The sequence below is a fragment of the Vulpes lagopus genome, chromosome 1, assembly GCF_018345385.1.
Source record: "Vulpes lagopus strain Blue_001 chromosome 1, ASM1834538v1, whole genome shotgun sequence".
NCBI lineage: Eukaryota > Metazoa > Chordata > Mammalia > Carnivora > Canidae > Vulpes > Vulpes lagopus.
This window is the reverse complement of record NC_054824.1, coordinates 183,611,425-183,678,523: the sequence shown is the minus strand read 5'-3', so window position 1 is coordinate 183,678,523 and position 67,099 is coordinate 183,611,425. Positions and strand designations below refer to the sequence as shown.

The following is a 67,099-nucleotide window of genomic DNA, read 5'->3' as shown; positions in this document are numbered from 1 at the left end:
GGGGGGCACGGCTGGGGGGCGGGGCACGGCTGGGGGGGCACGGCTGGGGGGCACGGCTGGGGGGGCGGAGCAGGGCACGGTTGGGGGGCACAGCTGGGGCACGGCTGGGGGGGCACGGCTGGGGGGCACGGCTGGGGGGGCACAGCTGGGGGGCACGGCTGGGGGGGCACGGCTGGGAGGCACAGCTGGGGGGGCACGGCTCGGGGGCGGGGCACAGCTGGGGGGCGAAGCACGGCTGGGGGGACACGGCTGGGGGGGCACGGCTGGGGGGGCACGGCTGGGGGGACACGGCTGGGGGGGCGGGGCACGGCTGGGGGGGCACGGCTGGGGGGCACGGCTGGGGGGGCGGCTTCCCACGCCCCGGGCTCCGATCCTTCCGCGCAGGGCTCCGGGCTCCAGAGTCCGTCAGTTTGGGGAAATGGGCAGAAACCAGGCTAAGGACATGGTCTGGCAGCCAGAGGCGCAGGCCTGAAGGGCGAACTCAGGACCTAGTAAGTGCAGCCTCAGGGGGTGGACGGGCTGACAGCGCGGGAGGCCTGGGCGGGATGAAGGCCGGGAGGGCGGCTGCAAACCCGCTTCCTCCTGCAGCACACGAAGCCGCGGTCCTGCAGGAAGGAGTCTCGTCTCCTTTAGATCCTGCGTGCAATCCTGAGCTCCAGCTATTCCCAAACTGAACGTTGTGTTTAAAAAAAGGGGGGGGGGGCAGGAATGGGGGGAGCAAGGGAAACAGTGGCAAGGGTTGATCTGGAGCTCAGGAATGTGCCATAATATTTGTAAAAGGAATGTTTCACCCCTTTCTGAGCTAAGTGCAGGAAGAGTCTTTAAACTGGCTCAGGGCTTAGGGGGCGCCTGGCTGGCTCAGTGGGTGGAGCTCGAGACTCTTGATCTCAGGTCAGGTCATGAGTTTTTGAGCCCCACGTTGGGCGTGGAGTTTACTCAATAAAAAAAATAAATAAATAAAATAAAAAAATAAACTTTGGCTGTGTCTGGAGTTTTGGATCAGCGTCCCCACAATTCTTTTCATGCTTTGTCCTCACTCTTTTGCTGACTGGGTACTTTGCTGTGCATTTCTGAGATAAGGATTCTAAATTTATTGCAAGGAGAGAGCAGGGGTTTTGATCTGAGAAAAAGGAAATGGGGGGAATCCCTGGGTGGCTCAGCAGTTTAGCGCCTGCCTTTGGCCCAGGGTGTGATCCTGGAGTCCCAGCATCAAGTCCTGCCTCGGGCTCCCAGCATGGAGCCTGCTTCTCCCTCTGCCTGCTTCTCCCTCTGCCTGTGTCTCTGCCTCTCTTTTTCTCTATCATAAATAAATAAAATCTTAAAAAAAAAAAAAAGGGAAGTGGAGTAATTTTGAGGTTAGCATTACTTGAGCACAGTCAGGAACACATGAGCACAGAGTGGGCTACAACTTCGTGAAACCAAAAAGAGCCTCAAACCACAGACCTCTCATCAGCACAGGCCAATGAAGTCCCCAGTAGACAAAGAGACCGTGAAACATGTGGCCAGAGAGATGAGGAGCCATAGCATAATGTCCCCTTTCACCCGGTTAGAGTGCAATTGTCTTATGATTGAATAAATAAAATACAAACCCACATCCTAAAGCCCCCCTCTCTCATTCCCATATGCAATGAGAGAAAAAGAGAGAGATCCCTTAGACTTGCCTGCCCTGTCCAGTCTTGTGACTGTTGGGCACTTAAATGTGGCTGGTCCTCTAACTATACAGGGAAGCACACACTGGTCGTGTGAAAAAAGCACATAATCTCAATAATAATAATAATAATAATTTTTTATGTGGATAGTGTATCGAAATGAGATATCTGATATGCTGGGTTAAATAAAATAAAACATCTTAACATGAATTACCCTTTTTATTTTGTTAAGATGGCTACTAGAGAATTTAAAATCCATGCGTAGCTTACATTATATTGGACAGCCTGCTTTAGATTTTCAAATAGCGGAACAGATTTCTAGGGTAGCAGTTTGCATTCCCCTTGCTAGATTTTCTGAAGAGGGTGAGCAAACTGATAAACTAGGAGTTCTGCTTGCATTTGCTTTTCTCAGGAATATAATCTCAAAGTGCTCAGGGCGAATTGTTGTCAATTCGAGGGGATGTTTGGGGCCGATGAGGCCGATGAAAGCCTCGTGGTACAGAAATTTAATTGATATTTAAGAAATGCAGCTGGGGAGTAACAAAGGACACAGTGAACAAGACTAATTATTTGGACATAATTTCATGTGAATTAAACTCATAAAGTCCATCAAACCCTTCACCAGGGTTTGTGAAACACTGTTCCTCATAGAAGACAGCAAAATGCCATCATTTACTCATCTTTGTATGCTCGAGGAAACTGAGAAAATGTTAATCCAAGTAGAACACTAACCTCTCTGTTGTGTCCCAGATCGTTCTGTCTGAAAGAAACCATGTAGAACTCTTTCTGTTCGTGGATTTCTTTTTTTTTTTTTTTTTTCCCTGACTGAGTCAGAGAACAGTCTGTGGCCTAAACTAAAAAAAAAAAAAAAAAAAAAAGCCTTATGCAAACGAGTAGAGGCCTGTGGATGGGTGTGGAATTATTCATGAAGCTACAAAGCTGGAGAGACACTCCCTGTTCTCCCCTCTGGAAGACTGAGGATGTATATAGATCTTATAATGCAGGTGGCTGCTTACTTGGCAGCTACTCTTTTAAAACTGCAACTAGGAGAAGCAACCACTTGACACAATCTTTTCTATGCTGTTTTTAAATGAGAAAACTGATCTATAGGAACACACCAACAGAAGAGCGATTATAAAAACAACTGAATGTGTATCATTCTAGACCATTCTAGGCATTCTAGACAATACTACCATTGAAATTTGACCAATAAAAGAAACGGGATTATAAACTATTTGGGGGTTAAAACGGAGAGCTGAGTGATTCATACAAATTCAATATCCTTACTGAGACCATCTAATCTCTTTTTATACTTATTGAAAGATAAGTTATTCTTATTTTTCACTCTGTTTGGGAAAGCAGCTACGATTTGGGGGGTGGGGTGGGTGATGCGGGGGTAGCAAGAATGTCCTGTCCTCTTTGGGGAACAAGATTTCTTGTCCCTTTCAAGGTCTTATTAGCTGGACTAAGAACCACATTGATAGGAAACAGATTAACAGGAGAAAATAAAATTTAATAGCATACATACGGAGAATCTACATAGACACGGAAATTCCGAGGACAATCGAGCTAGATGAAGTGTATAAATGTCATCTCGAGCCAAGGAAAAGGAGCTAAGGATCTGTGGTTTCAAAAGAAAGGGATGCAATTCCCAGGGCAATAAGAAGAGCAGATGTTTGGTAATTAGATGTTTGCCTGCCATATGAGAGGTTACTCAGATAAAATTTATCTCTGGTAATAACCCATATTCTGGTAAGACTTTCGTCTGCCCACTGCCAATTTAGATTTTTCTGTGTATGAGGGTAGGGGGGCAAAAGTTTCTGTTGAACCAACAAGGTCTTGATTGCCTCCAACTCAAAATAATCCACATGCTGGGGCGCCGGCTCCCGACTCAGTTTCCACTAAGGTCATCAAGGTGGTGGGATTGAGCCCCCCCATCCCCCGCCCAGCGGGGAGTCTGCTTGAGATTCTTTCTCCTCTTCTCTCCCGGCCCAAATAAATAAATCTTAAAAAAAAAATCCACATGCCAAAGTGGGCCACTCTTGGGGGGGCTTGTCCTGAGCCCCTTCAAATGCTACTGGGAAGAGTCAGCCACGTTTTCAACAGAATGTAAACAATGACCTTGGGCCTTGTTGGCAAAGCACCATGGGAAGAAGACACCCAGCTAAAGGTCAAAATTGGCCTTTTCTAAAAAAAATTGTCTTGCCACAGTGAACCTTAGAGCTTCCTGTATATAAAAATTGGTTACCCCGTAGGTTTTGGGGCTGACGATGATTTTTAAATCTTACTAATCTTCTCTGGAATGAAACCAGCGTGATTCAAAGAGAAAAGAGAGGCTGGAACATGTGCTAATCCCTGAGTTCTTTTCTTTTTATATTAAAAAAGGATTACTAGCTTAATGTAATTGTTTCTTTTTAAATCACTGGTTGTGCTGCTAAATGTATTTAGAATGTGTCACTGCGTGGTCCCCACTAAATTCATACAGTTTTCATCAACAGACCATATAAAAAAGTACAAGCATATTATATAGAATCTACTTCCGAGGCTCTTGGTCTAATGTGTATTGGAATCTAGAAAGAAAACACAAAAGGTGACAGATTTCAAATTATCTTTATGTTTGACTTCTTAGGCTTATCCTAAAGTAATAGACATTTGAGAACCAGAAAGAATCTTTGTAAAACCGGCAGCACAGAGCAGGGGTGGGCCGAGCACAGGCAGTGGGGCCCAAGTCCCCGAGCCCTGAACCTGGCTCTGTGACTTAGTAAGTGTATAATGTCAGATAAGTTATTTAACCTCCTGGAAACTCAGTTTCCCCTTACCTGTAAAGTAGCCGTAATCAGTCGTAGTACCTACCTTACGGGTGATGGAGATTAAATGAGACAATGTACGTATCTTGCCCAAAGAAAGGACTCCATAATTGCTAGCGATGATCATTTCGTGCAGTAATTATGTGTCACAGGTGAGAAAACTGCAGCAAAGAGACTTGTCTGGTCCTGTCATTAAATTGTGACAGAGCCACAGCTTGAATTCAGGGGCGGAGCTCTTAGCACTTTTCCTCAACATCCACTTTGCCCCGTGGGCTTTAAAAATATTAACTTTTATAGTCTCTGCCCTTTTTTGTTGTGGGCCCCAACTACAACTAAATACAAACACCTGCAAAGCAGGGAAATACAGCCCGCATTTTAATAATTAGTAAGTTATGAAATTGAATTGTAATAGATTTGTATCCTAAGAGACTGTTCATTAGTACAAGTTCATCATTTTTCTTGAAATCTTAATCTAGAAGGCTTCAAATATGCTTGCTCTGCTTTCTGAATTCTTTCTACACGTTTTCTTTCAGTTTGTCTCCCTCTGGTGGATCTTAAAAAAGACTTGCTTTTATTTTCAGAGTAAATTCTGGATTAGCTGGGGTAGGTTTTGCACAAGTTGAGCGTCGTCTGTCGTCAGGCTGGTTCATGTCGTGGAGCTCCTGGAACACTAGGCTGCCCTGGTGGGAGTCCGCAGAGACTCCAATTCAAGGAGGGTAGAAATAAGCCAAGGGCGTTTGCTCCTGGCCACCTACGCAACCGCTAAGGAGCTCCCGCAAAGATGCGGGGGGGAAAAGTGTGTTCAGAGAACTGCACGTGGTTTGAAACAGCTGAGAATAAAGTGCAAGTGATTCGGGGTGAAGGACTGTGGTAAGGGACGGAGTGAAAGGGTAAGCAGGGACCAAACCACAGGACCTTTCAAGTTATGTTTGAATTTTATTTTCTTAGGTTGTATTAATTAGATTCAGGCTGCAAAAACCCTGAAAATCCAAACAAGTGACTTTTAGAAAACTAAAGTTCCATTCTGTTTATATAAAAGAAATCAGGATGTAGGTAGCTTAATATGGAGCTCTCTATCATCAGGGATCTAGGGTCTTTCCAATTCTATCTTCTCCACCCAGAGCATTGAGCTTTTGTCCTCATGGTCCCAAATTGGCTCCAGAGATCCAGCCATTGTATGCATTTATCTAGTGGGACATCTGTATTTGCACTTCAGACTCAATTTTCCCAGAAAATAAATTAACTCATTTCTACCCCCAAAGTAGTTCTTCCCTTTGGTTCTCTGGCTCTTTATTTATTTATTTATTTTTATTTTTTTTTATTATTATTTTTTTTTCTCTGGCTCTTTATTTCACAGAAGAAAGAGCAATAAAATGCGCCTGAGAAGGAGGTGTAGGAGACTGGAGCTGAGGGGAAAGAGTTCAGAAAACAACAGAGGAGTGATTTAAAAAGGAGTGGAGGGGATCCCGGGGTGGCTCAGCAGTTTAGCACCTGCCTTTGGCCCAGGGCATGATCCTGGAGACCCAGGATTGAGTCCCACATCGGGCTCCCTGCATGGAGCCTGCATCTCCTTCTGCCTGTGTCTCTGTCTCTCTCTCTGTGTGTGTGTCTCTCATGAATAAATAAATAAAAATCTTAAAAATAAATAAATAAAAAGGAGTGGGGAGGCGTGCCTGGCTGGCTTGGCTGCTGGAGCACACATGCGACTTTTGATCTCCGGGTCATGAGTGTGAGTCCCATGTTGGGTGAAGAGATTACTTAAAAACAAAATAAAATAAAATAATAAAAAAATGGAGTGGTCCCCAACCATTCTAAATGCTGTAGAGGGTTGAGGCATTCGAGATCTGGAGGTCGGCTTTTATCAGAGCTGATAGAGGTGACCGGTGAGCCCGGGGACAATGTGTCCGCGCCTCTCGTAGAGCAGGGCCCTGCTTGGAGTCGAGATTCAGGGCTGGAGTCGCGCCTCTCCTGCCTCTCACGGTTATCAAGGTGGGGTAGGGGGTGCAGGTTAGTTAACCAGGAGGTGAAGGAGGAGCAAAGGTGCAGAGTGGGGGTATGGCCTGAGTGCCCGGCTGGCCCCGTCGGGGCTGACCAGCCGCAGGCCGCGGACAGGCCCCAGCCGGCTTGTTGGCTAAGTATCTGACTCTCCGTGTTGGCCCAGGTCATCGTCCCAGGGGCCCGGGGTTGAGCCTCGGGTCAGGCTCCCCGCTGCACGTGGAACCGCCTTGGATTCTCGCTCTGCCCCCCCTTCCTGCTGCCTCGTGCTCTCCCCCTCCAGAAAGAAGGAAGGAAAGAAAGGGCTGTGGACATCTCAGCTGTGTCCGTGGAAAAGTCTCCCACACCTTACTCTACTTGCACCTTGGTTCTTCTTCTTCTTCTTTTTTTTAAAATTTATTTACTCATGAGAGACAGAGAGAGAGAGAGAGACAGAGACAGAGGCAGAGGCAGAGACATAGGCAGAGGGAGAAGCAGGCTCCACGCAGGGAGGCCGACGTGGGACTTGATCCCAGGACCCCAGGGGTCACGACCTGAGCCCAAGGCAGACGCTCCAGCGCTGAGCCCCCGGGACCCCGATGTAACTGGTTCTGATTCAGGTCACAGGTGAGGAGACCTGCCTCCGAGAACCGCGGTTGTGACTTTCCTATACATTCCCGCTTTCGTTCCCATCAGTGCCTGACAGTGACCGCAGAGTGCAAGCTTCCAGCTCAAATTATATACAGCAACGTGTCCCATTTCTCAGATCGTTTCGCGTGTATCATCTAATTTGATTTTTCTAGCAATCATTGGTACATTATCTTCTCATTTTACAGGTAAAGAAGCCAAGGTTCAGAGAGAGGTGAAGTAATTTGAGTGACAAGCAGGTTTTATGACTTGAATGTTCTAAAGAGAGCTATTATTTTAGTGAGTCAAGTTCGAAAACAGGTTTAAAAATATAAGGCATTTGAAGGGGCTGCTGTTTTGGCAGAAACAAAGCCTTCCGCCTGAACTGGAGAGCAGGGCTCTGACGTGCACAGGTGCTTTTGGGTGTTGGAGGGCGCCTTATGCCCTAAGCCAGGCGGGCGCTCAGAAAGCTGAGCCTTGACATGGAATAAGGTTCATTCAGGCTGCTCACCCTGTGAACCTTATGCGGGACGAATCTGCATTTTTTAGCTTTTTTTTTTCTTTTTTTAAAATTTTATTTTATTTAAGATTTTATTTATTGGGGATCCCTGGGTGGCGCAGTGGTTTGGCGCCTGCCTTTGGCCCAGGGCTCGATCCTGGAGACCCGGGATCGAATCCCACATCGGGCTCCCGGTACATGGAGCCTGCTTCTCCCTCTGCCTGTGTCTTTGCCTCTCTCTCTCTGTGTGACTATCATAAATAAATAAAAATTAAAAAAAAGATTTTATTTATTTATTCAAAGAGACAGAGAGAGAGAAGCAGAGACACAGGCAGAGGGAGAAGCAGGCTCCGTGCAGAGAGCCTGACGTGGGACTCGATCCAGAGTCTCTAGGATCACGCCCTGGGCTGCAGGCGGTGCTAGACCGCTGCACCACCAGGGCTGCCCTAAAACTTTATTTTTAAGTAATCTCTACATCTAATGCGGGGCTCGAACGCACAACCCTGAGACCCAGAGTCACACGCTCCACTAACTGAGACAGCCCGGCGCCTCTAAACTCCCTTTTCTTATCTTCTTTCAAAAAGCCTACAAAATCTGAAGTTCCAAAAAAATTAATCAAATTGGAACAAAACTGAGATGACCACTACTCCCTCTTGGAGATAGGTTTTCATTGCTCTTTTGATTTCTAAGAGTACAGCGAGTCCATTACAAAACGACTCACTATTTCATCTGGTGGGTATTTCTAGGGATTAAATCATAATCCTCATCCTTCATAAAATAAGGCATGTCGTTATTATAACAGAGAGCTTCCAAAATGCGTGATCCCAGTTTCTCATCACTAGCTCCGAATAAGGCTTTTCAGTGTTTTGGAGAGTTATATCAAACTATGCAATTTAGTAGCTTACATTTATTGAGCGTTAATCCTCTGCCAGGCTTTATGCTAAGCACTTTGCATACATTATCTAATTTAATCCTCATTACAATGCTTTAGGGTAGGTAGCGTGATCCTCTGCAATTTCCACATGAGGGACCTGAGGCAGCCAGAGGTTAAGTGACTTTCTCTTCTGGTCAGTTGTGGACAGGATTGAAGAGAGAAATATATCTCAGTGTAATAAAAGATCAAAATTCCTCTTGTGTAACTTGGAGATGGCTCACAGGTGGCCCTTGATTCTATGGAGGATTATGCCTGTGGTTGGAATTAAATTGGGAGCTTCTAAAGCAATAAGAAGAGGGAAATGTGTTATTGTCATATGTTATATGAAGGTCCTTTCATAGTTTTGGGCCATGCACTTGGGCAGACAAAAGTGAGATAGATAAGGTCCTGCTCCATTTGGGGCTCACAGTCTCAGGAGGCAAATTATCATTTGGTTTATAGGCCATACATTTTCTGGTCCTTTTAAATTCATAACTATAACCTTAATGGACACTTAATAGTTTTTTTAAAATATTTTATTTATTTATTCATGAAAGATACAGGCAGAGAGAGAAGCAGGCTCCCTGCGAGGAGCCTGATGCGGGACTTGATCCCAGGACCCCAGGATCATGACTAGAGCCAAAGGCAGATGCTCAACCGCTAAGCCAACCGGGTGGGTGCCCCTATTTATTTATTTATTTTAGAGAGAGCACATGAGTGGGAGGAGCAGCAGAGGGAGCAGCAGAGAGAGGGAGAGAAGAAGACTCCCCACTGAGCATGGAGCCTCCTACAGGGTTCCATCCCACTACCCTGAGATCATGACCTGAGCTGAAATCAAAAGTTGGATGCTTACCTGACTGAACCACCCAGGCACCCTGACACTTAATAGTTTTAATAGGATTTATTTATTTTTCATTGCTATTTATTTATTTTTAATTTATTTATTCATGAGAGACACGCAGAGAGAGAGGCAGAGACACAGGCAGAAGGACAAGCAGGCTCTCTGTGGGGAGCCCGATGTGGGACTCAATCCCAGGACTCCAGGATCATGCCCTGGGTGTGAAGGCAGGCAGTCAACCACTGAGTCACCCAGGCACCTCTTATTTTTCATTTTTAATCATTTAAAGCATTCTCTCAGGGTTAGGCATTCAGAATTTTTCCAGATTGTGGCCAAAATAGAAAATTTTCCTGCATAATTTTTGGTTTCTACTGAAATATTAGAATAAATATCTGTAGTACAGTTCCTAGGTCAAAGAGTATGAATGTCTTTATGGTTCTTTCAAAACATTATCACGTTGCTCTCTAGAAGGATCTGTGATTTACACAACAAATATATATATTTTTTTACACAACAAATATTTATTGTCTATATCAAGCTTTATATTAAGCACTAGGGATACACTACGAACAGATATGGTCCCTGCCTTCAAGAAACATACCAATTTCTGTTACTAGAAATGAATAGTTGTTTTTTTTTTTTAAGATTTTATTTTTGGAGCACCTGGCTGGCTCATTGGTTCAGTGTCTAACTCATGATTCTGACTCAGGTTATGATGTCAGGGTTGAGATAGAGCCCAAACTGGACTCTGTGCTGGGCATGGAGCCTGCTAAAGATTCTCTCTCCCTCTGCCCTTCCCCCTCTACAAGGTTTTAAAAATATATTTTATTTTATTTTTTAAGTACTCTGTACCCAACTATCCAACGTGGGACTGAAACTCATGATCCCAAGATCAGGAGTTGCACACTCTACCAACTGAGCCAGCCAGGTCCCTATACTTTTACTTTTGATGCCAAACAATTAGCACTGAGATTTAAAAAACATTTTTTTTTTTTTACTTGTACCTAAGTATTTTTTACACTTGCATTTAATGATTGGGTGTTTACATTCTATTTTTTTAGAAGGATCTTTTTAAAAAACATTTTATTTATTTATTCATGAGAGACACAGAGAGCAAGAGAGAAAGGCAGAGGCGCAGGCAGAGGGAGAAGCAGGCTCCATGCAGGGAGCCCAATGCAGGACTCCATCCCGAGTCTCCAGGATCAGGCCCTGGGCTGAAGGCAGCACTAAACCGCTGAGCCAACCGGGCTGCCCTCTACATTCTATTTTTATATGAGCTATTTTTCTGTGTAGATTGATTCTTTTTTGTGTAAAATACCATTGCCCATTTTAATATTCTTTTCATTTTCTTATTCTACTTTTAAATTTATTTTCCTTATAAAATTGAATTGTTTACATCTTTTATATTCAATATTTTTTCATTAGCTTACATTTTATAATTTCATTGTTATTATTTTTAAGATTTTATTTATTTATTCATGAGAGATACAGAGATGTAGGCAAAGGGAGAAGCAGGCTCCCTGCAGGAAGCCTGATGCAGGACTCGATCCCAGGACCCTAGGATCACAACCTGAACCAAAGGCAGACGCTCAACCACTGAGCCACCCAGGTGCCCTCATTGTTATTATTTTGAATGACACATGAGTTTGAAATTTTTGTGTATTTGAGATTGTCGGTCTTTCCTTTTGCCATATCTTTTGCTTATATAAATAGAATGACTATTTTCCCATAGGTCTAATAAATATCATATTCTTTTTTTCTGATGGCTTCTCTATAGCTTAATCTTACTCAAATTTTAGAATGATTTTTAGAGTGAGTTTTATTCGCTTACCTATTTTTAAGATTTTATTTATTTAGTTGAAGGAGAGAGAGATTGAATAGTGGGGAGGGGCAGAGAGAGAGAGGGAGAAAGAGAGAGAGAAAAGCAGACTCCCTGATGAGCAGGAAACCCGATGCAGGGCTCAGTGCCAAGACCTGGAGATCATGACCTGAACCTGAGGCAGATGCTTCACCACCTGAGCCACCCAGGTGCCCCTGGAGTGAATTTTAGAATGAGTATTTTGATCATCCATTCCGTTTTTCTATATGGTTGGAGCCTCTTCTGGGTTCCCTTTGTGTCCTATTGAATACCTTTCCATTACTTGCACTTTTTGCCCTTTAAAAAAATACTGTTGCTCAAAACATTAAAAAAAATAAAAAAAAATTAAACAAAAATAAAAAAATGAAAATAAAGATACTGTTGCCTTACAACATCTATTTGACTGGAGTTTCTCATTGATCCCGTTATTTCTCAGAATGTATTTCAGAATGTAAATGTACTTTTTTTGTGTGTGTTTCAAAATCTTACCGGACTATCTATTGAAACCAATAAATCTTATGACAGTGGCCTCAGAATTCTGGTTACCCCACTTACTGGTTCTTATTCACCAGTTTTATTTTAAACTTCATCTGGAAGCGGGATACTATTAATATCCATGTCACAACATTTTTAGGATCAAATGAAGAAATTCCATGCAAGAGATTTAGTGCACTTTCCATCTCCACGCTTTGCATGGGATATGCTAGAATGGTGTAGCTGTGCTCAGCTGTGTACGTTTACAACGTCCTCGTAAGGTGTGTAGACCATGATTTTTTTTTTTTTTTTTGATGTTGAGGATTGACAAAAGCATCACTACCACTCTTCTTATTTAAAATCCACCTTAGGGCCACCTGGGTGGCTCTGGGTGAAGCATCTGCCTTCAGATGCTCGTCTGAAGGAGACGATCATGCATCGTCATGCATCGTCATGCATCGTCATGCATCGTCATGATCACGCATCGTCATGATCCCGGGGTCCCCGATGGAGCCCCCGCATCCTGCTCCTGGCTCAGCGGGAGAGCCTGCTTCTCCTTCTGCCCCTCACCCTACTCGTGCTCTCTCTCTCTCTGTCTCAAATAAATAAATACCATCTTTTAAAAAAATCAATTAAAATAAATGAAATCCATCCTAGCGGGCTGCCAGGTGCGGCTCAGAATCCAGCCCCGCGCAAGCACGGAATTGACGGAAAGGAGCCCAACCCCCACGCCTTCGCGGCGTCCGAGGGGGCGGAGCCTGTTGCCAAGGATACGGGGGGCGGGTCCGGCGACCGGCACTTCCTGGGGGCGGGAGGAAGCCGGGGCGCGGCCCGCGACGCGACGTCCAGCAGCCAATCAGGAGGCAGGGCGCCCATTCAAATTGCGGCCCGGGAGGGAGCCGGCGGCAGGCGTGCTGGAGGCGGCCACCGGGGTGAGGGCGCCCTGCGGGGGGCGAAGTAGCGGGGCGGTGGGGGCGTGCGGGCGGGCGCCTCAGCGCGGGTCCCCCGCCTGGCCCGGAATCCCCGGCGGCGGCGGCGGCGGCGGCGGCGGCGGCGGCGAAGGGGTCGCCGGAGGTCGCGCTCGGGCGGCGCCTCCGCGGGGCCCCCCTGGGCCCACAGCGTCACCCGCCGCAGGCTCGCCCCGTCGGGGGCCACCTGAGAGGTACAGTCGCCGCCCCAGGTCTCGGGGTGGCTGCCTGGGAGCCCGTCCACGGGGATCTTGTGCTTCTGGGTGTGACTGACCTGCCCCCCCGCCCCCCTTCCTCTTCTTTCCGCGCCCCTTTAAACGCGGGGGGCGAAACTGCCCAAACAAACCCAAAGAGCCCGTATTTGTGTAGGAAGCGAGTTACTTTTTAGCTGCCGTAGGGTTTCCAGAATCTTGTCTTTGCCTTTGAATTGATTTCCGTAATGGGAACGTTCTGTGCGTTTCGTTGAAAGGTTTGAAGGGAGGTGCATCCTGAACGATTTTCTTTTCTTTTCTTTTTTTTTTTTTTTTTTGAGAGGGTGGGGTTGGGGTGGGTAATGGTCGTCCCTTCTTTCGAACTTTTAAAAGACTTTTGCTTAAAAAGTCTACCTTGTGATGTCATTCCTGGGTAGCAGTGCCCGAGGGGCGGTCTGAGCATGCGCCGTCGTCGTACAGGCCAGAAGCCCGCGTGCACAATTCAGGACTCGTCGTCGACGTCGCGGTTTCCGGTTTGGTGCCGAGCGGCCTGCAAACGAGGCCTTTTCGCTTGTCACCTATGTTCGTTCGTTCATTCATTCATTCATTCATTTATTTATTTATTTATTTATTTATTTATTTTATTTATTTATGATAGTCACAGAGAGAGAGAGACAGAGGCAGAGACACAGGCAGAGGGAGAAGCAGGCTCCATGCACCGGGAGCCCGACGTGGGATTCGATCCCGGGTCTCCAGGATCGCGCCCTGGGGCAAAGGCAGGCGCTAAACCGCTGCGCCACCCAGGGATCCGCCCACCCTTTAAAAAAAAAAAAAACAAAAACATTGATGCTGGACGGGGACCGTTGACGTGTTTACTTTGGGGCGCACGTGTCCGCGCTGTTGTCTCGAGGCTCGAGGGCAGGCTGTCTTCTTGTCTAATCTTGCATATTTTTTCTCGACAGAATCGAGTAATGATCACACTTAACCGTCCGTGGGATTTCTGTGGGAATACTCTTGCTTTGTGACGCGTCTGAAACCCATGTCCCTGAGGCGTTCCTGTATCTAACCTGCATCCAACAGGTGTCCTCAAAATGCTTCATCCCGGCCGTTGATTTAGGTGCTAGGGTTTCTCTTAGTCCCTCTCCTGATCCGCAAACGGGGAGTACTTAAATGAAAATCTTGGGGACATGCACATTCCTGGTGCGCCCCGCTCCTTCCTCCTCCTCCTCCTCTTTTTCTTATTGTGTTAAAATAAGCCTGACATGTGTCACCTTCTCCGCTTTTATGTATATGTCTTAGAGCCTGTTTCCTTAAGGACATTCACACTGTTGTGTAGCCATTGCTACCATCCATCCCCATAATCCTCTGTCATCTTGTAAATCTGAAACTCTATGCCGCTGTCCCCAGCCCCTGGCAACCACCGTCATACTTTCTTTCTTTATGATCTTAACTACGTTACATACCTCATGTGAGTAGAATCATGCAGTATTTGTCTTTTTTGTGATTGGCTTATTTCACTTAGCGTTGTATCTTCAAGCTTTATCCAGATTGTAGCAAACTGTAGAATTTCTATTTGAGGCTGAGTGATATTTCACTGCGTGCATATACCACATTTTGGCAAGCCGTTCATCAGTGTGTGGTCGCTTGGGTTGCTTCCATGTCTTAGCTGTCGCGAGTAATGCTGCTATGAACATGGGTGTACAGATGTCTCTTCAAGATCCCGCTTTCAATTCTTTTGGGTTAGATATCCAGAAGTAGAATTTCTGGTGGTATAGTAATTCTATTTTTAGTTTTTAAGGAACTTCCGTACTATTTTCCACAGTAGCTGTGCCATTTTTCATTTCCACCAGTAGTGCACAGGGTACCAATTTCTCTACGTCCTTTCCAACACTTGTTTTTCTGTTAGTAGCCATCCTAATGGGTGGAATGTGGTATCTCATTGTAGTTTTGATTTGCATTCCCTAATGATGAGTGATGTTGAGCATCTTCTTATGTGCTTATTCGCCATTCATATATCTTCTTTGACATGCACTTTTTATGTCGTTTAAGTCACTTGTCCTCTTTGGCCTAGTATTTATCTGTGTACTCCTTCTACACTAAGGAAATGGGAACAGGGTCTTTGAAATCCGTAGTATGTATCAGAAGGCCAGGAGATAATGGTGACTCTGTAAATATTAGTTGCATTATGATTATAAGCTTTTTGGAGGGAGAGATCTGTCTGACAATGCTTGGGAAGAGTATCTGAGGAGGAGTTTGTGGTTTATTCTAACATATTCCTCTGGGAAGTTACTTTCACAATGGAAGGTTCTCATATTTTTTCATGACTATTTTAGTCTTGCAATCTGTTTTTTTTTTTTTTCTTACAGTTTAGCAGATAATTGGAAATTGATTCACAAGATATGCCTGGAAGTCAAATGAACATCTAAAGAAGAGCTTAGGTTTTTCACCAACATTCTTTTTTAAAACAACTTGCTGCCACGATGTCCATATACACCACGTATAATAAAAATAACAGCGATATCCTTGGTATACCTTCTTCCCAAAGGAGTTCACCATTGAATGTCCTCACCCATAGTAGCAGACGTAAGCTGCATTTGAATTCAGATATGTCAAAATGTGAAAATGATGATCCATTATTGAAATCTGCAAGTAAAATCAGAGACATAAATAGTACTTATGTTATTTCTGCCTGTAAGGAAACAGGAGATGTACCTCTTACCCCTAACCCCACAGGTAGATTGGCACTTCAGAGAAGAGTTACAAGGAACAAAGAATCATCTTTGTGTGGCAGTGAGTTGGGAGACTCAACTGAAAAAACTGCAGAAACACGTCTTACATTACAACGTCGTGCTAAAACAGAGTCTGTGGCAAAGTGGAAAACAGCTCAAACAGAATCTGTGGCAAAATGGAAAACAGCTCAAACAGAATCTGTGGCAAAATGGAAAACAGCTCAAACAGATTGTGTGGCAAAATGGAAAACAACACAGAATGTGGGAAGTGCAACAGAAAAGGATTGTGCTTCCCTGGAAGCTAGTGTGAACGTAACAATTGTAAATAAAGATAAAAACTCTTTTGTTGCATCTTCTGTACCTTTAGCCAAAGACCCAAAAGACATTGAAGTGATGGCTGATGAAAAACACAAAGAAACCTTTTCTAAAGCTCTCCCTGGGGCAAGTGAAAATGTTGCACTTAAATACTTAAGTAATAGTGCACCCACTGACTCCCAGAGTCAGACTAAAGTTGTCCCATCCGGTCACTTGGCAACGAAACCTCTTCAGAGCAAGTTGAACACCAAAGTGCCAGGAACAGGAGCTTTACATCATGGAAGTATTGGGAAGGATATGGCGAAACATTCAAATAAGTTTGAAAGTTTAGAAAAAACACCTACAAAATACATTGTAGGGCACAAACTGACACCAAGGTGTGGCACGCCACAGCTTACGAGCCCAGCTGCATCAATACTGAAAAATAGGATGCCTAGCCTCCAAGTTAAAAAGCCAAGAAGCTCTGTTCTAGCAAATGAAAGGGAAAGGTCCCAAGAAAATATACTCCCTCTTGAAGAAATTACGGGCCAGTACACCTCTATAGAGACAGACCCCTTAAAAGTAGAGAATAGTCAAGTGACAGTGGCAGTACGTGTGAGGCCTTTCAGCAAGAGGTATGTTACACCTTTTAAAATCTAAGGCCAAACTAGTGACATGTAATGTGTCCAATTCCTCACTGGCTCTGGAAAGTGTGAGTGTATTGTATTCATGCATCTTCAAGCCTGGCGGTGGCATTTGTATGTAGAGAGAACTTTTAGGTTTAGTTGTAGAACCCTGATTATTATTATTTTTTTTTATTTTAAATTTTTTTTTAAATTTTTATTTATTTTATGATAGTCACAGAGAGATAGAGAGAGAGAGGCAGAGACACAGGCAGAGGGAGAAGCAGGCTCCATGCACCGGGAGCCCGACGTAGGATTCGATCCTGGGTCTCCAGGATCGCGCCCTGGGCCAAAGGCAGGCGCCAAACCGCTGCGCCACCCAGGGATCCCAGAACCCTGATTATTTTTGATGATTAGGTATAAAATTAAAACAATTGAATCACCAAATTGGCAAACGTAAATTTCTTTAGATGTGCTGCTTTTAAAAAGTCGAAATGACTTAAGTTTCTAATGCAGCCTGCTTTCAAATCTGCCAAGTAGGGTGGACTCTTCTGTGTTTCCCTTAAAAAGAACACTTGTGGGGTCACTTATTCCCCAGGGAGGTCCTCCCCAAACCCCTTCCAGTGCAGTATCATCCCTAATGTCGTCTCTGCTATATAGTAATTATAGATAACAGTGATTTTTTAGATTTGATGTCGATTGTAAGTCTGTCTCCAAAGTGATTGTGGATGAGATAGTCACAGATTACAGGTGGGGTTGAGAAAGATGGACATGACAAAGTGTGAATGTGGCATCTAGTTATTTTTGAATGTTTTATGGGGTGACTGAAAGACTTAAGAATTAGTAGTTGTTAACTCTGTTATATATCTAAGCAAGATGTAAGAGGATATGGTGCTGCAACAGGGGAAGGAAGCCCTCGTTTGAACCTAAAAGGTCCGTAGTTAAAGACAAGTCATATAGTGCTTTAAAGCCTGTTAGTGAAGGTGTGGGGTTAGTCATAAGTGAGAGAACTGAGGGTGAGATGGCTGGAGAGAGTGGGGAAACCTAAAAGGCCTCAAGGATTGTGATAGGATGAAGAGCAACAGAAAGAAGAGCTGGTAGGAACAAACCTCACGATGGATGACTACACTGCAGAGAACTCAGTAAGGAACTGAGTGCCTGAGTCCAAACCCATGAGACAAGCCATGGAAACTGGGCTAATAACAGGGGCGGAGGGGCACTTGTCACATCGAAGAGGCAGGTGGTTTCCAGGATAAATTCTGATCTAAAACAGAGTTTGGGGCAAAAGGGATATTGGGGGCCAGACAAGGACTGATCATGTTTTTCTGTAGTTTTCTGTAAGTGAAAGAGTTAGGCGTAAATCTGAGATGGAAGAAGGACGCACATGATGAAGACCCATGATTTTAAGGGAGCTAATGTAACAGAGGGAGGGACTGTTGGGTTAACAGTAACAATAGGTAGTAGCCAAAAGAGATTTATGATTGAGACTTCTATTTAACTTAGTTTGTTGAAATTATATTTGCATTTCATGTCAGGTTTATATAGATCCGCACCTCCAAAACTTCTTTATAATATATTAAAAAGTTTCCAGAATTGAACTGAAGAGTATAGGTAGAGTATAGCAGGTGGGGTGGGAGAAGGGAGAGCTCAAGAGAAAAAAGAAAAAGATGGAAAATCCTGTAGAAGTAGGGTAATTTTTCAGACAACAGATCTGTAATTCCATTTTCTCTTTAAGTGGTAGCACTAGAGCTGTAGGAAATATAAATTTGGAAACTCACTATAATTATGTTAGCTGGTCTACATTTTCCACATAAAACTAAAGAATTATCTTGCTCTGGAGGAATGTTGTATTTAACTAGTTTTGAGGTTCTCATTATATTCTATGGGATAATAAAATAATTACAGTAACTTAATATTTTTCTTTGTGCTTCTTTGTAAAGAGAGATGGTTGAAAAAGCATGCCAGGTGGTCTTCATGAATGGGGAAGAAATAACTGTGGAACATCCTGACATGAAACAAGTGTATAATTTTATTTATAATATTGGATTCTGGTCTTTTGATGAATGCCATCCAAATTATGCCAGTCAGACAACAGTTTATGAGACTCTAGCAGTACCACTCCTAGAACGCGCCTTTGAAGGCTACAACACCTGTCTCTTCGCTTATGGTCAGACTGGCTCTGGAAAATCATATACGTAAGTTTTATTCCAAGTACAGTTATTGAGAATGTTTAAATCTTTGGTGAGAAACAGTATGGTTTGATAGAAAGAATGTAGTTTTGAAACTACACAGATCTGGGCTCAAGTCTCCTCCATTTTGTAAAGTGGTTCTGCAAACTTGGGCAAGTTACTTGGCTGATTCAGCTCATGTAGGAGATACTGTTTACTTTGTGTCATTGGCTCATTTTATGGTACGTAATATGTCTTGTGTGAACCAAAGCCCTGAGAGGTTATTTTGTAAACATTATTGTGAGAATTTAAGTCATCTAATAAATTATATATATTAAATAATATCTATATCTATCTATCTATATATATATATATCTGCTTATACTTTCTCACAATTATCTGAGTTAGATAGGTCTTTTTATCCTATTTTGTAGAAGAGGAAATTGAGATTTACTGGGGTTAAGTATCTTATTTAGAGTCACAGAGCTAATAAGTGATGAGCTCTAGATTTGAACTCAAGAAGATTTGACTTTAGAGCCTAGGTTATTAGATATGAATGCTGTTTAATTAGCTTCCTTCCCATTCACTCCCCAACCCATTTCCCCAAAAAGAATTAAAAAACCACTAATTAGTTTTGTCCTTCCCCACCCCTGCCACTCATTATGTATTTTCCAGGATGATGGGACTTAATGAAGAACCGGGAATAATTCCAAGGTTTTGTGAAGATATTTTTGCTCAAGTAGCCAAAAAACAAACCCAAGAGGTATGTTCTCATTTGTAAATCTTGATGAGAGACTAGAAAACGGTCAAACCAAATTAAAATCAGTCTTTACCACTAAGGAAATTATGGAAGACATAATTTTAAGTTCTAGATCATTCTCCTTTGGAACAGTGATATGGAGGAGAGGTTGGAGATTCAGAATTTCAGAATAAATTCCCCTTGGTGGGCAGTGATAGAAGGATCGTCTCTTCTGCTTTCTCTGGCTTTTCTGGCTTTATTACTTTTGTATGTGTATAGTGGCTTTGTGTGCGTATAGTGGCTTATAATATGTCAGTTATGTACTATTGTGTGTTTGTAGTCAGGCAAGTACACAGACTTAACTAAGGACAGTAGGCATAAACTTCAGAACAACATGAAGCAGAGAGTAGTGAAGCTGGAGTCTGAACCTAGATCTAACTTAGAAAGCCATGCTTTTTACACTGCACCTGAAACGTCTGTACTGGTTTCCCTTTTCACTTATTCATTCATATATTCAGCAGGTATTTACTGGGCATCCACTGTTTGCCAAGCAGCCTATTAGATCACTTTTTCCCAAATTTGCTTGATCATAAGAATCACCAGGAATGTGTCAGGGACAGTTTTTCATATTGATTGTGTGCGTGTGTATATATATACTTGCTAAACAAAACAAAACAAAACTCTTCTGGAGATTCTAATTTAGTTGATCTGGGCTATAGCTGGGAATTTATAGTTTTCATACTTTTCCCCTAGTGATTCTTATGATAAGGGAAATTGGGGAAATATTGTGCAAGATTTGGGAATATGGAATTAAAAGGCCCAGTCACTGTACTTAAGAGAGTGTAATGGAGAAATGAACCAGTAAATAGCCAAATACAACCAATTTAATGCTAAATAAATAGTATGATAGAGTAAGAACAGTGTGCTGTGAGAATAAGAGTAAAGGGAGCCAGGTTTTCTTAGATGAGGGAACAACTGACCTTATTTTTGAAGGAGACATAGTAGCTAATAGTTTGGTGAAGAGGCGGAAGGACATGCCAGGCAGTGGGAGGAGCATGTTCAAAGCTTTGAAAGCAAGAAAGTAGGGAGACTTTGGGAATCTATAAATTGTTTACTTTGCTTTAGCATGGAATTTGAGGGTGGAGGGTGACAAGAGATGAAATCAAAGAGGGAGGCAGAACTCAGCTTGTGAAGGACTTTATGAACCTTGCTTCCAGGAATCTAGAAGGCTATGGAAGGATTTTAAGCAAGAAAGTCAAATGATCATCTTTGTTCTTAAAGAAAAAAAAAAAGTTAGCTCTGGCTGCACTGTGGAGAATGGATTGAAAGGAAGTAGAACTGGATTCAGAGGCCAGTTGTGGGACTTATAAACTGTATAAGGAAGGCATGACAAGGGGCTAGACTGAGGTAGTGACTGGGGTTGAACATTTCAGAGATCTTAGTAAGTAGAACTCATCTTTTTTGGAGAAATGTCTATTCAAGTCCTTTGCCCGTTTTTAAATTGTGTTGTTTGTCTTTGTGTTGTTGAGTTCTAAGAGTCCTTTATATATTCTGGGTATCCGAACCTTATCAGACACGATTTGCAAAAAATGGAAGGGTTTTTATTTTTTTTTTAATTTATTTTTTTTTTGGTTTTTTAAAATAACTTGCATGTTATGTTTTTATTTCTCCTAGGTCAGCTGCCATCTTGAAATGAGCTTTTTTGAAGTATATAATGAAAAAATTCATGACCTTCTGGTTTGTAAAGGCGAAAATGGGCAGAGAAAGCAGCCAGTAAGATTAAAACGATTTATGATTTGTTTTTAAGTTGTTTTTATAAATGTATATAGTTACATTAGTTCTCAAGATGATCTATATGGCTTACATTTTTACTGGTATTGCTATTATATGTTAGCAAATACTTGGGATCTATAATCCAAATGAGTAGTAAATAAGCTGAACATTATTGTTAGTGGAAATTAGTTATTAAATTTAGCCTCTTTTAAAGCAAATATTGTATCAAAATTAAAGGTAAAATATTTGTTCCAAGATTTGGTTGGACCGCTTAAACACCAAATCCCTAAAAGTCTATAAAGCCAAAAAGCAGAAGTTTAAAAGTTGTGTTGTTATCATAGAATATGTATCTTATTAGATTCTTTAGCAAATTGGTATCTTATAGATAGTATTTTCTATGAAATAGAAAGGTTCCAAAAATAATCTTTTTAAAAAACTGGTATCAAAATGTAAAATTTTGGGGGCTCCTGGGTGGCTCAGCTGGTTAAGCCTCTGACTCCTGATTTCCACTCAGGTCATGATCTCAGGGTTGTGGGATGGAGCCCTGCTTCAGGCTCTGTGCTCAGGGCAGCTGAGAGTCTGCTGGAGATACTCCTTTTGTCTTCCCACCCCCCACTAGCTCACATGTGCGCACGCATGCATGCACGCGTGCTCTCTCTCTCAAATAAAATCCTTTCAAAAAAATGTAAATTTTTTAATTTGGAAAGGATGTTGGAGAGCAAGAAACTAAAATCTAAAGAGGTCACTTGACTTGTTCAAGGTCATGTGATTTACTTTGGTAACATCGAGAATCTTAAACTTGGCATTTTCTTCTTTGACTTAAATGTGTTTTCAATTTCGGGTTACAAAGTTTAAAACGTATAAGGTAAAACAAAAATTTTAACTGTCTGAAATTTACTGAACGTATTTTAGAGAGATTTAAAAGCATAGAGAGAATAGCTACTGCGGGTCTTAAGAATAAAGAACTAGGGACACCTGGGTGGCTCAGCGGTTGAGTGTCTGCCTTCGGCCCAGGCCGTGGTCCTGGAGTCCCGGGATCGAGTCCCACATTGGGCTCCCTGCATGGAGCCTGCTTCTCCCCCTGCCTGTGTCTCTGCCTCTCTCATGAATAAATAAAATCTTAAAAAAAAAAAAAAAAGAATAAAGAACTAGTAGTATATTTGATGCAACAGTGAACTGTAGCATATGGTGAGAACAGAAACATTTGTGATACTGGAAGCAGTGTCTTAAATACCTTCCAGATTTGTGTTTGTGAGAACCTTTATATTTATCTCTGGGTCAAGTAAAGGCAAGTCTCTTTGCCTTAAGCTCCAAATATAGAAAAAAGGATCATTTAAAACTGTATTTTAGGGGTGCTTGGGTAGCTTAGTTGGCTAAGAGTCTGCTTTTGGCTCAGGTCATGATCCCATAGTGTCTGGATCAAGCCTTGCATAGGACTCCCTGCTCAGCAGAGGAGTCTGTTCCTCCCTTTCCCTCTGCCCCTCCCCCTTTCTTTCTTTCTTTCTCTCTCTCTCTCATTCCCTCTTTCTCAAATAAATGAAATCTTTTAAGAATTTTATATGAAATATTCCTTATGTCTTTAATAATGCTAATGTTTGCTTCTATTAGCTGAGAGTAAGGGAGCATCCTGTCTCTGGACCGTATGTTGAAGCTCTGTCAATGTAAGTGTTTGGCTCAGCAGAAGCTGAAGGAGAGAAGTAATGAATAAAATGAATATTGTTCTTATTTGCTTCCCCAACTTTGAACCACTGGATAACTATTTAGCCTTCTACCCTTAATATTATTAAATTAATTTTTCCTTTTCTTTTCAACTAGAGTGTTAGATCCTTGTTTTTTGTTATTTTTATCTTTCACAGCACCTGTGAAGTGCCTGGCATAGAGTGTTATACTATGTGTGAAATATCTGATTTTTATCCTTCTATCCCCTTTCCCCGTTAAGTTAAGCTTTCCCTCTCCAGCTGCTTTTTTTTTTTTTTTTTAAATCTATTACCCTAAGCTGAAGAGGGGAGAAGGTGCTAAGATGAGGTTAGGGTTGAGAGTGTAAAACATGCCAACAGTCATTTACTTCATCTTTCAACATTCCAAATGCTTTCTTACAGGAAAGGGAAAGTGATTGGGTATGGATTTAGCTCCATTCAGTAAATCTGGGATTATGTTGACACCCATACATACCAGCTTACCCACCTCCACATATATGTCAAGTATATGTTTTAGTCTCATGATTTGGACTTGAGTATTACAATAATAAGAGCTAAACTGCTTCATTAGTGGAAACCACACTTTTTGATAAAATCAAAACATTTCCTACCCTTTAAGAATGGAGATAGTGAACGATTCTGTGAGTCAGTATAATAATATCTATGAATTATTCAATTATGGTCTTCAGAGAGTAATTACGTAATTGAAGTATTATTTTATGAGAATAAGAGTGTAATTATCAGTAAAAACAATTTTGTCTTTTTCCTTTTTAAAAATAGGAATGTTGTCAATTCTTACTCTGATATCCAGGTAAGATTGATTGTATTGTATTTTCTTTTTACTAGATATAAAGATCATATCATAAGATATTCATAAGAATATTTCTCCTTAATTGTTATGTGTATATGTAAAAGATTGATCTAGTTAATTCATTATGAGCTGATTTTGTTTGTTAAACTTCAGTCAAAAGAATTACTCTTCTGGGGCACCTGGGTGTCTCAGTTGGTAAAGCATCTGCCTTCAGCTCAGGTCATGATCCCAGGATCCTGGGAATCGAACCCCATATCGGGCTCCTGGCTGAGTGGGGAGTCTGCTTCTCCTTCTCTCTCTGCCTGCTATTCCCCCTGCTTGTGCTCTCTCTCTCTCTGTCAAATAAATAAATAAATAAAATCTTAAAAAACAAAACAAAACAAGAATGACTCTTCTGAAGTAAAAATAAAAATTGACCATTAGCAGCTTAGCATTACTGAAATAGTGTTTTAAAGGTGTAATTTCCTGATTCAGCTATCCATGCTGGAAATGAAATTGACAATGAGAATACAAATTATTAAATGACAAACATTTATTAATTTCATTTTATAAACAGATTATAAAGTGCATATATGTTGCTAAATGTGCTTACTTTGTTGTTCCTTAATTTGTTGCAATAAATTTTAGTTTGCAGTTTTAACCTCCCTCTCTTCTTTCTTATAAGAGCTGGCTAGAATTGGGAAATAAACAAAGAGCGACTGCTGCTACTGGTATGAATGATAAAAGCTCCCGATCGCATTCAGTTTTCACCCTGGTGATGACCCAGACCAAGGTACTCTTTTTATTGATCATTTTCCTAGGTAAGGTAGCAAATATATTCAGGTTTCATGTTTTTCTTATTTTATTCTTTAAATCAAATGTGAGTATGGTAAAATAAATATATAACATAATCGGATTTTAGTGTACACAATAGCTGAATGACTCATGGCATATATGGCAGTAGCTTTTTTCTTACTGTTTGAAAAACCAATAATGTATGATTATTTATGATATCATTGATATTAATATAACATACTAATGTATGATAATATGTTATCAATATATGGTAATTGTATAGTATTTGGAAAAACATATCAGAAAGTCAAAGATTTTAAAAAATTCAGCCATAGGTTCCACTCTTCAAATAAAGCCCCTCTAAATATTTTGATATATTTTATTTTTTGATATATTTTGTTTTACAATCATACTTAAACCAATTTAACAAATCTGCAGTAATTTTATGCTACTAAAATTCTTTGCCACGGGGCACCTGGGTGGTTCAGTGGTTGAGCCTTTGCCTTTGGCTCAGATCGTGATCCTGAATCTTGGGATCAAGTTCCGCATCAGGCTCCCTGTGGGGAGCCTGCTTCTCCCTCTGACTATGTCTCTGCCTCTCTCTCTGTCTCTCATGAATAAATAAATAAGATCTTTAAAATAAATAAATAAATGAAATCTTAAAAAAAATTCTTTGCCAATTATCATTTTTCATAGCTGTGTAACATTCCATTGACTATTCCAGTTCCTTCACTGTTGGACGTTTATGTTCCTTTTAAATACCTTGCTCCTTTAATTCTGGGATAAATAATACCTTTGTACATTAAGTGTTTGCTCTATTTATGGTTATTTCCTTAATATAATTGGGTAGTTGTGAGTTTTTATCTCTTTAAATTGATTTATTTTGGCATAATGCAAGCATTGCTCTATGTATTCTTGGATATTTATTGTAAATCCTAAATTATCACACATTCGTAAAGGGATAGTAACAAAAATAAATGAGCGGTTTGAAATCTTGTATAATTTTCCCTTTCAAGACTTATGTTGATAAGTCATGGAGGAACTTATGACATATTATTTTAATATCATTTTGCTACAGACAGAATCTGTTGATGGGGAAGAACATGATCACAGAATAACGAGCCGAATAAACCTGATAGATCTGGCGGGCAGTGAGCGCTGCTCCACAGCTCAAACTAGTGGAGATCGACTGAAGGTAAATATGAGGCTTCTCTGGGGCACTGGGCTGGCTCAGTCAGTGGAGCATGTGATTCTTGATCTCGAGGTTGTGAGTTTGAACCCATGCTGGGTACAGAGATTACTTAAAAAAATAGATACTTTAGGGGCACCTGGGTGGCTCAGTGGTTGAGCGTCTGCCTTTGGCTCAGGTCGTCATCCCAGGGTCCGGGGATTGAGTCCCACATCAGGTTCCCTTGCATGGAGCCTGCTTCTCCCTCTGCCTGTGTCTCTGCCTCTCTCTGTGTGTCTCTCATGAATAAATTAAAAAAAATATATATATACTTTAAAAAATGTGAAGCTTTTTTTCATTTTAATAAAACTTATTCTCCAGGGCATTATTTTTAGGAGGTTGCAGACTAAATGTATTTAACAACAACAAAAACAAAAACGAATACTATCTTTATAGACTGCATTGCTGTGGTTTAAAGAAAGATCTTTACTTTTTTGGTTATGTTTACTTTTCAAAGAAAATTAGTAAATTTTGAGTTGTAAGAAAGTTGGTAGTTTATGGAAGAAAATATTTACTCAGTAATTATTTGAGGGAAGGAATATATTTTGTGAAATAAGTATACTGCTGAGCAGTTATTTTAAATTAGTTGTTTTTATCTTGTATACAGGAAGGTGTGAGTATTAACAAGTCCTTGCTCACATTGGGAAAGGTTATATCTGCACTTTCTGAACAAGCAAACGGAAAGAGAGTTTTTATTCCTTACCGTGAATCTGTTCTTACATGGCAAGTATCTTTTGAAGTACAAATAATTGTATTTAAAATACATTGAGTACTGTGGGGAAAAGAACAATAGACTGACTTCATATAACCTTGGGCAGAGAAGAAGTGGTTTAGCAGTGTGAATTCTAGAGCCAAACTATGTGGATCTGAATCTTGGCTCTGTATCTTAAAAGCTCTGCAACTTCAGGCAAATCATTTAATTCTAAGGTCTGTTTCCTCATCTGAAAAAGGAAGATAATAACAATACCTATCTTTTAGGGTTATAGTGAAGATTAATTAATATAAAACTCTTAGTACATAGTATATGCTATCACTGTAAGAAATTCGTACTAATACTACTGTTTTTAGGGCTTAATGTCTGAACATATATGATACTACCAAACATGTTGCTATGTGTGTAAAGTGAAATCATTTTGTTTGTTTGGCACCCACTGACTAGCATTTAAGTGTTTAATAAGTGTTTTCGGGGATCCCTGGGTGGCGCAGCGGTTTGGCGCCTGCCTTTGGCCCAGGGCGCGATCCTGGAGATCCGGGATCAAATCCCACGTCGGGCTCCTGGTGCATGGAGCCTGCTTCTCCCTCTGCCTATGTCTCTGCCTCTCTCTCTCTCTCTCTCTCTCTCTCTCTCTGTGTGTGTGACTATCATAAATAAATAAAAATAAAAAAAAAATAAGTGTTTTCGTTGATGAGTATGTTTTCATTAATCAGATACATTATATTCAAATTACATCTGTATAGGTTCAATGTCCAATTGTGATAAGTGTTAATATATAACTTTGATAAGGGCTGCATCTCTACTTGACAGCCCCGATGTGGAGCTTGATCTCATGTATGATTTTGAGTCATACCTGAGCTGGAATCAAGAGTCAGACAGTTAAACAACTGAGCCACCCAGGCCCCCGACAGCAATGTTTCTTTATAATTGGTTTATGAAAATATAGTTCTCACTTCAAAACATTTAAGGGGAAATTAATTTTTTGTGTGCTTTTTGAAAGCTAAGAATAGTGAAATTCATTCTGCATTAAAGATAGTTGTTTTAGGGATCCCTGGGTGGCGCAGCGGTTTGGCGCCTGCCTTTGGCCCAGGGCGCGATCCTGGAGACCCGGGATCAAATCCCACGTCGGGCTCCCGGTGCATGGAGCCTGCTTCTCCCTCTGCCTGTGTCTCTGCCCTCTGCCTCTCTCTCTCTCTCTTTCTCTGACTATAATAAAAAAAAAAAAAAAAAAATTTTAAAGATAGTTGTTTTAGTCTCATGCTATATTTTTTCCTATAAATGAAAGCTTTTGCATATAGTAGAAAACAAAATTTTTGCTTATGTGTTCATTCATCATGTTTAATATTTATTGAGCACTTATTCCTAAAGGTTGTGATAGCTCTGGAAATACAGAGATAACTAACATTCATAGTTTCTTTCCTGAAGTAGCTCAGTGTAGTCTGAGGAGTGGCGAGAGGGATCTTACTAATATTTGATGGTGAACCACATTTTAAATCTTTGCATCAGTAACTTTCATAAAACAATATAAAAAGTATAGGAGAAAACAAAATGTTCATGAGATCTAAAAATAACTACATATACCAAAAAAGTTCTGAATGGTGAGGCTCATGGCTGGCTCCCAATCTCAGGGTCATGAATTCAAGCCCCACATTGGGTGTAGAGCTTACTTTAAAAAAAAAAAAAAAAAAAAAAAAAGAGTCCTGAATGGTATGTGAGTGAAGAGTATAATACTATATTAGAAACCCTATTAGTTTGTTTTGTGCTTTGTACATAATTACTGCTATTAGGTTGTTGTAGAAACAAGGCTTAATTATAACTTATTTTCCTTGAAGGCTGTTAAAAGAAAGTCTGGGTGGAAATTCAAAAACTGCAATGATCGCTACAATCAGTCCCGCTGCCAGCAACATTGAAGAAACATTAAACACACTTAGATATGCCAGCCAAGCTCGTATGATAGTCAATATCGCCAAAGTAAATGAAGATATGAATGCTAAGTTAATTAGAGGTGAAGATTTTTCTAAACATTTAAAAGTTGTTTTCTAACAATTAAATCTCAAATATTAATTTCAGTTATGAAAATATGCAATTTAAGAAAATTAAAGATACTTCTCTCATATCTATTTATAATAGATTATAGTCAATATTCTACAGTGATGATGGAAGAGAGATGGAAGGACAATGGAAAAGAGAATAAGGGGAAAACAGTCAGTCAGAAAAAGAGCAGAGAAACTAGAGAGTGGGTGAAGGGGAAATAGCAAGCATAGAAACAGAATCTTACAGACTGAGCCATAGGTGTGTGCAGGAGAATAAAAATACTATGATTTATTACTTTTCCTCTTATGACCTTTCTTCTATTGTCATTCTCTTTATCAGTTCTACTCTTGCTTAGTTCATTGATGTAAAGGATTGTGATCTGAAGGCTTGAGTTTGTAGCATAGGCCTAACTTCATTTATGCTCAATATTACTTTCTGTGTATCTCTTGGGAATCACCTGCTTAGGATGGACTTGAGTGCCTGCAAAGAATCTTAGTTTGTGCAGTTTTCTCTTTGCTTATGTGGAACTACCACCTTTTCGTAGTCTTTTGTCCTCTGGCCCTTTGGAGCTGCACAGAGTGAATGGTTATGCCAGTGGAGCAGGCCAGAGAAGAACGAGTTTGCTCTATCATGGTCAATCTTCTCCCCTTTGGATTCACTCCTTTTTCATAATAGGGCTGTTTTCATTAAAAATAAGTATTCTGGGGCAGCCCCGTGGCCCAGTAGGTTTAGTGCCACCTTCGGCCCAGGGTGTGATCTTGGAGATTCAGGATCGAGTCCCATATTGGGCTCCCTGCATGGAGCCTGCTTCTCCCTCTGCCTGTGTCTCAGCCTCTCTCTCTCTCTCTCTCTCTCTCTGCCTATCATGAATAAATAAATAAAATATTAAAAAAAAAGATTAAAAAAAATAAGTATTCTGAACTCCAGCTTGAAAAATCTTTGATTTTTTTATCCAACATGTCTTTGTGAGTAAGGTTTCCCATGGGACTATCCTGGTTTATGTCTTGGTGTAAATAATCGTGCTTCTCAAAAGTGTCCACTTTGGACAATACATTATATGGCCATTCTACTTATGGGGGGGGAATTCATTAAGATGGGGAGCACTTTTTCAGATTAAGGCCAAGTAGAAATTATAGGTAATGTAAATAAACTAAAACTGATTTCTGCAAATATTTTATTTTGTTTAGTAATATTTAAAACTTTAAATAAGATTGGAGGATTATACCTAGTGTGGTAATTATTATGTATATCAAATGTTATTAATCATGCTTTTTTTTTTTTTTTTTACAAATATTTAGAATTGAAAGCAGAAATTGAAAAGCTAAAAGCTGCTCAAAGAAATAATCGAAATATTGACCCCGAACGATATAGGCTGTGCCGGCAAGAAATAACATCCTTAAGAATGAAACTGCATCAGCAAGAGAGAGACATGACAGAAATGCAAAGGTGGAATATAGTCAATATCTTAGATGTCAGTGTGTTGGCCTGGAATCATTGGACAGGTGGGGTTGGAGTTGGTGGAGAGGGAGGACATGAGGAGGTATCTGTGGCTCTGTTTTCCTACTTTCTGTATGAATAGAGCAGTATGTCCTCAAACTATCATATTTCAAATATTCCTAAGTGGTTCCCTTCCTTCTTGATTGTCTTTTGAGTCTCAGTCTTATGCATCTTGATGTTTTTAACTCTATTATTTTGTTTGTCTTTGGAAAGAGCATGGAAAGAAAAACTTGAACAAGCTGAAAGAAGAAAACTTCAAGAAACAAAGGAGTTACAGGTATCACTTCAACTCTTTAAACTGATACGAAAATTAAATAAAGATGACGGTAAATATGTAAACCTAATTTCTCAAATATTCATCGTAACTGACTCTATACAAAGCAATACTGAGAATTAGTATAAAAGTGTCGATTGAGATCAAGATTGTGATTATGTAGAGCCCATAACTATGTTGGAAAGTTAAAAATATGAACCATCTAATTCTATTCACTTTGGTTCAACAAATATTAAATGTTTATGTAGTGCCAGGCATTGGGGAGGCCAAAGTGAATAAAATATAGTTTTGGCCTTCAGAGAGCATGTAATCTGAAGGTAGGTTTACAAAATGTAAATAGATGACTGAAATGTAGTATTACTTGGCTAGTTTGAACCATATGATGCTGCCATTTTTAAGGTAAGAAATGGCTGAACACTGGGAGTGTCCTATGATTCAACCTAATGCATAGAAAAGCGTGTAAAAGGAAGAGAAGCAAGAGTAGGGGGGAGTAATTAACTTTGATGAGGGTGGTTATTAAGGAGGACTTCAAAGAGAAAGGGATGAGTAAGCAAGATTTTGTTAGGCTCCCAAAGTCAAGATTTCTAAGCAAGAAATCCTGTATTCAAAAGCATGGAAGGACAACACAGTTTGGACAACACAGTCCACAAAATTCAGAACTTGTGTATTGTTGGTGGGGGCAGAGATTGGACCAGAGAGAGAGATGCAACATTCAGATCATGACGTAGTGAGGAACTTGAATTTAGGTGATTAGGAGCCCCTGAAGTGTATTACATGGAAAGGAAGTGACAGGAAAAGACTTGTGTTTTAAGTAGATTCTTCTGGCAATGGTGGATTTGAGGGAGGAAAGACTGATGATGGGAAGATTATTCATTTAGGAGGCTGTTGCCATGGTGAAAGCAAGAGAGGGTGAGAGCTTGAGTCAAGCAGTGATGGAATGGTTAGTGGAGGGGTTGGATTCAAGAGATAGGAAGGAGTAAAATTGATAGGCTCAGAGGGTGTTTTTGGATGGGTGTGTTGAAAGAAATGGAAGAGTCAAGAATGATGCCCAGGTTTCTGAAATGTGTGCATTGCATCGTAAAATTATGAAGTCATGGTAGTGGTGAAAGAAGCCAGATGACAGTTGAGGAGTGACTAAGGAGATAGAGCCATACATAAAATTCTGAAAACCTGAAGTGAGAAGGCGGAGAAAGGGGATGTGAGATTGTGGGGAAGTTTAGTTTTGTTCATTTTGGTTTTGTCTCTTTAAAGGATGGAAGAGACTTGAACTTTTTTTTATAGGAATCAAAACTCCTTAATGGAATGAGGTTCTAAAGAAGATTGGAGTGCACGGGTCAAGGGCAAAGGTATTGACAGTAAAGGAAATATTTCAAATGATTGGTAGGCAAAGTACCATAAGAATTGAAAGGAAAGGGGGATTATTCCTTGGGAGTGGTGAGTCCAGCTTCACAGAAGAAGTGAGATTTGAGTTTTGAATATTTGACTTTGAAGCCTGGGTAAGATTTTGATAGGAAAAAGGAAGAGTGCATTCTAGGAAAGGAAAATTGTATGAGAGTAAAGGTGCAAAAGCTTAAGGTGTGCTCAGAAGAAGGTGTGTGGATCAGTTTTATTGAAGTAGCAGTTTGTAAATGGTCATAAGGAGATAAAATTGGCAGGATATGTTATGGTTATATCATTGATTTTCAGGCTAAGTAATTTGAGTTTTATCTTATAGGAAGTGGGAAGTGATTGAAAATGATTGACCAGAGAGTCGACATTTTGAGAATACCCTTTCAGGAGAATTGATTGAAAACAGGAGAAATTGTTGACAGGGCAGTCAGGCAGCTGCTGCAGTGGTTCAAGTATGAGGTAATAAGAGTCTGAGCTAAGGTGAGGGCAGCAAAGATGCAACAAAAGGGATTGATCCATTCTATTTTTTTTTAAGGTTTTATTTATTTATTCATGAGAGACACAGAGAGAGGCAGAGACACAGGCAGAGGGAGAAGCAGGCTCCACGCAGGGAGCCCGATGTGGGACTCGATCTCGGGACCCCAGGATCACACCCCGGGCTGAAGGCGGCGCTAAACCGCTGAGCCACCCAGGCATCCAAGAATGGATCCATTCTAAAGCCAATCATTTGATAAGAAAAAGCACAGTTTGAGGGTGACTGATGCATAGAGGGCTCAGGATGGTGAGGGTCAAAGAAAGGTTAACATAACTCTAAAATTCTAAGAAGTATGATGATAATAGTCATAGGGAAATCATGAGAGAGAGATTCTAAGAAACCTTTTTTGAGACTTGACATACAGTGATTTTAATGTTTAACATAGATGATTTATTTTAGGTGAATTTAATAATTTGATGCTTTTGTTAAGGTTAACGAAACCAGATATTATTGCCAGGTATTATTTTCTGACTTCCACTAGAAAGCAGGAATTACATTTCAAATGGACAATCATTTGCCAAACCTTGTCAATCTCAATGAAGATCCTCAGCTGTCAGAGATGCTATTATATATGATAAAAGAAGGAACGACAACAGTCGGAAAGTATAAACCAAACTCAAGCCATGATATTCAGTTATCTGGAGTGCTGATTGCTGATGATCATTGGTATGTTATTCTAAAAATAAAAAGGCTTCTGTTCATTTTTTAGTAGGTTTCTGTATCTTGATATGTATTTTTTCCTTCACGTGAGGCATTCATTTATACTGATTCTTTGCTATAATTCTTCAAATGCATCTTTAGCCAGGAAAAAGATGTTTTGAGTGTTTTATAAGGAAAATAGATTAATTGCTCTCAATATGAGTTACAATGTAACGCTATTTCTCTTTTGGTGTATGTGATCTGTTGGTTGAGGGATCATTTCTTTTTTTGGAATTGTAGTCATTGGCATGAAATTAAACTTCTGTCCATCTTATATGACAGGATTTTTGGTTAGATTGACAAATTTAAAATTTTTTGTATCATTTGACTTTTGTTCATGTGAATTGAATACATATTGTTGGGAGGATAGTATATGCAGATTGTTTTGGCTCCATGTTGTGTTTTCAAGATTCATTCATTCTGATGTTCTTTTATTTTTACTGCTGTGAAGTATCTTATTGTGTGCATTTATCTACCTTTTATATTATTACAATCTGTCTCTTGTTGGTAGACATTTGGATTGCTTATGATTTTTTGCTACCACAATATTACTATGTATATTCTTATACATGTCTCTTGGTATAAATGTGAAGAGTTTCTCTAGAGTGAGCTTCCCAGATGATTAACTGAGATATGAGCACTTAAAGGGTAGCCAGTAGAAACCTTGGAGGCCTGACCTACCAGACTAGTCCTGTGTCACTGTGAGCAGCCTTACTATTTACCCCAATCTGCTATATAAACATGGTTTTCTAATTATGCTATAAAAATAAGAATTTTTAAGGTTTGGGAAACACTCTTAAATTATGTATAAAAATACCTAAGCTATTAAGTGGTAGGGTGTGTTCTTATTCAGCTTCACTAGGTAATTTCAAATTGTTTTCCAAAATGATTATCAGTTTTTACTTCTGTTGGCATTAAGGTACCCTATTACTCCACATCCTTGTCAACACTTGGTATGTCAGACTTTAATTTATGCCAATCAAGTAGACATGATATAGTATCTCATTGTAGATTCATTTTGCATTTCTTTGACTAATAATCTATGTATTTATTGGTTATTTTATTTTGTTATTTATTTATTTATTTTTTTGAATATTTATTTATTTATTTATGATAGAGAGAGAGAGAGAGAGAGAGAGGGAGAGAGGCAGAGACACAGGCAGAGGGAGAAGCAGGTTCCAAGCCGGGAGCCTGATGTGGGACTTGATCCCGGGACTCCAGGATCACACCCCGGGCCAAAGGCAGGCGCTAAACCGCTGAGCCACCCAGGGATCCCCTATTGGTTATTTTAGTTTGCTCTTCGTGATTTGCCTGTTTATGTTTTTTGTCCATGTTTTAGTTGGATTGTTGTTTTTTTTCTTAATAATTTTTAAGAGTTCTTTATATATTCTGATTGCCAAATCTTTGTTTTATGTGTTGCAAGTATCTTTTTTTCAGTATGTGGCTTATCTTTTCTCTGTTTTGGTGCCTTTATGATGGATCAAGGCTCTTTGTTTTATTGTAGCACAATGTTTTTTCCTTGAGTTTATGTCATTTTATTTTGTTTTTGGGGGGAGGGTTGGTATTTTTTTAAGTAGTTATAATTAAAATACATACAATGAAAATTCTTCCCACCACTGATGGATGGAATTGCTACAGAGGCCAGGCTTTTTTCACCAGAACTACAAAAAGTAGTTGGAGGAAAATAAAAGAATTTCAAGTTATTTTTGTCACAAATTGATGTGAATCTTAACACCAAAGGAATAACCTAAGCAGGATTATCTTGTATTGTCTTTTTCTTTTTTGTCTGTCTTATAATTTAACAATGTACTTCTTATCTTAACAGTACTATAAAAAATTTTGATGGGATAGTGAGTATCATCCCAATTGGAGAAGCAAAGACATATATAAATGGAAAACATATTTTGGAATCCACAGTATTACATCATGTAAGTTAGCCTGTGCTAAAATTTAACAAATTATTTGACTCTGGACAAGTTGTTTAATTTACGTGAGTCCCAGTTTTCTCTTCTGTAAGGTAAGGTAGTGAACTAAATTAAGAACTTTCCAGTTCTAAAATTCTCTTTTCTATTTCATTAATTGCCTTTGCTTGTGCAAAAAGTTGTATCACTATAAACTAGTACCTGAAGAGCTGACCACTGACAGCACCATTATGTGTCCAGTAAAGAGCAGAAATAAGCCCTGATTATTTGCTATGTGACCTTTGAAAAAGTTATTTAATTAGGGTGATTATATATCACCGAAGTTAGGATACTTTTGAGAGCATTTTTAATAATACATCGGGAGAAGGGCTCCTGGCTGGCTCAGTTGGAAGAGCATGTCACTCTTGATCTTGGGATCCTGAGTTCCAGCCTCACATTGAGTGTAGAGATTACTTAAATAAATAAAACTTAAAAAAAAAATTGCATCAGGGGAACAGGCATAAACCAGTCTGTCGCAGGCAAACCAAGATAGTTGGTCACTTCATATATATCCTACCTTTCAGGGGCAGGAGAGGATTAAATGAAATACTTAGTCTATAGTTCTTAAAACAATGTCTGCAAATTGTAAGCTCAGTGAATGCTAATTATGATTATTAAGTTCTGTGCTCTTCAGCTCTCTCATTCCTAATATTGAGATAATAGTAGTATCTCACTGAGTTGTTGTGAGACATAAATGAGATCACATATATGAAAGGTATTTAACACAGTGATTGGCCTATAGAAAGTAACAAATGTTAGTTGCTATGATTTTTATGTTTATTATTACTAATCTTAGACTGTATGGAATTGCTGAACTTAATTATTTGTCCCATGTTAAGTTTTTGATTCAGACTCACCTCAAGCAAGTAAATTTTTTGTGTGCTTTAGGGTGATCGGGTGATTCTTGGTGGAGATCATTATTTTAGATTTAATCATCCTGTAGAAGTCCAGAAAGGAAAAAGACCATCTGGTGGAGATACTCTTACAAACGAGGGTCCAAAAGACTTTGAATTTGCAAAAAATGAGTTGCTTATGGCACAGAGATCGCAGTAAGTATTCCTAGTGATATCAAGTAGAATATGAGAGAGGTCTACAGGAGAGAGTTAATCATATTGTGCTAGCCTCCAGACATTTATTGAGCAAATATTATATGTATCTGTCACTATACTAGGAAATACAAAGAATAACTGAAATTTAGCGACTGTACTGGAGGAATTTATCATCTCATGGGGCTGATAGATAGTTGTGACAGAGTGCCATGACAGAGTCCTGCGCTGTGTGTGGTTTGTTGTTGGGGGGTGACTCCTAGTCCCAACCAGGAACCAGCAAAGTTTCTAGGGGATGAGAAGACATTCCCTGGAATGGAGTCCCAAGAGACCATTAGAAGTTAGCCAGAGTTTGAACAGGTGGAGTGTAACTTTTTTGTTTTCTTTGCCCTGTTTTTAGCTCGTGCAGTATTGTAGGATTTCCAATTTAAGCAGTATCCTTGTAAACTAATTGGTAAAGTACACATAAATAAAATACTAAAGAGTTAGGACTTTATCTTAAAGATTTGTAGTCATTAAAGAGTTTTAAGTAGAGAAGAGATAGACATGATCAAAATCACATTTTTAGAGCTCACTGCGATCCAAGTTTGGAGAATGGATTAGAGGCAGAGCAAATAGAGCTTGCAAATACAGTTCAGAGATTGTTGAAGTAAGAGAAGTACAGTGTGGTTGGTTGGGTGGGAGACAGTATGGAGAGAGTATTAAGGAGAAAGAATCAACTATGCTTGATGGCTAAAGAGGATGAAGGGTGGAGGAATCAGAATGACTAGTATGGACTAGGCTAATCCCACTTTTCTTCTAAAAAGTCTAAGCTTGCTTTTGCTCTTTTTTTTAAAAAAATGTATATAGAACATAAAATTAACTATTTTAACCATGTTAAAATATACATTTCAGTGGCATTAAGTGTATTGACAGTATGTACAATCATCAAACTATCCATCTCCAAAACTTTTTTCATCATCCCAAACTGAAACTCTGTCCCCATTAAACTGGGACTCTCCATTTTCCCCCCCTCGCCCCCTCAGCACACTGCCCCCCTCCACCTCCAGACCCTGGTCATGACTAGCCTTCTTTCTTTTGATATTCTTTTTCAGTAAAATTGGGAATGGAAATTTCCATACAGTATAGTTGCTAAAGCATTGATTTTATTGATAAGAAAGAAGCTTTTAGTTTTTTTTACCCCTTGATGCTTTTTTCCCTTACATATTGAAAAATGACAAAGCTAATTTAATGTTTTGACTTACCAAAATGTCAAATTATTATAGATGGCTGAAAATACATAATCTGTTTTATCAGCATTCATATCATTTTTAGTTATTTCAATGTTTTTCTTAATCTGTGACCTAAACGTGAGTTAAAAGTTATTGATATATGAAGTTCAATTTTTGCTCTAACCATTGTTAAGCATAAAATACCCTTATTTTGAGGCACCTGGGTGGCTCAGTCAGCTAAACATCCAGCTCTTGATTTCAACTAAGACTGAGCCTTGTGTTGGGCTCTATGCTAAGTTGGAATCTGCTTGACATTCTCTCTTGCTCTCTCCTTCAGCCCCTCCCCTGCAATGTGTACGCCCATGTGCGCACACATGTGCTCTTGCCCTTCAAAAAAAATCCTTATTTTGTATTTTCTGTAATGTTGACTATAATGTTTACTATCCTGTTCACTATGACATCATATTTTTATATAACTTATTTTCTTTAAGATTAGAAAAATGTATCTATTTAAATATCAGGCATCTGCTATAGTAACTAAACAAATAAGCAAATTTTCATCCTTTTATATTGTCCTGTTTAAACAAAAGCAATTAAAATTTAAGAACAGGGGATCCCTGGGTGGCGCAGCGGTTTGGCGCCTGCCTTTGGCCCAGGGCGCGATCCTGGAGACCCGGGATCGAATCCCACGTCGGGCTCCCGGTGCATGGAGCCTGCTTCTCCCTCTGCCTGTGTCTCTGCCTCTCTCTCTCTCTCTGTGTGACTATCATAAATAAATAATAAAATAAAATAAAAATTAAAAAAAAATAAAAAAATAAAATTTAAGAACACTGTTGACAGAATGTCAGAAATTAAATTTTGAGTTTTAAATTTTTATTTGATGAAAACATTTTAATATAATTAAGAACTACTGTGGTATATAAAGAATTCTTGACAATGTACCCTGTGAATATTTTGCTGCTTTGTAGACTTGAAGCAGAAATAAAAGAGGCACATTTGAAAGCAAAGGAAGAAATGATGCAAGGAATCCAAATTGCAAAAGAAATGGCTCAGCAAGAGCTTTCTTCTCAAAAAGCTGCATATGAGAGCAAAATAAAAGCCTTGGAAGCAGAACTGGTAAAAGGCAGAATTGGTATTTTCTTTCTCTGCTCATGCACCCCAAGTGATGTATTGGCTGTAAAATTGATTATATCCGTAAAAGGGAACCGGGGCAATATCAAAGATTAGAGAGTCAAAACCAAGTGAGTCTTGGCCTGCTTTAATTTTACTTTGGAAAACAGGTTAGCAGTAGAAAAATGGCTTCTGGAATAAGAAGAAAAAATAGAGAAGCTTCTGTCCTCCACCTACTTGAACCCGTGGTTCTCTCCAGTTTGCTGGTCATCGTGCATTCCCACAACCCATTTTAGAGGAGAGTGCTCTAGAAGGTTTGACTAGTGATGCTTATTTTAAGTTAGACTAGTTAAGCTGAATGTGGTAAAGAAACTACAGGGCAATTTTTCTATTGATGAATCAATTTCTTATACATTGATTAAAGAAATGGACTCTTGTATATTTTTTATATTATTTTTGAAAAAATGTTATGTGTTTTGCCCATTATTTATTATTATTATATTTTAAAGATAGAAGAATCTCAAAGGAAGAAAATGCAGGAAATAAATAATCAAAAGGCTAATGACAAAATTGAGGAATTAGAAAAGACAAAACAGCGACTTGAACAGGAAATCTATGTCAACAAAAAGCGGTTAGAAATGGAGACTTTGGCTGCAAAACAGGTAAATAATTTCATCTTGTAAATAGTTGGCTCTATTCTGAGCAACAGGTGGATTTTTTTTTTTTTTTTTTAAGAACTCACTGACTGAATCTGGGTCTCTTGATGCAAAGGGCTTTTCCTCCTCTTTTTTTTGTTTTTGTTTTTGTTTTGGATCATATTATTTGATTTTATTTATTTTTATTTTATGAGAAGGGCTCTTCTTGCCTAAAAGCTTACAACCTGGTAATGCTCACAGCTCTGCTCACACATCATCACACAAACATTTTGAAAGGGATAGAGTTTTTTATTTCCAGCTGGTTCCATTACAGTTTCCCCTTTTATGCCTCCACAACTATCCTGTGATCAGTCAGGCCAGATAATATAAATGAATGAATTAGTGCTAGGGCACAATGTGTAAAAGGAAGAAAGGCACAGCTCTTATGCTGGGTCATATCCTAATGTCAGAATGAAGCATTATCCATCTATGGCAAGTGTGGTCAGCAGGCTTCTTGCCTGAGTGACTCCTCAGAGAACTCACAGTAGGCGTTCATTACCCCAGTCCTATGAGCTCAGGCACTGAAACTTTTGTCATGTCAGTGAGGGTAGAGACATCCTTCAGGGGCTAACTCACATTAATTAAGGTACAAAGACTAAAGTATAAAACCAGACTGTCAGTATTTTAATATCTTCAATTACCTTTTTATCAACTTTTTTGCTATTCTTTCTCCTTATATTAGCAGTTGTTAAAGTATGGTCTTTAGACCAGCACCATCAGCATTACTGTTAGAAATGCAGTTTTAGGCCTCAGAACTCCTAAATCAGAAACTCTAGGGGTGGGGTCCCGAACTCTTCTAATAAGTCTTGCATGGGATTTTTGACAAATACTAAAGTTTGAGCAGCACTGTTTTCATCTCTGCTTTGATTCCTCATATCTTAACCTCAAAGTTTTATCCTCAAATAGCAATTTTAGTTTTCTTTTTTCCAAGTTTTGTGGTGACAGGGTGGGTAGAAGAAAATATGTTTAGTAACCCCAAAGTTCTGGTAATATATTATGGTGATAATATGTAACTAGTCAATTCTAGGACACAAAGTAGCTGGTGAACCACCTGAGAGAATTTTAGAATTAAAAACAGAGCTGTCTAAATCTTGAAACAGTAATTATTAATGGACTATTATAAGGTCTGTTTGTGGCAAATAAGGTTTTTGTGGTATCTTTTAAATTTAGCTTTATTTAGTCAACAAATATTCTTGAATGTGGGCTCTTTTGAGCAGTTTTTTCTCTTATTTTTTTTCCTCTAAGGAATTTTTTACTTTCTATCAATGGGAAGAACAAGATTAATTTATGTTATCAAAAATTCCTAATAATTTTGTTATGGGGAAAATTTTATAAATTTCTTTTATAGATCACTTTTTTAAAGGCCTTTTATGCTTAGTAAAACATGTATGCTTAATAAAATGTGTATTGTAAATGGGTTTTAATTACCGTGTTAACGTTATCAATTATAATTTCTCTATTTGTATATTTTCATGTACGGGTCTATGTGAATGAATTTCAATTAGGCTTTAGAAGACCACAGTATCCGCCATGCAAGAATTCTAGAAGCTTTAGAAACTGAGAAGCAAAAAATTGCTAAAGAAGTACAAATATTACTGCAAAATCAAAATAATAGAGAGAAAACTTTTTTAAGTGAGTATATGATGATTATAGCAGGCATTTTCTAAAGTTGTGTATGGTATTTCATATTATTATTAAAATACTAGACTTAGTTGCCTTTGTATATTAAAAATTATTCTTGATGTTTCTGACTTTTTTTTGGATCTAAATAAATTTGTATGCATGATTGTTTAGAATATTCAGTTTTTAGAATAGTTACGTAAACAAATAGTAAACAAAATTTCAAGTGTTACTTTAATGTGTAGTATGTTTTCAAAAATGCAATCTCTTATTCTAATTTTTTAGGTCTTACATCTAGATTGAATTAAACATTGGGTACTTCATCTTCTTTTTCATTTGGATGTTATTTTTTGTGTGTACTTCTGTATTGCTGTATAGAATATGGCATATTTTTAATGACTTTTTCTCATGGAAAATTTCAAACAAACTATAAAAGTAGAGATTACTACAATAGACTCTTATATACTTAATCATCCAACTTCAATCTCTAACACGTGTTCAATCTTGTTTTAGCCATACTCAGTCCTCCTGTCTCCCTAGACTGTTGTGATGCAACTCCAAGACATCATATCACTGATCTGTAAATACTTCACTATGTTATCTCTGCATTAGATAAGGACTCTCTTTTCTTTCTCTGTCACTCTGTAAGCATAACCATGATACTGTTATCAAAACTAAAAATGTTAATTTCTTACACTCATCAGATTTCTAGTCTACATTCAGATTTCCTGGATTATTTCATAAATTTTTTTATGTCTTATTTGTTTGAATCAGGTACAAACATGATCCACACATTGTGTTTGGTAGATATGCCTTATAAGTCTTATTTTATTATTATTATTTTTTAAAAAGATTTATCTATTTATTTTTTTAGAGAGAGAGGAAGAGTGCCTGTGTGAGCAGGAGTGTGGGGTGAGGGGAGGGGTAGAGGAAGAGAGAGAATCTCAAGCTGACTCCAAGCAGAGCACAGAGACTGATGTGTGGCTTGATTTCAGGACTCTGAGATCACAACCTGAGCCAAAATCAAGAATCAGAAGCTTAACTGAGGCACCCAGGTGCTCCTAAGTCTCTTTTTTTTTTTCTGTTTATTTTTCATTTTTATTAAGCAGGCTTCATGCTCAAAGTGAGTCTTAAACTCACAACCCCAAGATTAAGAATCACATGCTCTACCTACTGAGCCACCCAGGAGCCCCCATTTTTAAAAAACATTTATTTATTTATTTTAAAAAGAGAAAGCAAGCAGAAGATCATGTGTGAGTGGGAGGAGGGGCAGAGGGAGAGAATCCCTGAGGAGACTCCCTGCTGAACACAGAGCCAGCCCAAAGCGGCAGATCCCATGACTCAGGAGATCACGACCTGAGCCAAAACCCAGAGTAGGATGCTTAATGGACAGAGCCACCCAGGTACCCTTTTTTAAAATCTCTTAATCTGTAAATTTGTTTTTCTTATCTCTCTCTTTCTTCTTGTAATTTGCTTATTGAAGAAACCAGGTTATTTATCCTGTAGTTTCCCACATTCTGGTTCTTGATATTGGATCTCCATGGTGTTGCTTAATGGGTTCCTCTGTCCCTATATTGCTATAAAGTGCTCATTATTTCTTCAGGCCTGTCAGATTCAGATTCAATTTTTTTTTTTTTTTAGGAAGAATACTTGGTAGTACTCTAACTTCTATTTTTAATTAAATCTGAGACTATTAAGGCTTGTTGTATCTGTTGTGAAAGGTAAATAAATACTAAGACATCTTTTTGTTCTTAGAGCTTAAAAACAGGGCCTACCAATGAATACTGGATTTTTTTTTTTTTTTTTTTTTTACCATGTATATAATGAATTTTACCCTTTCAAAAAAAATGTTCTAGGGGCACCTGGGTGGTTCAGTCACTTAAGCATCTGCCTTCGGCTCAGGTCATGATCCCAGGGTCCTGGAATCAAGTCCTGATTTGGGCTCCCTGCTCAGTGGGGAGTCTGTTTCTATTCTCTGTCTTTGCCTGCCACTCTTCCTGCTTGTGCTCTCTCTCTCTCTCTTTGTCAAATAAAATCTTTAAAAAAAAGTTCTAATGGAATATTGGTTATAAGTTTGAGATAGAAAATATTTATGATAAAATCTTAATTTTAAATTAGGCAAATGGAATTGTGGCCTATTGTTTCTCTTTTTTGATGTCCTAAAATATATGTTTGTTTGTTGGCTTGTTTTAATTTTCAGGCAAGATAAAAAAGGATTGTGGTTTTATATAAGTAAGGTTATAGTATGCTTTACCTGATACTTTAAACAAATCAGAAATTGAGAAAAAAATAAATTAGAAAACAATCTTTAAAGCTATTAGAAGACAAAGCACTGTCTTTGGCATTTCCTCTCTTACAAAATCCTTTATCAACTTTCTATATCACCTTCAGTTTTTTTCCGTGTCTTCACAGGTGAAAAAACGTCATTTTCTGTGAAGAGTATTTTATTTCAGTTTTGAGGAAAAGTTACTCAAGTATTGCCCTTAGTTTCTGCAATAAATAGCTAAAACCATTTATTTAAAATCAATATTTTTTTTTCCAGGAGTGGTTCTGCTTAGAGATATGTCAGGGCTCATATATGTATTTTGAATCTTCTCTGTGTGCTTCCTACTAGTTCAGACAAATTGGAGCTCCATGAAACTTTCAATGATGATTCAGGAAGCCAATGCCATCAGCAATAAATTTAAAAAATGTTATGTTTTTGGCAGGTGAGCAACTTATTATAATTAAAATGACTAATTAAATATAACTAGTTTAATGTAACTAATTATAAAGTAACTCTTTGCTTTAAACTAACTGGCCTTTATATGATTGATTTCTAAGTTTAGTTTCTGTAAAGACATGACATCTATATTGCCTGTCTGGGAGAGAATGGTATCAGAATTCCAGTGACAAATTCGGATTCTCCTTTCAGAGCTTACTCTGTAGTAAAAGACTTAAAGCATGAATGTACCGTGCTAAATATACTAAGTATGCATGTAAAAACATATTTTATAAAGAGAATAATCTTAGACATTTTAGGAATTTACTAATCTTCTTTTGAGCTGCAAACTTACTAGTATTACACATTTGGAAAGAGATATACCTAATTAGGATTTTATTTTTAAAATCTTTGCATAAGAAGTTATTTTTAGATAGTATATGCTAGACATGATTTTTTACTGTAATAAAAATGCTTACCAATGGAAAGATTTAATCAGTGGATTGATTTTTTTTTTTTTTATAGAAGTTTCTAATTCAGAAAACTCTTATAAATGGGTATGTATGTTTTAAGATAAGCATTTTTCTTTGGTTTTTCTTTCAGACATGATATATCAGATAAAGGAAGTAGTTCTGACACTTGTGTTCGGGTTCGTAACCTACAACTAGGGATCTCAACTTTCTGGAGTTTGGAAAAGTTTGAATCCAAGCTTGCAGCAATGAAAGAACTTTATGAGGTTTGGAATATTATTAAAATCTCTGTAAATGTTTTGAAATAAAAAAATATACAAGTAACATGTTCTTAGTAGAGAAAATTTGGCTACTAAAGGAAAAGGCAATTTGCATTACTCAAACCAACCAGTATTAACAATTATGTATGTTTATTTTACTTTTGCCTGTAGATGGGGTTTTATTGATTTATTTTAATATAGTTACACCTGTAATAGAGAAATTTAGTGATGAATCTGTTCACATACATTTGTAATTGTGTTTTCAGAATTTTACTTTTTAGCTTAAAGAAAGAAGAAAGTTTATAATGTTTGATTTGTTTAATGGACAAATGAAAATAAACTAGTTAATCTAGAAAATAAAACAAAGGAAAGCAAATGAAGGAATGATGAAAAATAAAAGCAATAATTGATAAATTAGAAATCAAACTGCAGATCTGGCTCTTTAAAAAGATAAACATGTGGGACAGCCCGGGTGGCCCAGCGGTTTAGCGCCTGCCTTCAGCCCAGGGCGTGATCCTGGCGACCCCGGTTCGAGTCCCACGTCAGGCTCCCTGCATGGAGCCTGCTTCTCCCTCTGCCTGTGTCTCTGCCTCTCTCTCTCTCTCTCTCTCTCTCTGTATCTCTCATGAATAAGTAAATAAAATCTTTAAAAAAAAAAAAGATAAACATGATTTTAGGAATGGGCGATGGCATTTATACAAAGATATCAAAAGCATTAAAAATTATTTTACATGTGAAACTTTATGCTAATAAATTTGATAATTTTCTAGAAAAGACTTTCTAGAAAAAGATAAATTATGAAAGTTGACTTAATGGATGAATAACCATGCAATAAATTGAAAAGTTTGTCAACTAGTCTCAAGAAAACAAACAAACAAAAAAAGCTAAAAAGTGCTGGTCCCAATCAGTTTTATGGGGAAGCTCTTTTAAATTGCAGAAAACAAGAGTGCCTTGCTGGCTCCGTCTGTAAAGCATGCGACTCTTGATCTCAGGATCATGAATTCAAGGCCCATGTTGGGTGTAGAGCTTACTTAAATAAAAAAGAGAACAGATAAATATAATTGTGTTTCATTCTGGAACATAGCAAAGGATAGAAAGTGTCACCGTTATGATGCTAGAAAAACTGATTAAAATCAAACCAAATGAAAACCACAAAACCTGAAAAGATGATTCAGAAGGGAATTACAAACCAATCTTCACATGAACATAGCTATAAAAATCCTGAAAAAAATATCAATAAATCAGGGATGCCTGGGTGGTGAAGTTGGTTAAGCATCCAACTCTTGTTTTTGGCTCAAATCCTGATCTCAGGCTTGTGAGATCAAGCGCCAGGTTGGGTTCTACACTCAGTGTAAGTCTGCTTAGGATTCTCTTTCTCTGTCTCTCCCCTCCTCACTGTGCTCGCTCTCTCTCTCTCTCCCCCCAATAAGTACATAAATCTTAAAGAAAAGAAAAGAAAAGAAAAGAAAAGAAAAAAAAATATCAGTGAATCAAACCCAAACATACACTCAAAGAATACCTACACCATGATCAAGTAGGGTTAATTCCAGGAACGCAAGGTATATTATTCATAACAGAAAATCCAAAAAGACTGAAAGAAACTGACGGTGTTTATCTCTAAATGATGGTTTTGTAAGTAGTTACATTTTTGTGTGTTTTTTTTATATGTATTCATGATTTCCAAGTTTCCTACAATGAGTGTGGTTTGCCTGTGTAGTTAGAACAACAAAAAACCATATTGAAGTAATTTGATCATTCTTGCCTTGTCATATACATTAAAATGTGGTAGGTGAGTTACCTTCATTATTATCTAACTTCTTACTTGCAATGTTCATTGCAATATTCTTAGATTATTTTTCTATATAATTACACTATTTCTGAATCAAGCTCAATGTGTATAGTATTTTGCTAGAACTTTAATATTACTTTAAATATTTAATATTCAGATTATTAAAAAAATAATAAAATAAGATAAAATTCAGATTATTATCATGATTAATATATCTGACCAGGTAATGATTGAATCTTAATGTTGTCAGATTATTCTTTTTCTTTTTCCTTTTTTTTTCTTTTTAAAGATTTTATTGATTCACTTGAGAGAGAGAGAGAGAACTTGATCCCAGAACCCTCGAATCATGTCCTGAGCCAAAGGCAGACATTTAACCAGCTGAATCACCCAGTTGCCCCAGTTGCCGAATATTTTTAACCCAAATTAATAGAAACCATATATTTTATTTTCCTTAGAGTAATAATAGTAACAAGAGTGAAGATGTCTTTTGTGATCCTGAAGATGAATGGGAACCTGACATTACAAATGTGCCAGTTTCTTCCTTTTCTAGAAGGAGGTAAAGACATTTTATTACTAGTTTTTTTGTTCTCGGAATACGTGTATATATATATCATTTCCTTATTTTAAAAGAACTATCTGTTGTCGTAATGGATATGTCTGCAGGGATCCCAGTAATATAAGAAAAATAGTATGTTACTGATGAAATTATAGCACTTGGGGCATTAAATTGTTTATTAGTCAGAATAGAAACAAAATTGTCCGCATCTTACCATATAAGTCTTAAGAGTGACTTAGAATAGCATAAATCTAATTTCCTATAAAAATGAATAGTGTTTATTACTTTTAAATTACTCTTTTTCAAGAAGTTGGCATATTCTATGATATTTTTTTGTAAGTTATAGAACTTGAAATGCTGTCAAGTTAGTGTGAGCACCACAGAAGAATAAATCATGGTGATAGAGAACTTCTATATATGACAAATGCTGTTTATTAACTAAAAACCTAAAAGACTTCCATGGTGAATAGATGCTTTTCAAGGAAAAACTAGTTCTGTTTAGACCTCACACGCTTAGATAACAGAGGGGCAAAATGGTATAATAGAAAGGCCTTGGTCCTGGAACCAATTTAGCTGCTTAGTTTGGTTTTTAAGCAAAGACTTCTTTTTAAATAAATATTTCTTCATTTGGTTTTGAAACAAGACTACTGTCTGCTATGTCTTGAGTATACAAAGATGAATAAAAAACACTCTGTCCTCAAAGACCAGGAATTGAAGAAACTAGAAGAACAGTTGATAAGGATCCCAGATCAGGTCAGGCAGAAGGACTGGAGAGGAAAGTCCGGTTTTATACATATTCAAGAGAAAGAATCACAAAGGACTTGGCTAGCTGTGGGGCTGAGGGTGGTAAAGGGCTCAAGGATGAATCATGGTCTAACAAGGGTGACTGGCTAGAGGAAAGTGGTGTTCTCTGAGATGGAGGGTGAGATGAGTTTATTTTTGGACACAATGAGTTTGAGATTCCCAGGGAAATCCCAGGGAGAGTCTACAGATTTGAGAATCTAAATCTGTATATTTAGGTCTAGAACTTGGAAGGAGGGATTTGGGAATTTTCAGGATGTAAGAGTCAGTAGCATTCATCCATGTAACAGAAGCATCATCATTATGAAAAACATTTATTGTTTGCTAAGTATTATCTCATGTATTTTTTTACACAAAACTATGTGTTAGTGTTGTCATAACCCACCTTTTACAGATGAAGAGACTGAAGATTTAAAGAGGTTATCACTTGTCCAAACTCACAGAGCTGATAAGGGAAGAGCTGGCACTCAAATACTCAAATCCAAGTTTGAGTGACTCCAAAGATCCTGATTTTCTTGACCACTATGCCATATTGCCTCTCTTTTGCATATGAAAGAACAGAATAAAATCTTTCTTTTCTTTTCTTTTTTTTTTTTTTTTTACTTCATTACCTTTAGCTGAAGCTCAGAATCCATTTGGGTTTGTAGACCTTTTCATGCCTTTCTTGTTTTTGACTGTGCTTATTTTAAACTCATTTATAAAATTTCAAAGAGAGGAACTACTTTAGAGCAACTCTTCCTCCTGTTATTTTTGTTCTATTTGCTACATGGTAACTGCTAAGCTACAGTAAGAAATAGCCAAGACATAATAAGCTGAAAGAAATACAAAGCATGTCTTTTAAACAGATTCTGAGTTCCTTGAGCGTAGGATACATATCTGTATCCCCTACAATATACTATAATAAAAAAGTCCACAGGCTCATGTCAGAGTCCTAGGTTCAACTTTTTTTCATTAAATTTTTAATTTTAATTCCAGTATAGTTAGCATATGGTATTATATTAGATGGAGACAATGATACATATCTATTCTACAGAGCCTATCTCTAAGTTTAAGTGAGGTCATAAAAACAATTGCTTCTCCTGCTACTATGACCACCATGGGACTGATGATGTTGTTGTGAAGTAGTTATTAAGAATCAGAAATTAAAAAACAAAAAAAGAATCAGAAATAAAGTATGTAGAACTCTCACTGCAGTGGATGAGTATTGAATAAATGGCAGCTCTTATTACTGAGTGCTTGTATGTATTAGGTAAGACTAAATCTTGGAATACAGAGACTATCTGATTTCTGAATACCAATAAACAGAGATCTTCAGGTGATTCATCTTGAGGACTTCAGAACAGAGCTGGGTTCTCCAAAATGAGCTAAAGATGGCCCCTGGGGGAAACTGGGCAGAAGGGTTTGGGGTACTTAAGCTAACCTGGAGTAACATAGCCTTCCAAAAATTCGGACCAGAACTACAAATTCATTAGAGGGTGATTTATAAATCCCTTTAGAATTTATAATTACTGGTTTCTTATTATATTTTTTTATAAACAGATATAAACTTGGTGTACTTAGAATTGTGATCACACAGTATGAACACTAATAATTAATGAACATTGGTGAGAGATGGGATGGGTGAAATAGGTGAAGGAGATTAAGAGTATACTTACTGTGATGAGCACCAAGTAATGTATAGAATTGCTGAATCACTGTGTTGTACGCCGGAAACTAATATAACACTCTATGTTAATTATACTTGAATTTTAAAAATTAATTTTAAATAAATAACAAACATTAAAATTTTAGCTTATTGAATGGTGGTAATTTACATCTTGTTTTCTGCCCACTTCTAGATTAATAATTAGGGAACCAACAGAAGTTTAAATTGTTACCAAAAAATTAAAACTTCTTTAAATATTTTTCAAGATTTTGAAATTAGGTGTTTTCACTTGGTAGAGATGTTTTTTTGAGAACTTCTATAATTTAAAAGTATCTTTTTTTTTTTAAATAAATTGCTCTCGGTCAGAGACCTTGTGTATGAAGTTTCAGCCTTGTAAGAATGTTTATGACAGAATTGCAAACTTTGAGAATGCCTGCAGGTAATGGAAACACTGACAGATTCTTAATTATGGAACTGCTACTGGGCAACAATATGCCAAAGCTGCTCTGCGATAAAATAGACTGGCTTGGCTGCCTATAAATTTTGATACATACTTTGGGCAGTTAAAAGTAGAATTTGCCCTGAGGTTAAGTAAAAATTTTTTGAAAGGAATGTGACAAGCATTTTGTTTAACATTGTTTAACTATGATAGTGTTAAAAGAATAAGTTTTCCTAGTTTAGACTTACTGTAATAATAACTTACTGTAGTAATAACTTTCCTTTCATTCCTAAGTGCAAAAACTGTTACCTTTGAGAACTGATATTTCTTCCTCCTATTACCAGTCATATTGAGAGTTGATATTTCCTCTCCCTATGATCATATTTTTGCTTTTCTTGTAGGAACTCATGGGGAAAAATACATTTGAAACATTTAGATGGCTGCAGATAGGACACATTTCTGTTTAACAATCTTTTCAATGAATAGTATTTTCCTTTGAGTGGCCTTTGGTAGTAGAGAGTTCTGTGAGGAAGAAGACCTCAAAGGACCCCCTTGATTTAGATCCAGGTCACAGCTCGAGTAGCTTCATTGATATAATGAGGGCTGGAATTGGAGTTTAGAAAATTGACAGATGAATGGCGATCTGGAAGTAGGCTGCTTTTTCCAGTAGCATTTAGAAAGAAAGAGTAACAGCTAGACAACCTGTCACACTCAAGGCAGAGATTTGAGTGGTTTTACAGGCTGAGGGAAAAGAGGCAGCCAAAGGAGTGATTGAAGATAGAGTCATTTCCTCCGTTTGTTACTGCTACACTTCACAGGGATTGTGCTTTCACACTGTGCAGCAAGTACTTACTTGAATATTTATTTACCTACACCATTCCCATGTTTAGAATCCTTCCCAGGATATTCTCAGGATAAAATCCAAGCTTCCTTAATTGGCATCCACGGTCAGCCCCAGGCTGGTGCCTGTACTCCCAGCCTCCCCCCTCACTCCTTTCTCACGTCCTAGGCTACAGGCCTTCTGGGGCTTGCTCGAGTCGTGCCTGTGCGGCTTTTCTTTTATCACCAGGGCTTCCCACTCTCCCCTCCTTCCCAAACCTGCCTCCCCCTTTGGCTAGGTACTGTGCATCCTTCAGTGGCAGTGTTCGGGGGGCCCTCCCAACCCCTTGGGCCAGCTCAAGTTCTTCTCCAGTGGAGCATGCGCTGCTCTCATGACACATCACTTTATTGTCATTATTCTCTCTTTTGTATTCTCTCTATTGTAATTATTATCTCTTTGCCTATGGACCTTAAGTTCAATTAGCCCAGAAACCATGCTTCCGGTGTTTAATCACAGTATCTAGAGCCTGTAAATAGTAGTACTCTGCAAATATGTATTCCATTTAATTAATTAACTATATGCTTAGAACAATACGTATAGATAGTAAAGTTATTGCTCAGGAAACCAAATGAATTTAGCAATTTCTTGATGAAAATGTTTCCATTGAAAACACATATCTGCATACCAGTTTTCTCTAGAGAATTAAAGATACTCTTAATACTATTATTCCATGTGGTATATAACCACTAATCTTACAGTTTTTCTTTTTTTAGGAGCCGGAGCTTGATGAAGAATAGAAGAATTTCTGGTTGTTTACATGACATACAAGCCCACCCAATTCAGAGTTTGCATTCTTCCCATTCATCAGGTATTTTTTTTTCATCAAATTTTCTTGTATACTGAGAAAAGCACCAAGTCCTAGGTCAATGGCTACCTTGTTTCATGTTCTTATGCAAATCGTTTCATCTTCTACTAGTTTCCATTTTCTTCATAAAATAAAGGGAGTGGACTGGGTGGCCCTTTCCATGCCTAAAATTCTGTGCTATGTGATTTATTTCAAAGCCTTTTAGTAGAGTGGCTAATTCAAAGGTGGAAGAAAAAGTTATAGGAATTTTTCCAGTGAATAATTATTTTATGTAAATATGGGTTACAACATTAATTTTCTTACAGAAGGGAGATACACTGTAAATTTGCATGTGTAGCTAGCTCTTTGTAATAATTTAAATGACTACCAGGTAGCAGTGGATCCTACATAGCAGTACAGAAGAACAAACCACTGCTTCACTCAACAACCTGGATGAATCCCAAAAATGTTCTATGGAGTGAAAGCAATCAGAGAATAAAAAGTACACACTGTATGATTATATTTCTGTGAAGCTGAGGAGGCAAAACTAATCTATGGTGACAGAAGCCAGAGTAGTTCAGAGTAGAAGAATGATCAAGAGGGAACTTGCCAGAATGCGGTTGTGGACATGTTGGAGACACTGATTTAAGTGGGCGCATACACAGGTGTAAAAGCAATAAGCTATATAGTGAAGACATGCAGGTTACAGAGTACAAACTATATACCTTAGTAAACAAAAAGTTACAGTTTCTGTGTAATGTAACGATCTATTTGATAAAGGCATTAATGGAATATAAGTAGTCATAAAAGAAATTTTATCTCATCTTGACTTTAAAATAAAGAAATTAAAGGCGCCTGGGTGGCTCAGTCAGTTAAGCATCTGCCTTCAGCTCAGATCATGATCCCAGGGTTCTGGGCTCCTTGCTCAGTGGAGCGTCTGCTTCTCCCTCTCCCTCTGCTCCTCCCCAACCCTGTTTGTGCACACTCACTCTCTCCCTCTCTTGTTCTTTCTTTTTCTCTATCTCAAAGAAATAAAATCTTACAAAAAAAAATTAGTTTTCTTTTTTTTCTCTTTCCGTTTTTTTTTTTTTTTTAAAGATTTTATTTATTCATGACCCTGAGAGAGAGGCAGAGACACAGGCAGAGGGAGAAGCAGACTCCCCACAGGGAACCTGATGTGGGACTAGTACCCAGGACCCCAGGATCAGGACCTGAGCCAAAAGCAGATACTCAACCACTGAGACACCCAAGTGCCCCAGTTTCTTTCTTTCTTTCTTTTCTTTTTTTTTTTTTTAGTTTCTTTTTAATGATAAATTATCTTTAGGAAGATAATTATCCTACTTACTTGTTTAAGGGAGAACAAAATAAGCTGTAGGCTTTTTGTTTATCCCCACCACAAAAGGTTATATATCTGTGGTATCAAGTTATTTATTCAATATTATTTGAGAGTAAAATGTTTTACAAAAGTAATTTTTCCAGATAAAGCTATCTTACAGGCCATATTTAAAAATAAAATAAAATAAAATAAAATAAAATAAAATAAAATACAAGCGGTCTTTCCTTGTTTGCAGTTCTCAAAGAGGGAAACAGAAACCCACATATGCCTTTAGTTATGAACCTGCCCAGGCAGCCGTGGGGTTATGAGGGTGCACTTTGCAGCTCGGGGAAGTTGAGCAAGTGTCCTAACTTTTCACCTTAAGTACTATATTTTTAAATTAGAGTTTTGCAAGGCTTCCTAAAATGTTGGTGTTGGATTTTAGAATGCATTAACATAATTATCTTCTAAAATAATATGTCATTAACTGTTCATAGTGACTAGAATATAATCATCATCATGATATTATTACCCTGCAGTGATAGAGCTTTGCATTTTATAGCTTTTCTTTTTTCTCTTCCCAAATCAAACTCTTATCTTTGATCTAGACTCTTTTTTTAAAACTACTTTTTGTTTTGTTTTTTAAGTAAACCTTATCCCCAACATGGACTTAAACTCATGACCCTGAGATCAAGAGTCACGTGCTCTACTGACTTAGCCAGCCAAGTGTGCCCCTGTTCTAGACTCTTAATGGTCCCCACCCTTTGCCTTTACTCTACCTTCCATTGATTAATTGCTTGATTGATTGATTTGATTTATTTATAGATTTTATTTATTTATTTGAGAGAGACAAAGATAGCAAGGGAGAGCATGAGCAAGGAGGAGAGGGAGAAGCCAACTCTGCACTGAGCCAGGAGCCTGATGCAGGGCTTGATTCCAGAACCCTGGGATCATGACCTGAGCCAAAGGCAGACACTTGACTGACTGAGCCACCCAGGTGCCCCTCTGCCTTCCTTTTAATTTGCTGTGTAATCACCTATGAACTGGACAAAAAAAAAAAAAAAATCTTGTTTATAAAAGGAGACTCATTATACTCATGAGTTAGTATTCCAATATAAAGTTATTTCCAGAGGCTCCAGATGAGCCCCTCGAGCTATTTCTATTCACTTCTGGTTTGGACAGTCCTTAGAAAATTGTGTTGAAAATCTGTTTCCCAGAGATGTGATATATTAACTGTAGATAATCATTAGCTTTAGCCTATTTTGATTACAGTATACCTAGAGAAGAAACTAGTATAAAGTAGAGCTTCTGATTCTTTCCTTTTAATATAGGTTGCTTTAGTATTGCCTACACTTGCAGCTTATGTATTTAAATTAACTTGATTTATATTTATGTTTATTATATTTATTATTTTTCATGTAACTGCCATTGTTTTCACCAATTCAGAGTTTCTTAGGTGTTCCCAAAAAGTAAATGAGGAAGGAGATTAAACCTATGGTTATTTAGTTTATTTGCATTGTCTGTTATTTGTATTGTAGTTGAACTACTAACCTATGGATTGATTCAATTGAAAGATTGACTCCTTTATAGAATTTTGTTTTCACTTTGGTTTATAGAAATAAGGATGCATTGAAATAAGAATATTCAAAGTCGGCACTTTGAATTTACTGATGAATGAGTCTATAATACGCTTGCATTAATACATTTGTTTGAAAATATTGTGCCTGAAAAGTAGGCTTAAGATGGCTATTTTCTACCAATACAGGCTTAATGGAGAAGTCGAGCACTATTTACTCAAGTTCAGCAGAATCTTTTCTTCCTGGAATTTGCAAAGAATTGATTGGGTCATCACTAGATTTTCTTGGACAGAGTTATGATGAAGAAAAAACCATGGCGGACAGCCTAATTAATAATTTTCTTAAAATTTATCATGGGCTATTTGCCATTTCCAAAGCTCATGAAGAACAAGATGAAGAAAGTCCAGATAACTGTAAGCAACCTTACTGCTTTTATTCACTTACACGAATGCTGTCTGCACATTGCCTTTTCTTTTAAATGACTGTCACACTTGACATGCATTTTCTGACTATGCTAAAATGTTTTAATGGTGATCATTTACGAGTTCTTTTATTTGGAGATTATTTCTTTCAGTAATTTTCTGTCTTCTTTCAAAGTGTTCTCTTCCGATCGAGCAGCTCAGGCACTTACTATACAGGTCACATGTGCTTTTGAGCAGCTTGTGGTGCTAATCAAACATTGGTTGGATGATACTCTGCCTTGTACCAGCACAGCAAGACTTGAAGAGGAATTGAGACAAGAGGTTAAAAAACTAGGAGGCTACTTACAGTTATTTTTGCAGGTAAATTGATTTGCTGATTATCATTTGAAGAATTCATTTATTCAGCCTGTGTTTATTGACCTACTGTCTGCATCTTCCCCAAAATTAGATCTGTAGGATTTTCAGAAAGGATTTCTGTTTTGCAATTCTGAAACTGTGGTTTTCTATAATTGTTTATTGTTTATGGCATCTGTGCCAGGCACTAAGAGCTCTCAGTGATTTACAAATATTAACTCATTTAATTCTCGTAACTACTTCAGAAGTGGGAACTGTTATTAATCACTTCATTTATAAATGAAGAAATGGAACCATAGGATGTGTAGTCTATCCAATGTTACATAACTAGTACGTGATTGAGTTAGGATTTGAACCCAGGCAATCTTGGGCCTACAGTTCATGCTCTTTATTATGCATATTCTGCTATGCTAGTCCTCAATAATGGCTCTGGGGAAGAAAGGCAAAGTCTTGCTCTAGTTATGTAGTGGGTTTCAGCTTGTGCTGAATTAGTCACAAGCCCAGTGATGTACAGGCAAGAAAATAATTTTTTTTCTGTTTATCTTATATCAAGTGAGACTAGGCTTGGCTGTGAAGAAACTAAGTAAGCTTACTCTCTGTCACATAAAATCTGGAAGTAGGCATGGTGGCTCTGCTCAACTCCTTGAGATCCACACACCTTCCAGTACACCCCTTTACCAAGCCTTAAGTACTGCCCTTTATTTCATGGTCCACCATAGCAGTGGAGCTCTGACGGGGTTCGGTGCAGTGGGATGGAAGAAGTGACAAAGAAGAGGAGGGCCAGATGGGTCTTCTTTTAAGGGAAGTTTCTGGAAATTTCCATATGACATTTCTCTTTTTATAGCTTTGGCCAGAACTTCATCACACATACCATATGTAGCTATAAGTATTATTGGGAAATGTGCTTTTTATTCTGGACCGCTGAGTACCTAGTGGAGAATCAAGGATTCTATTATTACAGAAGGAGTGGGGAATTTGATACTGGATAATACCTAGGCATCTACCATATCAGTAAACTCCTCCATAAGAATTCTTTGAATGGGGGGCCTGAGTGGCTCATTCAGTTAAGCGTCCAACTCCTGATTTCGGCTCAGGTCGTGATCTCAGGGTCATGAGATCAACCTGTGTGACAGGCTCTGCGCTCAGACTGGAATCTGCTTAAGATTTTTCTCTCTCCCTTTGCCCTTCCCCTTGCTTGCACATGCACATGTGTGCTCTCCCTCTAAATAAAATCTTAAAAAAAAAAACCAAACAAACCACGAATTCCTTATATATGTGCAGGGATTAGATATGAAAATAACAAAAGGGGTAGGTTTCATTTTTTAAAATGGGTGACTTGGCTTCACAACAAAATGTTCTAAAATGTTTGAACAAATCTTATGTTATTGTTTTCACCAAGAGACTTTCTACATTCTATTATTGTAGTAGAAGTTTAGTTGGATCAAATACTTCCTGAGTGGTATATTTACTTGAGAGGATTTGGAAATGTTTGTTTGATTGAGTAATCTAACTGGTCAAATTGAAATCAGATGTTTATTTTTAATTGCCATTATTCTTTCCTACGAGGCCTTTCTGGGTATTTCCATGACTTGGTTAGGTATTTCTCTTGTTTTTCTGATAACCCCGTACTTTACCTATTATACCTTTTAATATAACATATTTGCAGGCCTACATACCTCAATGGGCAGTAAGCTTTGGGCAATTAGAGGTGTCCTTTTTCACAAGGACTTGTTATATGATAGATGCTCAGGTGGATACTTGTTATTAAATTAATTATCAGTTCACACTGGATGAAGGATCACTTTGGGTAGAAGCAGTGAGGAAACAGAATGACCCTAAGGCAGAGAGATGCATGGCAGACAGGCATGGGTGAAGTCATAGATGGAGGAAAATGCTCTGATAGCACAGAGTCATGAAAAGGAAAGGGAAGGCTGGCTAGAGAGCAAAGCTGGCAGCCAAAACTTGAGGGTCCGACTTCTGCTTGCACCTGGAGAAGGGAGCTAGTGGAGGGGTTGTGGCAGAAAAGACAGTGTGAGATATGCTTAGTTGGCTCTTAGATTTTAGAGCCAGTTCAGGAACAGAAGAAAACGCCAAAACCCACTATTGGCATTTGGAAATCCAGTGCTTGAACCTCTGCTAAACTGATTCTATGTCTTTTGGCAAATTGCTTAACTTTTTAAGCCTCCCCATTTTCTCATTGGGAAAGTAAAAAATAACAGTACCTACCTGGCAGGGTTGCTCTGAGCATCAGATGGATGGATGTTAGAAGAAAGTACCTATTAGAGTAACTGGTAGGTAGTTTCTTTCCTTATTTTCATTCTCTAGGAAGAACACTTTGAACTTAACTAGGGGTTGCGACCTATAGCCCTGTGGGAAATGTTTCATGTAAGGAATCAAGGATGGAGTGAACAGGTGACTTGAAGGGGAGATTAGACCAAGCTCAGGACAGACTTCCTTCTGTTAAGTTGGTAAAACTGAATTTAGTGACTATGCTTTCTACCTAAGTGTGGTTTGAGAATTCTTACCTTGTAGCGGGACTATAAGTGTAGCCCAGAAAGCACGCCAAGAGAAGTGCTCTGAAGAATCTTTCCAGTTGGCAGGTAACAGAAAGGAAAGCTCAGGAGGCACCTCCTCATTCCTCTTGGGCATGTGTACTTTGGTGTTGAAGCCTTTTGTTTGAAGGGTTGTTTCTCCCCCTTTCACTTCCTTTTCTTCTTCTTCCTTCTCCCCTCATAAAAGAATGTTTTGTTTTTTAAGATTTTATTTATCTTTTTGAGAGAGAGAAAGCATGAGTGGCAGGGAGGGGCAGAGGGAGATGGAGAAGCAGACTCCCTGCTGAGCAGGGAGCCTGATGCAGGGCTTGGTCCTGGGACTCCAGGATCATGACCTGAGCTGAAGACAGACGCTAACTCACTGACCCACCCAGGTGCCCCAGAGAGAATATTAACCATCTGTCAGATGACTACTGGGACAGGAAAAGTTCGAAGGCAAAAAAACCCATCATTTTGTTCCTTTTTTGGTGTGTGTGACATTTGGTGTGAAGTTATCGCTTCTGTCTTCCATAGGGTTAGCTACATACTTGTCATGTCTCCTATTACTGTGAGGTCTTTGAGGGTAGAGGCTACGTCCTAGTCACTGTATCAATGAATACAATTTGTTTTCTTCAGATTGCTTTTCTTGTCTTTTCTTTTCCTCCATTTGTAATCTCATGTGTCTGATATACTGATCCATTTTTGTTTTATAGGGATGTTGTTCAGATATCTCATCAATGGTAAAAGAGGCTCAAAAGAAAATAATCCAGACTATACAACAAGCTGTAAAGTATGTGGGACAATTAGCAGTTCTTAAAGGCAGCAAGTTACATTTCCTGGGAAACAGCAGCAATAAGCAAATTAGTGTTCAGGTAATTTGGTAATATTAGTTTTTAAAAGACTTCATCTGAGGAACAGTAGACTTCTTATAATAGTATCACTTAACATAATAAGTCATTTTTATTTTAAAATAGTTCATACTTCTAATAGTTTAACAATATGATTCAAAACTGTTTCAATCTAAGTTGGTTAAATGTACTGGATAGTTCTGGAATCCTCACTTTGCCTTTTGGATCTTTGCTTTGATGATAAGTACTTACTCTGGAGGGTTCGCACAGCCAATCAACACAAGAGGAGCTATATAATTCTAGAAAATTTGTATTTGCTTGCTTTAAGTATTTATACCATTGAAAACATAGTATTCTATTAGAATGCTACTGTATTCTAGCAACACAGCTTCTTGCCTAAGATGACATTCCTTTTTTTTTTCTTTTTTTAAATTTTACTTAGTTAACAAACAGTGCAGTATTGGTTTCTGGAGAATTCAGTGATTCATCATTTACATGTAACACCTTGTGCTCATCACACCAAGTACCTTCCTTAATATCTATCAGCCGTCTAGCCCATCACCCACCCACCTCCCTCACTCAGACATTCCTTATTACATGTTATACGTGGAATGCTAAATTACAGATTTGTTACTTTTATTTTAGACTGTTCTTATTCCAGCTTTAGCTGAATTAAGAAACCTGGAACTTACTATAATCCTAAAATAAATTGAAAATATAACTTAAACGTATAATTAAAAAAAAATATATATATAAAACCTGAGTTTTCCAGATAATGCTTAACTTTTTCTAGGAGGATTTCATGGATGCTCTTTGTGATGGTGTAAGTTTAGGAATGAAGATTCTATTAGATTCTGGACTAGAAAAAGCAAAAGAACTTCAGCATGAACTGTTAAGGCAGTGTACCCAAAATGAGGTAAGAGGAATAAAAGAACATTCTGTATAGTACCAGATGGTTTATAAAGTCGATTTTTAGAAAATAGTTTAATTAAATTGGATTCTTATAAATTTATGTATTTTAATTTGTTGACTTTTTTTTTTTTTTATTGAAAAGGCTGATGTTAACATTATGCCATGGTGATATTTTCCCAAGGTACTCTGGAGTCACTGCAGCCTCTGGAGTATACTTTTGCCAAATCCTGTCAGTTACTGTCAGTGAGCGTTCAGTCTGTGGATAGACTCTAGAGCAGAATGGTGTATGGCAGTGACATCTAGTGTTCATTCTCTGCCTTTTTCTTCCTGATTTTTGTTTAGATCTCTACTTTTCCACTTAAGACTAGAAATTGCCATTTATTGATCCAATATTTTAAACAATCTTTTGCCAAAGACGTTCACATCTGTTATTTCATATCAAAATACAGAATCAATGAAGATTTGAGTGACTTCCTAAAATATGCTTCCTCCCCACCTCCTCCAGCTAAGTAATATTAAAACATAAAACCAGTTGCTGTCTTAGAGGTGGCACTGTGTTTAAAACCTGTCTCTGTCACTTATCAGTGATCATTTATCAAGTTGATGCTCTGGCTGATTCTTCAACCTGTCCTATGTAATAATACTTACGTCCTAGGTTGTGAGTCATTTATTTATTAAATAATTTCCCAGTAAAAATTGTAGGACTAGGTGCTTTACATATAATAGTGGTGAACCTCACCACTTTAAAGGTAGGAATTTCTCGTGTTCCTCTGGGTTTCACTGAGCTGGAGTACCTTGTCCGGTCGTCCTGAGCCAGGGTTTTATATTCTACGTACTTGACTACAAAACTCAGCATGCTATGAAAATAAAGTTTGTAAATCTTTGTTCATGCATGTTAATTTTCTATATTAAGAGTTATTATTAGTGAATTGGGGAACTCTGAAGATAAGTTGAAATTTTTATGGCAGTCAATCTCAGAGACCTGTCTGTTCTAGAATCTTGTTGTAACAACTTTTTGTTAAAACCATCCCTGCCTGTTCCATTTCTTTTTCTGGAGTCAGTTAGCTGGGATGGAGCTACCTGGGCATGTTGTGGTTCCTGAGATCATCCCCACTAGGATAGATACTCATTTAGATACACACTAATTGATCTAGGAAATTAGGTGGGGGACTGTTAGCTTCCACCCCTCTGACTAATTGTTTCCAGAAAGGCATGGAGTAAGTTAGATTTTTTTTTTTCCCCTTTTAGAAAAACCTTTTCACTGATGTATATTTAGCTTCTTTATTAGAAGATAAACTTTCCATGTAAGCCAGAAGGGATCTCCATTTCTTTCCTTAGACTAAAGGGTACATGGATTAATCTCTGCCTAAACTGTCTCAGAGCTGGAGCAGACCATGAACATTTTTTCTTTTAAGATTTTACTTATTTATTCATGAGAGACACGGGGAGAAAGACACGGGGAGAAAGTCCCTGTGCGGGACTCAGTCTCGGGATTCCAGGATCGCAGCCCTGGGCTGAAGGCAGACCCTCAACCACTGAGCCACCCAGGCATCCCTATTTTTTTTTTTTTTTTGAGATTTTATTGATTTATTTTGAGAGAAAGAGACAGAGAGAGAGATAGAGAGAGAGAGAGAGAGAGAAGGAGAGCGCACAGGCAGGGAGAGGGGCAGAGGTAGAGGGAGAAGCAGACCCCCACTGAGCAGGGAGCCTGATTCAGGGCTTGATCATGACCTGAACCAAAGGCAGATGCTTAGCCGATTGAGCCCCCCACCAGGCTCCCCGACACTGAACATTAAATTGCTCTCCTACTTCCTGTGTAGCCTTGAGCTACTTACCTGAACCTCACTTGTCACATTTAAAAAGTGAGGATGATCATACATATTTTATAACATTGTTCTGAGGTTATGTGAAATTAAGAACAATGTATAGGAAAATGCTAAATACAGTGCCTGGCAAATCTTAGGTCCCTCAGCTTGCCTGCACTTGTGCTCTGTGTATGTTTGCCTTTCTCACTTTGTGTTTTGTTTATAAAATAAAAATGAATTCAAAGGCGCTCATTTTGTCACTAAATCAAGATACGGGGGTCTGATCATGTCCCAGGAGACATAAGGCTGATTTCAGTTCTATAATGCAACTTTGAGGAAAGTGGACTCATACTGACCACTGCTGACATCTCTAGCTTGGTTTTGCCCAGCAGCAACACCATTTATCACTAAAGCACTTTATCTATCACTGCAAAGTAGCATTTCTGCCAGCAGAAAAAGTGCAAGAGGGTTTAGAACAAGTTAATGAAAAGCAGAGATGAAGTAATACATGTGAATGTGCTTAGTAAGTAGTAAAGCAGAATGCAGATGTTAGCTTTGCTGTTGTTTTGAGGAAATACACAGCAAAAGGGTCAGGCCCATCTTGCATAAAATTCATATTATCTGCATTTTCATGAAGATTTCTACTTCCCTTCCTCTCATTTTCTCTATGCCATAGCTGTATAGTCACAGTGGGGTTTAGCTTGTATTCTTCTTGTAAGTTAAAGCTCAAGAACCTGTGGAAGGAAAACAAAGAATCTGAAGAAATAGAAAATGGGTTCAAACATAAGGCATTGGAATTATAGTTGTAAAGCTGGTGCCAGGGGAAAAAAGAATTTGTGTGTGGTTTTGTTTTTGTTTTTTACCACATAGGGGAAATTTAAGTTAGACCTAGGGAAGTGCTGTGTGGGTAAAGCCAATTAAATTCTTATATCACAATCCCTCAGCAGAAATTAAGTGAGAAGTTGCCTTACGGGGGCAGCATTGAGCAGTGCAAAAGCAAAGGCTTGGAATTTAGGCTGGGGTTCTCACACTGGTTCTGAGTCTTAGGAGCTTGGAATCTGTTTTCTTATTTGTAAACGGAAGACAATTACAAATGCAGCCTAGAGTTATAATTGAGAAGCAAATAATAAAATATGTGAGTGAAATAACTTGGATATATGAAGACAAATACTGTATAATCTCACTTGTATGTGGAATAAAAAAAAAAGGCTTAACTCATAGAAATAGAACAGATTAGGGTTACTTGAGGCAGAAAGGAGGTGGGGGTAGGTGAATAGGTGCAGGTGGTCCAGAAGTCCCAGCTTCCAGCTGTACGGTGAGGCAGTCCTGAGGATGTAACGTATAGCGCGGGGACTATAGTTAATAAGACCTACTGTATTGTAGTTTTGAAAGTTGCTAGGAGAGTAGATCTTAAAAGTTCTCATCACAAGAAAAAAGTTGTAACTATATGAGGTAATGGATGTTAACTAAACTTTGATCATTTTGTATATTGAATCATTATGCTGTACACTTCACTACAATGTTACATGTCAAATATATCTCAGTAAAACTGGGGAAAATGTAAATATAGTTCTTAGCGCAGCATATCACCCTCTTCCAAGGGAAGTCTTAGAAATCTCATTCCTATAAATATTTAAATGTAAGACAAAATGCTGTTATTATCACAAACATCAGTGTATCTATATTTGATGTAGCATCAATGTGCAATTTATTTTGAAAGAAATTCTGCTTACATGATTTAGGTACTTCAGTTATTTAATTGCAGTCCCAATAATAGAACTCTAGTCTTGACTTCTTAGACTAAAATTCTTCCCCATCTTGTCCTATAGTGTTCTGGGATTTTTAAAGTTCTAAATAATTATTTATGTAATAAGATATATTAACATTCTGTATAGGTTACCAAACAGATGAAAGCTAAAGCCACAGAATTGATTGGATGTCTTGAAAATATGTTTGCTGAGTGGAAAACAGTAAGAGAAGCTTTACTTTTGTTGGTTGTATTTTATCATTTCATTCAAAGTGTAAATATATGTTTATCTCAGTTTTTATCCTTAGCCAGATAATTCTTTTGTGCATGGTTAGTTGTAGCATATATAATAGCTCTCTAGTTACTTCCTCTTGGATGTCATAACTTATTTGTTTTAGTAATAGATGATATTGTATGGAAATTGATTAATGTTAATGTATTTTATCTATTTCTTACTGCTACTGGTTTAGTAACTGTCAGCTTTTCCTGGGACAGTCATTGGCTAAAATATTGTGTTTAATAATCAGTATGCCTAAAGATTTAAAAATATAAGTGAATTAGACAAATTTTTTTTTAAGATTTTATTTATTTATTCATGAGAAACACACAGAAAGACAGAGACACAGGCAGAGGGAGAAGCAGGCACCCTGTGGGGAGCACAATGTGGGACTCGATCCCAGGACCTCAGGATCATGACCTGAGCCAAAGGCAGACATTCACCCAGTAAGCCACCTGGGTGCCCCAATTATTTTATTTTCATGTCAAGTAAATAGAAAAATATAAACTAAGTATATAATCAATGTGTCAAAAAGGAGAGAAATACCATCTTGAAAATTTTTATTTAAATAAAAATAAATGGGAGATATATAAAGTTGAACTCTAAAAAATTAATTTATCTTTTATATTGGATGATAAAGGGTACTGTTTTATTTCATTCCCAGGTAATATGATGATTGAACTTTGATTTACAATTAATTTAAAATTCTTGGGGCACCTGGCTGGCTAAATCCATGAGGCATGCAACTCTTGATCTCAGGGTTGTGAGTTCAACTCCCACTATTAGGTGTAAAGCTTAGTTTAATTTTTTTTTAATTTAAAAAATAAAATTAAAGTTCTTATTTCTTTTAAAAAAGTAATTACTGATTTTGTATTTTGGTGAATTAAGCACCGGTGAAGAAATTAAACTCATTTTCTTTCTTGAAGATACGATTCTGGTGATTAAAATCGTATTGACCAAGCCTTACTGTCATGTAGCCTATTTTGTATTTTTAAAAATATTAACTTTATTTATAGAAAAGTTTCAGAACTCAACTACAACAGAATTCTGGATACCAAGATGTGAAGAAGATGGTTAATTTTGCACCAGAATTCCTGAAGTTAAAACATTGCTTGGAGCAAACTATTCAGATTATTATTTCTGCATTGAGAGGTATATATTCCAGACAGAATTTGTAATTAATCAAAATTTTATAGTTTAAAGACTCTCATTTTTTAATTTCTAGTCTAACTCATTAATTAAAGTCCAATTATTGCTACTTCCTTGACATTAATTACCAATATAGGAACTTGTTTGGTTGTATTCCCACTTAATGTATATAAATACTTTGCCTAAATAATTAGATCCCAAAAAACCAAGTGCTTATTTAGCAGATAAGCTTATCAAGTATACTTATAAGTATATAAGTATACTTATATACTAAGTATATAATCAAACTAAGTTTGATTATAATCTTAAGTAGTTTAGATTTGTCTTGATAGGGTTACTTTGACCTAAAAGATAGAGTCATAAAAGAGTAATAAATACTTGATGAAAAAAGGATTAATTAACTTTTTTCTTCTCCTTGCATAGGATGCCATAGTGACAAAAATCTTCTCCAGAATTGTGTTGAAAGTCTTTGCAGCTTGGCCAAGGATTTTCATGATGACTTGAGCATGTGCTCTACTTCTCTTGACAACTGTGAGAAGAGAATACCCCAAGTTGGCCACGGGGGACTAGAATCTGTAGTCAAGTCACTCCTCTTATGTTTGGAATCTGAAGAAAGACCTGATTTGTTGAAACCCTGGGAAACTTGTAATCAAAATACCAGGGAAGAAGGACAACAATCTAAATCAAGCAGGACTGATTCCGTTAGGAATAAAGGTGTACCAAAGCGTGTCTATGAACTCCATGGCTCATCCCCAGCAGGGACCTCAGAGGAAAGCACACCCAGGAGGATTCAGTGGGTGTGAATTCTGATACATAGGCTCTTTAGGACCATCCATGAAAGAGAGAGAACACTGGGTAGGCAATTTTCCTTACGTAGGAGAGTATAAAAAGCAGGAAGTCAGCATAAATGTTTCAAAGAAGTCCACATCTGTTGGTGGCCTTCTATTGGGTGTGTACAGTATGAGCATTATGGAATCCCAGTTTCAGAATGTGTATTTGGAAGTTTCTCGGCAGACAATTTTAAATAGGTATTCACTGTGCTGGAACATAGTGGCAAGGGAATGAAATTAGGAGCTGGAAAACAGGCAAGTGGTCATTTCTCCAGTTTCTCATTGCCTTGGATTTTAAATGTTTATTTTTAGCATTGATATACTCTCTCTGGTTGGTTCTTGAGCTTTGTGTAAATGGTTACTATAGTCGTCGTAAGTTATTTTTTCATGAGTGGAAATGCATGAAGAGCAAAGTTACCTTTGTGCCTGTGCCTTCTCTCCCCTGCAAATAACTACAAGGAGGTTTATGGTCAAATTGCCGATATAGGTTTAACTAAGGCAGCTTAACCTGCGTGGTAATATCTAAAATTGCTGCTTGAAAGTTTAACTGGTTGCCATTTTGAATAGTGCATTCAAGGGCAGTTTCCTTTTCTTTCCAAATGAGAAGTAGTTACCTAAATATCGTATAATTTTATATTAATAATATGGCTGCTGACATAATAGTTCACCATGTTATCTATGTTCCACAATGGGGGCTTTATGAATATAGTTTAAAACCAATTAAATGTTGCCAGAATCACACTTACCTTTTGCACGGTGTTAGGAAATCGGAGGCTGGACGTTTTCTTGATGATGCTTGTTTGGTTAAAGGTGTAATGAGTTTGTACATGATTTGGTAAAGATTGAAGATCCCTATTATATCTCACAGTTTTAAAAAGCCTTGGTTTGCAATCAGGTAATAAAGAGAATATTCTCCTTTAGGATCTTTTGTTAAGGAAATAGTTTGACATTTTTCACCACAAGCATATATGTAATTTGGAAAGATACTTAGTGATTCTGCGTGGGTGATATTGAGCAGTTTCTGGAGAATGATTCTTTTAAATAACTGATCTTTCATGGGCCCTTTTCACTTGCAGATATGTATCACTTGTCCATTTGGCATGACAAGTGAAAATTGGATATTAGTACCATGGGTAAGTTCAGTTACTTCCTTGTTGGGAAGAGATTGTAGGTAAATACTGGTTATTGTAGCCAGAACAATGTTAAATAAACCATGTGCTGTGTTGCCAGGTGCTTTAAAATGGTGAAGTGTAGCAAATTTGCTTTTCTTTTTGTTTTGTTTTGTTTTTTTTTCTTTTCTTTCTGGCATTTAGGCTTGTATTCTTTCTGAAGTTCTAAACATATTTTTAATAGTGCTCTGCCAAGAGGCACTTTTGCTATCAAGTTTTTTTTTTTTTTTGCTATCAAGTTTTATGAAGTATAGATATACATATAAGAACTTTGCCTGAACGTTGTACTTCTTTGAACTTTCTAAAGTATCAATACAGTAGTTTTCATCTTACTGTTTCATACGTAATATTTACTTCATGCTTTCTAAACTCATGACTTCATTGGTCAGAAACCTATTAGTGTCTTTGTAAAATTTTGTGTAAATATATATATTTATGCTTTTAAGTAAATTGTTATACAGTATTCAAATGAATGATGAGAATATATTTACTGTTAGAATCATGTGCACTGATAAATGTTATAAAGAGAATGCCTTTAATAAATCTTACTGGCTCCAGAATTAGATCTTGGTCTCTGTTTTTTTATTTTATTGATTTTCTTCATTTTCTTTATTTCTGACTCAAAATTGCCATAATAGCTCTGATTTGATAATAGTCCTACTAGTTACATCATAGGTTTGTATGCAGTTATGTATAACTGTGATAATAATTATACTGATTCTGCAAATCAAATAATTAGGTGATACTAAACAGTAATAATATTATTATGACTACTGCTTAGATTTTTTTATTTCAACATTGTCTCTTTGCACTTGATTGTCTAGGATAGGTTCACCCCCATGTGCTGTAGCAGAAAGGCCATGAGCTTTGGAGTTTGACGAAATTTTCACACATTTGGGCTATGAATCCCAGTGAGGCTAGATAGTAACTGTATGACCTAAGACAAAAGTTGTGTGCTGTCTTTTTACCTATTTCCTCATCTGCAGAAAGAAAAGTAATACCCACCTCATGGACTGCCCAAACATTAAATAAGAAAAATGTAGGAATAAGTCCTGACAAGTCATGGGTTGTTAGTAAATATTGGTGTCTGCCCTTTCCTATTACTGGCAACTAAACCCTTGTCATCATGCATACGGGGCCATACTTGCTACATGCCTGTGCTGTTTATGACCGTGTGCTGCTGTGCCAAGTTGAATTGCGATCCTTTAAACAGCTCCATACTTGGAAATATATCATCTGCTACCATTAGTTTCCATGATAATAAAAGGAACTAAACAGTATCTCACTGGTCTTAATGAAGGTTCAGTGGGATGTAGATGTGTCCTTCATGAGGCCCCTCTGATGTTTTCAGCAAAATACTGTTTAGTTAACTAATTAGCATTTAAAAAATTGCAGTACCTAACTATGTGCCAATAGCA

The 67,099-nt window shown here is 38.0% G+C and overlaps 1 protein-coding gene across 1 annotated transcript; it reads left to right on the top strand.

The window, feature by feature from the left end:
* Positions 1 to 12,628: 12,628 nt before the first annotated feature.
* KIF14 (kinesin family member 14) lies at positions 12,629 to 66,215 on the top strand. Its single transcript, XM_041763621.1, has 31 exons — positions 12,629 to 12,801; positions 15,165 to 15,703; positions 15,779 to 16,456; positions 18,385 to 18,639; positions 19,288 to 19,375; positions 21,026 to 21,124; positions 22,733 to 22,785; positions 23,602 to 23,632; positions 24,297 to 24,404; positions 25,485 to 25,601; positions 26,242 to 26,357; positions 28,182 to 28,354; positions 29,682 to 29,829; positions 30,094 to 30,157; positions 32,560 to 32,744; positions 34,603 to 34,705; positions 35,627 to 35,787; positions 37,964 to 38,111; positions 38,615 to 38,767; positions 40,306 to 40,432; positions 43,035 to 43,128; positions 43,725 to 43,857; positions 46,096 to 46,196; positions 50,675 to 50,769; positions 53,826 to 54,050; positions 54,235 to 54,419; positions 57,658 to 57,816; positions 58,586 to 58,708; positions 62,405 to 62,479; positions 63,550 to 63,685; positions 64,106 to 66,215. The coding sequence occupies exons 2-31, from the start codon at positions 15,279 to 15,281 to the stop codon at positions 64,483 to 64,485; spliced, it is 4,938 nt and encodes a 1,645-aa protein (XP_041619555.1). The 5' UTR covers positions 12,629 to 12,801; positions 15,165 to 15,278; the 3' UTR covers positions 64,486 to 66,215.
* Positions 66,216 to 67,099: the final 884 nt, after the last annotated feature.

Bases quoted from the DNA above. Each gene is read 5' to 3' on its own strand.
- KIF14 (XM_041763621.1), top strand. From the start codon at position 15,279: ATGTCCATATACACCACGTATAATAAAAATAACAGCGATATCCTTGGT. The intron at 15,704-15,778 runs ATGGAAAACAGC...AAAATGGAAAAC, and splicing joins CAAACAGAATCTGTGGCAAA to AACACAGAATGTGGGAAGTG. The intron at 23,633-24,296 runs GTAAGATTGATT...CTTTCTTATAAG, and splicing joins ATTCTTACTCTGATATCCAG to AGCTGGCTAGAATTGGGAAA.